The sequence below is a fragment of the Brienomyrus brachyistius genome, chromosome 10 (assembly GCF_023856365.1).
Source record: "Brienomyrus brachyistius isolate T26 chromosome 10, BBRACH_0.4, whole genome shotgun sequence".
In the NCBI taxonomy this organism is placed as follows: Eukaryota; Metazoa; Chordata; class Actinopteri; order Osteoglossiformes; family Mormyridae; genus Brienomyrus; species Brienomyrus brachyistius.
The window spans coordinates 11,596,173-11,656,716 of record NC_064542.1 but is presented as its reverse complement, the minus strand read 5'-3'; the positions used below and the strand labels follow the sequence as shown (position 1 = coordinate 11,656,716).

At 45.4% G+C, this 60,544-nt stretch overlaps 5 protein-coding genes across 11 annotated transcripts; 4 read left to right on the top strand and 1 right to left on the bottom strand.

Moving 5' to 3' along the window:
* Nucleotides 1–5,321: 5,321 nt before the first annotated feature.
* Nucleotides 5,322–16,021, top strand: smad5 (SMAD family member 5). The gene is given in 8 exon segments (XM_049028989.1): nucleotides 5,322–5,503; nucleotides 9,781–10,590; nucleotides 11,276–11,512; nucleotides 12,693–12,703; nucleotides 12,705–12,804; nucleotides 12,902–13,123; nucleotides 13,375–13,631; nucleotides 13,874–16,021. Coding segments are annotated over 7 exon segments (1,374 nt in total). The 5' UTR covers nucleotides 5,322–5,503; nucleotides 9,781–10,187; the 3' UTR covers nucleotides 14,018–16,021.
* Nucleotides 16,022–16,536: 515 nt separating this feature from the next.
* syvn1 (synovial apoptosis inhibitor 1, synoviolin) lies at nucleotides 16,537–25,070 on the top strand. 2 transcript variants are annotated; one of them, XM_049029856.1, is made up of 17 exons: nucleotides 16,537–16,829; nucleotides 17,087–17,246; nucleotides 18,197–18,340; nucleotides 19,005–19,097; nucleotides 19,335–19,487; nucleotides 19,600–19,648; nucleotides 19,970–20,073; nucleotides 20,767–20,893; nucleotides 20,980–21,079; nucleotides 21,197–21,262; nucleotides 21,589–21,705; nucleotides 22,079–22,230; nucleotides 22,652–22,807; nucleotides 23,040–23,177; nucleotides 23,293–23,476; nucleotides 23,906–24,018; nucleotides 24,131–25,070. In XM_049029856.1, exons 3-17 carry the CDS (start codon nucleotides 18,209–18,211, stop codon nucleotides 24,277–24,279), a joined length of 1,833 nt encoding a protein of 610 aa, XP_048885813.1. In that variant the 5' UTR covers nucleotides 16,537–16,829; nucleotides 17,087–17,246; nucleotides 18,197–18,208; the 3' UTR covers nucleotides 24,280–25,070. The 2 variants fall into 2 exon arrangements, with proteins under 2 accessions (XP_048885813.1, XP_048885812.1); XM_049029855.1 differs by lacking the exons at nucleotides 16,537–16,829; nucleotides 17,087–17,246 and adding an exon at nucleotides 17,257–17,380.
* gpr137 (G protein-coupled receptor 137) lies at nucleotides 24,995–31,957 on the bottom strand. 5 transcript variants are annotated; one of them, XM_049029859.1, is made up of 8 exons: nucleotides 31,850–31,957; nucleotides 29,045–29,915; nucleotides 28,344–28,393; nucleotides 27,938–28,175; nucleotides 26,707–26,856; nucleotides 26,359–26,487; nucleotides 26,161–26,276; nucleotides 24,995–26,081 (listed from the first exon to the last, which is right to left on the bottom strand). In XM_049029859.1, the coding sequence occupies exons 2-8, from the start codon at nucleotides 29,396–29,398 to the stop codon at nucleotides 25,985–25,987; spliced, it is 1,134 nt and encodes a 377-aa protein (XP_048885816.1). In that variant the 5' UTR covers nucleotides 29,399–29,915; nucleotides 31,850–31,957; the 3' UTR covers nucleotides 24,995–25,984. The 5 variants fall into 5 exon arrangements, with proteins under 5 accessions (XP_048885816.1, XP_048885815.1, XP_048885818.1 ...); XM_049029858.1 differs by lacking the exon at nucleotides 31,850–31,957 and adding an exon at nucleotides 30,491–30,638; XM_049029861.1 differs by lacking the exon at nucleotides 31,850–31,957 and adding an exon at nucleotides 30,491–30,616 and having other exon boundaries at nucleotides 29,045–29,911.
* A 4,573-nt stretch (nucleotides 31,958–36,530) lies between these two features.
* pld7 (phospholipase D family, member 7) lies at nucleotides 36,531–45,385 on the top strand. Of its 2 annotated transcripts, XM_049029852.1 has the most exons (13): nucleotides 36,531–36,675; nucleotides 36,815–36,892; nucleotides 37,580–37,717; nucleotides 38,084–39,148; nucleotides 39,607–39,782; nucleotides 40,285–40,462; nucleotides 40,732–40,846; nucleotides 41,107–41,234; nucleotides 41,494–41,697; nucleotides 42,059–42,198; nucleotides 42,725–42,890; nucleotides 43,518–43,617; nucleotides 44,673–45,385. In XM_049029852.1, exons 2-13 carry the CDS (start codon nucleotides 36,815–36,817, stop codon nucleotides 44,870–44,872), a joined length of 2,688 nt encoding a protein of 895 aa, XP_048885809.1. In that variant the 5' UTR covers nucleotides 36,531–36,675; the 3' UTR covers nucleotides 44,873–45,385. The 2 variants fall into 2 exon arrangements, with proteins under 2 accessions (XP_048885809.1, XP_048885810.1); XM_049029853.1 differs by lacking the exons at nucleotides 36,531–36,675; nucleotides 36,815–36,892 and adding an exon at nucleotides 36,978–37,090.
* Nucleotides 45,386–47,757: 2,372 nt separating this feature from the next.
* On the top strand, nucleotides 47,758–53,661 carry LOC125751215 (uncharacterized). The gene is made up of 2 exons (XM_049029865.1): nucleotides 47,758–48,040; nucleotides 53,514–53,661. The coding sequence occupies exons 1-2, from the start codon at nucleotides 47,771–47,773 to the stop codon at nucleotides 53,634–53,636; spliced, it is 393 nt and encodes a 130-aa protein (XP_048885822.1). The 5' UTR covers nucleotides 47,758–47,770; the 3' UTR covers nucleotides 53,637–53,661.
* The last annotated feature ends 6,883 nt before the right edge of the window (nucleotides 53,662–60,544 follow it).

The following is a 60,544-nucleotide window of genomic DNA, read 5'->3' as shown; positions in this document are numbered from 1 at the left end:
TGAACACAGAACTGAGATTTCGAAAATATTACTATTCCACACCACACGCACACACACGTTGCTGTTTAATCTCTTTCAGACCTCCCGTCACCGACGCCCCTGACGATGACCCGATTAAAAAAACTACTTGTTATATCCAAGACACGTACTGCCACCTAGTGGTTAGAGACACGTGCGTTTTTTTAGATCGTAGTACGACGATTGCGAAATTATTGTTAGATACCATCAAAAAGGCTCGTTCTATTCAATCGCTGAATGGGATTCCAGTGCGGAGGACATACACTATAAGTAATTTAGAGATGTAAATCTGCCTAAATGCTTGCCTTTGTATTCCGGAAGGAAAACATGCACATACAAATAAAAGCGATGGGAGTAAAACCCCATCCTATCCAGTGAGTGCTATCCAGTGAGTGCTATCCAGTGAGTGCTAGTATCTGTAGCTGTACCGCCAATGCTGATTCGTATTCTAATTTTTTTGCATGTTTATAAATGTTTTATCCATGTGACAGTGACCAAGATATGTAGTTGGAAGAACTGAAGGATAAATGTTACTTTTTTTTGCACCAGTCTTACCTGGGACCGGATATCGTTTAATTATTTCTGTGTGTGCGGAATGGTGGCGCTGTTGATTTACAGCTCCGGGGTTGGATGGTTGAATCCCACCTCGGTCATACATTAAATGAGAAATCACACTGAATGATTTATTTGAACAGATGATGTCAGAAGAACACAAGTTACACTTAGAATAAGCAATTTCGGTGAAGTCACCTATCTTGAGATTGATGCTATTTTGATATTGCAGATATCCTGAGATTTCGTTTTAATAACTGGGTAAACAAACTAAACAAATATAACACATTTTCAGTTTAAAGACATAACTAAATATACTTTGAAAAACATTTTATATGCACATTGAGATGTTCTTGTTACCGTATATTTTCTATTACAATTCAAGTCACCGTATAGGATATCGCCTACATAATTGAATTAGCCTAATGATTAGAGATCAAGTATACAAAAAGCGTAAACTAATTAAACGTTCTGGCTAAAACTTAATTAAATCGCTTTATTTATTTGTGATTGTTCGTAGAAATGTTGTTTGCAAAATCATTCACATCTCAGCTGATCTCAGATTTTCTATCGTTGTAGTACCGTGAGCTCAATGAATGGATACACAGCATAGACGCTCATTTCCTGGACGTCCTAACGTCACACATAACATTAATAATTTAGAAAGAAATCTGAGCTGCTGGATCGTGTAAGTAATAATAATGTTCATGTCTATAAATAGTTATATAAATGGAAGGATAAGACGTTGAAGAAATTCGTGAGGTTTAGTTGGGTAATTGACAAAAAACGACATGTGAGGATCCGGGACTATGAGATCCATTCAACAAATCCTAGTCAGAAACAAGCGCTAATTTTTCTGAATAAGCTATTTGCTAATACAGCGCAGTTTCGATCATTTGCTGTCCAGTAAATGATCACGTTGTAGTACCACCAGTATTATTATGCAGGCCAGTCATTCACTTTACCCATTCAATAAATTATCACCAGAAAATAATCTGTCTTCGATAATGTACGATAGCATAAACACAATAGTAATAATAATAATAATAATAATAATAATAATAATAATAATAATATAGAAGAAGAAGAAGAAGAAGAAGAAGAAGAAGAAGAAGAAGAAGAAGAAATAAAAATGAAGCCAAGTCGTTGCGTAGTATTTGTCGCTGCTCCTTCTTGGCACTTGGAATCGATAACGCGTTTGGCCGCCTGACATTAGGAACAATTTCTGGGTGCTTATTGCAGGGGCGACTTTGTGCCACTAGGGGGAGCGATGGGACGCGAATAAACTCGACGGTCGGCCTTTCGCTCAACATGGCACTGCAGTGCTGTTTTCCACAGCTGTGTAAAAGCAGGGACAAGAGAGCACATCTATCATTTGCAGCGGTCCGCACGAATATCACAAATCCTAATCGGTTTTAGTGTTTTATAAGCTTAATTTTTAATAAGCCCACACTATCATTCCCAAATAATAACTTCCAAGCACGTATTTTGAAACTCGGTGGTGGCTATATTTGCATTTATCAAAATGTAGCATAGAATTCGGTCATGTTTTTCCAGTGAAATGTAACATGCACTTTTTATAACAAATACAGGATGCTAAATATGAGGTGAACCTAAACTGAATCGTTTAAAATTGGCATATCAATGTAACGAAAGTATCCCTAAATTTCGATTGGACCATCCTGCCATGGAGTTACGGGATTTTTAAATGCCAGACTGGACGGAGCCAAAGCACGTGACGTCACCGGCCATAGTACTCCAAGAGGAATACAGTGAAAGTAAATGGGTGTTGCCTGTGTCCTTCCGCAGTTTTTTTAGAGCCCTAAGTCTACACGTTACGAAGCTTATTCGTTAACTTCGGGATCATCTTTAACATAAGGCAGTTTCTATTTTTAAATTGAAAAAGAAAAATATAGATAATACTTTTTTTTTTCAAATGTGGAATCAATTTTGTTTGCCCTCAACAAGGTAATTTGGGAAGACGATGGTTCGAATTGATTTAGGCTGGTTTAATAATTGCCCCAGAGTCCAGTGATTGCATTATTAATCATTTCAGTACGGCAGAAACATTTTAAACTTTATGTAACAAAGCATAATTTTTAATTTTGGTAATAAATCATTAGCATATTCTTTAATACATCAACATTTGTTTCCTCTAGTGAAATTTTGCAGTACATAAAAATCTGAGAACCACAGTGCGAAACAGTACCATCGCGACAAAACAATGTGTGCGTGTGTGTGTGTGGGTGTGTGTGTGTGTGCGTGTGTGCGTGTGTGTGTGTGTGTGCGTGTGTGTGTGCATTACATAGAGCATAGAACAATATTACATATTCCAAAGGAACTTAATTCACACAATAAATACAGTAATAACATCATACTGAACTCACTTATACATTACTCATCCTGGGGGGGAACTGGAGCCTACCCCAGGCGGCACAGGGCTGGGTACCTCCGGAATGGGATGCCAGTCCGTGGCAGGGCACAGTGCTGGGTACCTCCTGGATGGGATGCCAGTCCGTGGCAGGGCACAGGGCTGGGTACCTCCTGGATGGGATGCCAGTCCGTGGCAGGGCACAGTGCTGGGTACCTCCGGAATGGGATGCCAGTCCATGGCAGGGCACAGTGCTGGGTACCTCCTGAATGGGATGCCAGTCCGTGGCAGGGCACAGTGCTGGGTACCTCCGGAATGGGATGCCAGTCCGTGGCAGGGCACAGTGCTGGGTACCTCCTGGATGGGATGCCAGTGACATGGCACCAGGTAGCCTCACTGTATATCTTTGGACCACATGAGGGAACAGTGCACAACATACACAAGTTGGAGTCCTCTGATTGCACCTCAGCAGCCTCGGTTAGGTTCTAAATTCACCAGGCAATATTTACTCGGTTAATATTTTGTTTTCCCTTTCATGCACTTTCTGGAGTGTATCTGCACTGAATCTAATTAACTCATTTTGTCTTTGTCTGTTTATTGCTTCTCTATATATTTTCCTAAAATATTCACCGTATCTTCAGCCTCTTTTCTGCTGCCTCTGGGTAAATGGCACCTGCTGAAGAAAGAAGTAGAAAATCTGTGTGACAATGCTTTAACTGCACATGTAAGAAAACAAAGGAATTCAATAGACAAAGGGATGTGTAAAGCGAAAAGGCTGACTTCAGCATTCATATTTAAGAGCTGGTGCTGACATCTAACAAATTGGACCCTAAGAGTTTTTAAAGTAGCCTTGAGGAGAAGGAAAGGTAAACAAGCTAAAGGAAATGATGCGTATTTGCCGAGCTTTGCAGACAGCCGCATGTGTGCCACTGGCCCTGCTGTCTTTGAGGGAGGGTGAGTGTTTTCCCTGTTTGTGGACATTAATCCTGAAAGGTTGTCTTTTATCTGTCTCCAACAATATTAATGAATATCTGAGAGATAAAGGTTGAAAATGTGCTTTTGTCTTCTTTGGGGCGGAGTGTGTCTGGTGTCTGGGGCCTTTTTGTTATTGTCATTCAGTCACAAACGTAGTGTTTTCATTTACTGGGATGACATTAAGGAAGAAGAACTGGAGATAATCCTACAGACCGAAGTGGTGTGGTCAATATTGCTGTTATCATGACAACCCAATTTAAGTTGTACTGTGTAAATAGAAAAAAAAATAGGAATTAACCATTGTGATGTTCTGTAGAAATGTACTACTGGAACAAGAAAACATCAATGTTATGGGTGGGTTTAGGCACTGAGCTTGATACTGGTGGTCAACTAACAGCCATGCAAGTCCATTATAACAAAAAAAAACAAGCTAAGCTTTATCTTTTTGATCGTGCTCCATATAAGAGAACCTGTACCCTCAGAGCAAGGAATTCTGTTCTTTTCATTTTGCAATGTCAACAATTATAAAACAGCACCTAAAAATATCATACACTAGGATTTAGAAAGGTGTTTCTTCTTTTTAGACTTATGTCTGGATGATTATTTGACATTCCATGGTTTATGTTGCTGAAAAATTGCAATGACAAATTCTCAGAAAGCCATATTCATATTTAATATCAGCAACAGTTGTTTTAATTAGTTAGAAACACAAAATAGTAGCCCATTTTTCAACCGCTGTAACACTATTATTCAGGATTATTCAAAATCACTAGTAAAGTCTGTTTGAGTTTTATTCAACTCCATTACTAGAGTTCGATGGCTGAATGACACTAAGCAGTGTTTATTTTCCAGGCATTCTGAGCTAAGATAATCTACGGGGTTGCTGTACTTTGAACCTTGATTTGTCTTGTATCCTTCATATTTAGATTCGTTTTCATTTATTTGTTTAGTAATGTTTAGTCTACGCCACGAACAATCTGACCAGAGAGCCCACACGGTTCCCTGCCAACTCATCAAGGCTGTTTAACGACAAACACCCCTGTCACGTACAGCAATGTGAAAATTAAAAATGCGCATTGGCATAACCAGCTCCGCGGCGGGGATCCCATTCCTACTAGAACGAATTAATTCAATCTGTCGAAACTGCGCATGATTTGCCAAGAAAATCCGGCCACGAATGCCAACCTTTACCAGTCCAATTCCGAGATCTCCCATTGGTTATGGAACCGAAGGGATCGGAACCGACTGCTTTCCCAAAGAATCGTGGCACAATGAGAGGAAACATATGGAGGCAGGGCGCACGCTTCCCGAGACATTTATTAATAAATAAAGAAGTTCTCTTATTACTTCGCGTCCGAAAAGCCGACGGCCCTGACACAGCAATGCGGAGTCCGAGCTTTAAGGCGGCGGAGGGATACGGAGCGCGGCGCTCCGCCTCCAGCCTTATTGACGCCAGGACATCTGAGAGGAGAGCGAGTGCGGAGAGTTACGGACACGGGGAAAAAAAGGAAAAAAAAACACTTTATGTCCGAGATTTTTTTTTTAAATAGGGAGAAAGATTACGGGAAGATTTCCAGTTTCTTAAAGGTATGCGATGTTTTCAATTAATGTTGTATTTATGCGGGGTAAATTACTTTTGTGGATTGTGGAATTACTTCCTTTTAGTGGGTAGGTATGTTTTTTCTTAGGGGGTGGGGAGTAAAAGTGATTGAAAAAAGTTTTTTTTCCCCCTTTTCTTTTTGTTCGAGGGTGCAGAGGAATGTCTTCTATTATGGCGTCTGTTGTCAAAGACGTCTTTTGGAAATATATGTGGTAAAACGAAGCGTTATTGCTGGGCGTTTGAACAAAGAAGACGTGCTTAATGTCGGAGCAGATGCAGACGTTGTAGGTAAATCGTGGTTACTATGTTTGCTGAGTGTTACATAGTTTGTGAGAGTGCAGAATGAATAGGCCAGCATTGTGCTCCGCCTGGGAGAGGGAAAGGGGGAAACGCCAAAGTGGCCTTTATTGTAGAGGCGAAACGGGGTGTTTCTAAAGCCGCCAGTTTCTGGAGTTTCGCTGTGGCGTCCGGCTTTTTTTTTTTTTTAAGTTGTTCCGAAGTTTGCCGAGCGGTCCGGCGTCCTTGTTGCGGCCGCGCGCCGGGATCGGGAGACTCGCGCTCGCCCGGCCGCTGGTTACTTTGTTACTTCAGTTTAACTGTCGCCGGAGAGAAGCTAAAACTGGCGGCCGGCGTTCGCCTCTAAATGCGGCTTGTCCGTTTACAGCAGCCGCGTATTTCGGGCTGCGTGGCTGATTTCCAGCGGTCAGACGTTATTAGAGTTATTGTTGTTGTTATTGGTTGGCGGCGAAGATGCGACCTCGGAGTTCATACCTCCTCGTTTTGCTTGGGACGGGGCTGCCGTTGCTCGGCTCCCATTGTGCTTTCGTCCGCACCGTAGGGTTTGCGCTTGGCTGCTCGCTTGTCTGGGCCCCGTGTTTTCGAGGAACCCTTCCGCAGGCTTTTGTGTGTCTTTGCTCGGTAGTACTGACTCCTTCGCGCCGGTGTATGGATGCCCGCCAATCCTGTGTCTGAGGGAAGAATAAGCGGATGTATATTCATACGGCCACAAGATATCGGAGTGGTCAAGTTTCCCTGGTTAGTGTAGTGCTAATTAAACTCCAGTGAAGTCCTTGCAGTTTATTGTAAAACTGTAGTTGTATAGGTTCCAGGGGAAACAAGTACTAAAAGAAGTAAAAGACTCATCAGTCCTTCCAGAACTTGCCAAGAAATTACGATTCATTTGAACTGATAATATATATTTCTGTGTGTATAAGGTAAGGCCAAATATGTGCTCCTGCCTATTTGTTGTTTGCTATTGACTCACCCAAACCAATTTATATTGCCTTTGAACTAGTTTTGATTTAGTGGTCAACTTGCTTTGTCACATGCGTCTTGTTTTTGTGCTTCAAATTCTCCACTTCTGAACGGACAGTTCACTTTTTTAGTACAAGTGAAGATTGACAACTTCGGCGTGTAGAAAATGTCCACCCAAGAATCATCCACCCGCTGCCTCTATGTACCTGTATTATCTTCACGTACATTGATTAAACGGTAAATTGCGAATTTCCAAGTGCTCTAATGGGAATATGAGCGTGCTAAGTGCATAAGAGGGGATGCAGGTTACCGGCTTGTACGGTGTTTGTTCTGGTGGTCATCAGGCCGATTAGGCTGATGGGTTGGATGGTGTGTTTAACATTACATCACGTGTGGGCAGAATGTAACCTCACGATGGTGCTCTTCATTTGGCCGGTGGGCGGTTAGGTCTGCTTTTGGCTATACGGGCCGTGCTTAGGGTGCAGGTGTGGCACGCCGGCATTTTTAATTGATTTTTTGTTATCGCTTCCCTTTCTTCTCGCCACAGATGCGCTTGTCTCCATATGGCAGCTGTGGGTTCTTTAGTTTGTCACATAAGCATTACGATAAGTGAGACGACCACAGGGGTCATGCAAACCTTGACTGTGGAGTCATCGGACAGCGGGTGACTGGGGTATGACACACAGACCTCGGTGGAATGCGCGGGCACCACATTCTGCCACCTGAGCATGCTCATCCAGCTGTCCTTTTTCCAGTAAGCGTTCTTACATTCACCCTGAGACCGCAAATTGGTGCACCCCAGATGGGTCACGGGGGGGGCTGCCCTTGTGTCCCATCACACATGAGCTCTCCTCCCTCCTCTTGGAGATGTCCACAGAGCAAATGGTCAGCCTGCTGAGACTGACCGAGTCATTTGGTAGGTGAACTGCAGTGACACCTGAGATGACGAGCTCCAGATGAAAGCAAGCCTTTTTTAAAATGAATAAAAAAAGGTCATTAATGTTCTGCATGTACGGTTTGCTGATGGACCATCCACTTATTCATCCATACTTTCTTACTGCTTATTGTAGTCAGGGTTGCAGGGGCTGGTACAAGAGTCAGATGTAATTATCTAAATTAGCATGACTAAGTCTGCTACATGAAATATACGGCTGTTTTGTATTCAGGATGAACCACTCGCAAGAGTCAAATCGCATTGGACACACTGCGCTAAATGGAATGAGCTCCCTGTAACCGATTGGACAGATTGTTCTAAATGGAGCGAGTGCCGTGTAACTGATTGGTCCATTAGATGACTCCGGTCTCCGGGGGTTATCCGCAATGAGAAGCTCTCTGTCCGTCAGAGCCCCGGGAAATCGATAGAGCGCAAGGTGGGCGCGTCCTTGTGTGACTGCAGCAGCCACAGTGATGGAAAGACTGCCCTGTAGTCCTGTCTTGGGTCTGCAGTGCTTCACAGTGGGAGGTGGAAGGAAGTCCTCAAAGATGTGGAAGGGGTGGGCATGTGGTTATCGGCGTAAGTGTGAATAGCTGTGCCATGCCCCCCCCCCTTTTCCTGAAGTTCAAGATACAAGTGCTGCTGTTGGCTGGGTAGAATTCATGGGGGTTTGCTGCAGGTGAGGAGGAGTGTTGGAGGGCCACATACTGATGTAGAGGGGGGGTTGTGCACCTGAACCAACTAGTTTGTTTTCTCTGTGTGGTGTTGACTCTTCCGCCCTCCCTTCCCACGACTGCTGTAGCTGGAACCCGGTTTCCAGCAGCCTGACCACTGCTCTTTGGGTGGTGGTGGGGGGTGGGTCAGCTGCTCAGAAAGCCTCTTGTTTTGAAACGGAAAATAAGACCAGGCCCCGCTACAGCCATTTCAGCAGCTTCGCTGGTTGATGCTTGAGCGTTTGAGTTGCTTTCGCTGGGGACAGTTATGCGGCCGTCTTGCGAACCTGAATCTGTGGGAAAACGGATTTGACATCCGGATTGAATGGCACCGGGTTTGAGGTCGGGGTGTGGCAGATGCAGGAGACCCGTATGTGACTCTGACTGATACCCTTGGGTTTGAGTCATAACCGGTGTCATTTGACATGATTCACATCTGAGTGCGTGAAGAAATGTAAAGTCATTCGGCGGCGGTGTGTGCCATGCAGGATGATCTCGGATGGTTTATGTCCCCTCTGGTGCCACATGGCATTTTATCTGAGCTTGGGCCTATTCTGTGGGTGGCATTACCTGCCTAGCTCGTGGGCAAGGTGAAGAGGCCTGGTTTATTCTCAAGAGCTGCCATTGAGCAGTGACTGTGGTCGCCGCACAGCCAGCACAAGACAGCAGTCAGCCACGGGTTATGAAGCCAGCTGTCCCTTTGTTTCCCTCCCGCTCTGTGTCTGTAAAAACACGCCGTTCCGTGTGCCACGAACAGGGTTTTTCCTGTGTTCAGTGCCCCCACCCCCAAGGTCAGTCTGCGATGGGCTTGCTCATTCCGCCCCCATGCTGCTCTGCCTGTTTCGCAGGAAAGGAGCCACCTGCTTCCTCCTCCTCGTCGTCCTCCTCCTGATGGAGGATATGAGCATTTTTTTGGGGGGTGGGAGGGCTGGAGGTGGGGGGGGGGGCCGCGGCTTTGCCTTTTTTTCCAGTTCCAAAAATGTGTCGGAGAGAGGCTGGGATGTTTGGCAGCTGCGAGCCGGTGGGGGGACGGGCGGGTGAGCGCATTGGGATAGGGCCAGAGGAAGCCCCTCTCAACAGCCTGCAACCCCCCCCCCCCCCCCCCCAAGTACACATGCAGGCGTTGCTCTCTCAGCATTTTCAACAGCTGCGCCTTGGGCTGGCTCAACGCCCCACCCCAGGCACTTCCCAGCCCTGGGTCAGCCGGCTGGTTCTGAGAGACACCCTCCAAAGAGAGCGATACCTCATATCTCCTGCAGCTGGAGGGTGGTTGTCCATGTGTGGAGCCTGCATCTTCTCCGACGTTGTCATGTTTCTGTTCTGACTTGGTCTCCTGTTTTTTGTGTTTTTTTTTTCTTTGTAGGCGTTCTGCTCTCCTGCTGTTGGGTGAGGAAGTCTCTTTTTTTGAATGCTCCAGAGCCATCACCCTCTCCGCACACAGGCAGCCTACACCGCCGCCCTGCCAGGCCTTGCTGTTCAGACCTGAAGCGGGCAGGACCCAAAAGGCCCTGGTGCTGCCCTTCCTGGCACAGCCATCCCACGGCAACATCCCATTCGCTCCCAGCCTTCCTGAGCACCAGCAGCTGTTTCCTGACTCGGTTTCCTGTCCTTGGTGCTGCTAGGCTACCACCAGCTCCCCTCCCCTTCCCCCCTCCTTCTCCCCCCTCCCTGATCCCCAATACTTTCTCGCCCCACCCCACACACCGCCGCTAAGGACAGAGTGGGTCTATTGAGATCCATCCCTTCCCCTCGTCGGTGCGACCCAGCGCTATGACCTCGATGTCCAGCCTCTTCTCCTTCACCAGCCCGGCCGTGAAGCGCCTCTTGGGCTGGAAGCAGGGTGACGAGGAGGAGAAATGGGCCGAGAAGGCAGTGGATGCCCTGGTGAAGAAGCTGAAGAAGAAGAAGGGGGCCATGGAGGACCTGGAGAAGGCCCTGAGCAGTCCGGGCCAGCCGAGCAAGTGCGTGACCATCCCACGCTCACTAGACGGCCGGCTCCAGGTGTCGCACCGCAAAGGCCTGCCGCACGTCATCTATTGTCGGGTGTGGCGCTGGCCCGACCTGCAATCACATCACGAACTCAAGCCACTGGAAGTGTGCGAGTACCCCTTCGGGTCCAAGCAGAAGGAGGTCTGCATCAACCCCTATCACTACAAGCGTGTGGAGAGCCCAGGTAGGTTGCCAACAGTAGCAGGGCTGCAACTTGCATCTGGAATACTGTACCGTACACCTGTACACAGTACAGAAAGCACTTCCTCAAAGAATATCGGTAGCTCAGTTAGAACTTAAGCATCATTAGTATACACTGCACGCGGTTGCACTAGATGCATTTACGTAATTGACAAGGGAACCAGTAAACGGCTTCTAGATAATGGTAACGTAAGAGGCACGATTAATATTTTTTCGCATAAATTTCTTAGCTGTCAGGGAAAAGCTTTTAAAATATCGGCACGAGGTAATGGCGACTGTCAAGCGGAGTTCGGGAGCCGCTTTTCTTATTAGATTATAGGAGACATCCGGCGGGATGCTTCAGATGGCAAATGGAACATTTTAAATTCGATTTCGCCCGTGATTTCTATCCATTTTCTCGATGCTTTTAGACCTTTCTCTCGAGGAGGCGGCCTGATTGTTGCAGTGGCCTTTCGCTTCCCTGCCCTCCCCCCCCGCCACCCACTTTTCGCCGGCTAGCACTGGGTGGCTTGGGATCGAACGCCCTCAGGGCCCATATCGCGTGTCGCTCGGGGAGGTGGACGTGATTCTGCCAGAGCCGGAACCCGATACGTGCTGTTGTGCTGCGTCCGTCTTCCGTTCTAAAGGTCTGTATGTAACCGGGCTGTTCTGTCTTGTTGCTTTCCCAGTGCTGCCCCCTGTGTTGGTGCCACGCCACAGTGAGTTCAACCCCCAGCACAGTCTGCTGGTGCAGTTCCGGAACCTGAGCCACAACGAACCCCACATGCCGCTCAATGCCACCTTCCCAGAGTCCTTCCAGCAACATGTCTCGCCCAACTCTCCTTACCCACCTTCCCCGGCCTCCAGCGGTACCTATCCCAGCTCCCCCGCCAGCTCTGGACCATCTAGTCCTTTCCAGCTGCCAGGTAAATGTCCATCAGTTTTGAAAGTTGTTGTACAATTGGAATTGTTTTGGATCTCTTGCTGAGCTCCACTATTTTGTAGAGCGCCTTACCGTTTAATGTTTTATTTAACTTTTTTCCCCTTTTACCCTGAATCTATTTGAATCTGTCACATGATGGTCTAGACAATACAACACTACTTCACTGTTAGTGTTTAGTACTTTTTCAGCACTGCTGCACTAGATTTGTCGGCCTGCGATTCGAAAATATTTGTTTGGGAAATGCATCAAGGGTAAAACTCAAGGCTGTTGTGTTTTGGAAAACTGCTGTTCCGTAAATACCTTTGTGTTAAAGATTTAATAATGCACGGAAAGTGTAATGTTCTGTTTCGTTGATGTTTGGCGAGAAGCTTCGCTCGCTTTTGTCGTTAGGCAGGCTATTGGGTGTCGCACATTGAGTTTAGTGAGGATTGGAGACGTTCACGCTCCTGGTTACCCTCCTGATGGGTCACTAGAAGCGGAAGATGAACCCGTCGACTCAGCAGGCCAGCGAAGGCTCTTGCTGGTGGGCGCTCTGACCAGGAACAGAGCCCACTTCCCAGTCAGCTGATGTAAGGGTTTAGATGGCTACGCGGTTACCTATGCCGTAGATTCTGTGCACAATTATGAAACGGCCTATGAGACCTAGGCTGATTTTTGTTGTCAGTTTTGTACAATATGCTCTGTTTTTTTTGTTTTTGTCCTGCAAAATGAAAATGCTGCAGGAGTCTGAGTCCGTGTAAAATGACCTGCGGGACATCGAGGCTCTATTTCCCATGTGCAAAATGACAGAACCCCGCTTCCCTTCTTAAGCTGCAGTGGACGTATTTTTGGACCCTTAAATCTGTTAATCTGTACGGAGGGGGAGAAACTGCATGATGTTTGTCCCCATTGCCAGCTTACATTGTATCAGTCCATGATTTTCATTCTTAACTGTTTGTACAAATGGAAGAGTCGAAGAAAACAGATGTGTGTCGTTGATCTACAAAACCGGACACGGGAATGGTGCATTAAAGGCTTAAAATATCTTGGGAGGGGTTCCTCATGTATAGATCTATGGCTCATCTTCCCTGGGGGGGGGGAGGTGAGAGATTGTGGTGGGAGCCATTTGTCTGCAGCTGCTGCCTTTGGTCTTAAGTGGTCTCCTTGTGGTCTCTCGCCTCCAGCTGACACCCCACCCCCCCGCCTACATGCCCCCTGAGGAGCAGATGGGCCAGGACAACTCCCAGTCCATGGAGACAGGGAGCAGCGTGGTGCCCCAGAACATGCCCAGAGGAGGTGAGACCAGACCAAGAGCTGAAACGCAGCAGTACAGCTACTTTGAGGCTGGTTGCTTAAGCATTGCCACCCCCTGTGTCTCCCCCCCGCTACACAGACGTGCAGCCTGTGGAATACCAAGAGCCTGTTCACTGGTGTTCCATCGTCTACTACGAGCTGAACAACCGTGTGGGTGAGGCGTACCACGCCTCCTCCACCAGTGTGCTGGTGGATGGTTTCACCGACCCGTCCAATAACAAGAACCGCTTTTGCCTGGGTCTGCTGTCCAACGTCAACCGCAACTCCACCATCGAGAACACCCGCCGTCACATTGGCAAAGGTACACAATCGACCTCTCGCTCTCCCTGCGCCTTCCCTTTTGTACACCTGTGTTTCTGGTTGTCGTGGTTGTTTACAGTGTTATGTTTTGATGGTAAAGCTAGGAGGTGAGGTTCAGTACACTTGTTCCAAGAGTCTTTGCATTTGGGGTTCTTAAATTGAAGCAGACACTGGAAACATTGATTATGTGGAAGACGGCATTCCCCCCATCCTGATTTTCATGGCGTTTCCCCCCTCCCCCATCACGCACAGGGGTACACCTGTACTACGTGGGCGGCGAGGTCTACGCCGAGTGCCTCAGCGACACCAGCATCTTCGTGCAGAGCCGCAACTGCAACTACCACCACGGCTTCCACCCCACCACCGTCTGCAAGATCCCCAGCGGCTGCAGCCTCAAGATCTTCAACAACCAGGAGTTCGCTCAGCTGCTCGCCCAGTCCGTCAACCACGGCTTCGAGGCCGTCTACGAGCTCACCAAGATGTGCACCATCCGCATGAGCTTTGTCAAGGTAAAACAGGCCGTTTGGCTCATTCCTCGCTGTAAAGAATTTCTGCTGCTAGAGCTTATTTAATGACTGGCAGACCTCAAACATGCTGAGTAAAACTAATATGCATGAAAAGGTTCACTCTTGTGTATTTATGCTATATGCTGCAAGTGCCTTTTATGTGTCTCATCTGATAAATGACCATAATAAAAGGGTGAGTATATAAATTTAGACTGGTAGGAACTGATTTTCATTTGGCTCCTCAGGGCTGGGGAGCAGAGTATCACCGTCAAGATGTCACCAGCACCCCCTGCTGGATAGAAGTGCATCTGCATGGGCCCCTCCAGTGGCTGGATAAAGTACTTACACAAATGGGCTCTCCCCTAAACCCCATCTCATCTGTTTCCTAATGATGGCTTCTTCATGGGTTGGGTGTTTTTTTTTATTTTTGTTTTAATTTTACAATGTTTTGAATACGAGTCTTTAAGGCTGAACTGTTTACACTACATGCAGAAGGGATCTGTCACCCTCTAGTGGCCAGAAAGGCATGTAGCAAGACTACAGGTAAATCGTGGCAGCAGAAAACTTAACACAGTGACACAGGATGGATGAACTACCGCATCAGTAAACAAACTTATCACCGTCTGCATCTTATCAGAGCAAAACGTTAACAGATTTATTTTTTTCGCATTTGTTTTTGTATGAACTCTATCAGTCTTTCAGTAGGTTGTTTAGTAGTTTAAAACAACTGAAATTGCATAGTTTGGGTTCATGTATCCCCCCCCCATCCTTCACCAGCCATTTTTTCCCCTTTTCTTTTATGAGAACTTTTACTTATTTTGTCTAATCCCCGCTGTCAGTAGCTAAGGCCTACGTGTAGTTACCGCTAGACTCAAAATCCACAACAAACTTGTATGTTTTTCCCTAGATCCAGTTGCTTTGAAGCACGACACTAAATACTAAGCAATTGCTTCATTTAAATAGTCTCTAAAAACCACACGTTTTCAGGTCCTCAACATATGGTCAGTGTTTTGAAATAACTTTCACCATTTGTTCTTACTTTTAAGGTTTCTGTTCAATTAAACTTGGTTAGCGCCCCCCCCCCCCCCTCCACCTTTTAAGGACTGTTACATTTTTGTAGTCAAGCTGTCTAGAACACATTAGTAACCCATGCGTTACCATAGCTCTGCAATACAAAATTTGTCCCGTGGTGATGGATGAGTTGGTGACAGGTAAATCACTTAATGCAGTATGGTAAGTCGAGAGAAGGAATATTGTGGCGTCTGAACAGATATGACAGTGTCATCGCAAATATGAAGTTGAGTCTTTTCCCATATGAAATGAGATTTTAAAATTTGATACCCATGATGTTTAAGAATTTAGTTTGAAATGCTGTATGTTAAAAGGATTACATTTTCAAATTTTGATAGTTAAAACAAATTACTACAAGTTCAGCTTTATTAAGTACCTATCATTCCATCTTAAACATGTATCGAATACTCAACACCAGCAAGGCTGGGCCTAATTTGCATTTTATTGACGATGTGTGTATTTAGCCTCTGCACAGTATGACAATGCCATGCACTCAGAACGGGCCTGTTTCTTTCCCCTCGTTTTAAACACAGCTAGTGATGTCACGTGATTACATTAGACCGATGTTTCTCAATCCGGTACTCGGGGACCCACAGAAACGGAAAACACTGCCTTAGACTATGCTGTTCCTGGTACCACGAATCACTTTTTAAAGCCTGGAAGTAGAGTAACGTTGAAATCCCTGGAAGGGGTCTATAATTCATTGTATTATCTGCTTTTGTTTACTTTGAAATAAAATCAGACTGGCGTCTAAAACAGTGGCCATGTACTTCGGTTATCCAAGTGCACTGCATAACTAAAACTGCTTTGACCTTTGTTATGTCGCATATAGTAAATATTGTAAAGGATGTAGTCTACCAGGCGCAAAAACAATACATACAAATCAGTGGGGATTGTCATTGTAATAATCAGACTGAAACTCCATGAATACAATTTAGATTCGTTGATCTGGTATCGCAGGTTCTTTTGCGTTGCTTTGAGCGGTCTCATTAAAACCGCCGAAGCGGTCTGTTTAGTTTAACTATGGAAACAAAGGGTTCACACTACGATTCTAGCGAATAAAATGAGTTTGTAACCTTAACTAGTCGTCCATATGTTGAGAATGTGCGTTCGGTACCAACACAGTGCATCCTAGAATACTTCAGTTACTTCCCAAAGGTTTCCAAAAAGCAAGATGAACTCGGCACTACTGGAGAGAAACATCAAGAAAGTCTGCGCCCGTAAATATGGACTAAATTGGTCAGACAATGGCACAGTGATGATCATGTGATGGAAAATGTGTTTTGTTATAAAACTATGAAATAAATTCCATTTCAAGTTCATTCGTTTTTCTTTATTTGGACTCGACTTACACGTTATTTTCTTGACTGACCACGTCAAAGCTATTGTCTTTAATCCAATTTCCCCATGACCTGACACTCAAAGCGCCTTTCTTCCACGCGACGCTGATTTCCGCTTTGTATTACTCGCAGGAAACTTGCCAGCGTCTAATTGGCTGAAATATTATCTGCGCAAAACGTACTGGCCTCTTACCGTAATTTCTAATTTAAAAGCGACGGTTATTTTCTGATGGCGGGCTCAGGGATGAAAGCAAAGAACATTTACAGTTTTGTCCGCTTTGCGTTTTTGGAGATTGTCAATTTCACAAACGAACATAATACAACTCCTCCAAGCGAGAAATGTAAAGATCACAAAAATCCTCAATAATAAAATCAGAGACTAATATCAAATGTGTTATTGGCGCGTTTACGTTTGCACGGTACTAGAAGTCTCATTCAGAGGGCAGGGGTAATATAGTGCGTTCTTATGTTTATATTTACGGTATTTGAGTATTTGCGTTCGCTCGACCCTATTACGTCTCGACACGGATTCGAAATTTTGTAGTGCCTTAGGGGTGGGGCTTGCACAAAAAATAAGAGTTCAGTTTTTCTCTATTCAAGTTATCCGATATGAAACTATTACAGCGGTCTTTTAGAACCCACTCGCGTTTATAGCGAGAGAATGGCATCACGTAGAAACGGCTGTTAACTTTCATTTTGTTTAAAATTTACAAGCAGCCACTTTGCAAACTTGGGCTGCACTGGGGTTGAGCCGAGCGGGGGTGACTTGGATCGTCTTCAAAACACGCAGGTGAAAATCATTGCATTTACCACGATAGTTTTTAGTTGATGTGAAGTAAATTTATTTTTTAAAATATTTCAATATCCTTTTAAATTCTTTAAATAAAGAAAAACGCATAATGACTACGTAAGGAGAAATGTAATCACCACTGAAAATGGTTGGTTTGCGCCGCACCGGAAGTGAGTTGTCCGTTCTTTACTGAGTACCTCTATCGAAAAATAAACACGTCCACGAAAGTACTGCTTTATAATAATTTCACACAACAGGCACAGAAAAACTGGATGAAGTGAAAATTGCTGTACGCAGAGAAGTCGCTTTTGAGGGAGGCGTCACATTTTCCGGTTGTGCCACGCCGCCTTTCACATCGTCTGGGTGACGTCGGGCCTAAGCCGGACAGCTAAAGCGTTCCGTCGGCGGCAGAGATTGGTAAGTCGCTCCCTGTCCCGGTTCTGGCGCAAGATCAGCGACACAGGTTCCCGACCCTGCAGAGACGTATAACACAATACTGGACCCTGTTTAACAGGGCATTTCCCCGTGATGCCATGCTACGGGAACAAAACGTTAGTTACACTCTGTTGAATAATTATATCATGTTTATTATGTCAGTAACTATGAGTCACTAGCCAACTAGTTTATGTGGTTAGCCAAGGGGTCGTATACGTGTAGTTACCCACAAACGCACGTTCTGCGCTGTTTTTGTCTTTCTAACCTGCAAGGTAAACCCGATGACAGATTAAGGTGTTGCACCATAGACAAGGACATTGCAGCATACGCGTTGAAGAATGATTTTTACCATTTTTTTATTACTATTTATTTATATTTATTAATTGTTAGGTAATAGGTGTATCTTTGTATATGATTACATCTGTGTTGTAGTTGAATTGCAAAGACGCGACCAACGAGTTGAAGGTGTTGCAGGATAAAAATGGAGACGCCGTTGGAGGAGTCTAACCTGGCAGTTATTTTGTGTTAAACGTGAATGCATGCTGATTTTAATTAATCGATAATTACGATGACTAATACGGCATATTGTTTGTGTCATCAGTATTGTATGATCAGTCTGGGGCGCAGTCGGGGCTTGGATTCTCTGACAGATTCTGGGGGCCCAGCACTTTACAGGGGCCTTTGAATATGTAAAATTTCAAAATTATGTAATGGAAGGGGTGCCCAAGGTGACATTTTGTCAAGGGCCCCCTAATGTCCAGTGACACCCCTGTGGTCCAGCTATCTTTTGAAGGCATGTCTTTAGAAAATGTTAGTGAGTTAATAAGTGTATAACCTTAGGTTGAACATCTGCTGTGTTTTAACAGTCATCACGGTTAGAGCAAAGCATTTCACAAACATGTTCTTAAACTTTCCTGTTTTCTTTTCGGCAGGAGGAGTACACCATGGTCCGAGTGGCCCTGGTAACGGCTACCAGCCTGGTCCTCACTGGGGCCGTGGTTGCACACGCCTACTACCTGAAACACCAGTTTTATCCCACTGTTGTCTACCTCACCAAGAGCAGCCCCAGTATGGCGGTGAGTGTGGTACAGACCTGCCGTGAACCTCATTAAATTTGTAGCAGAGATTCAGATACAGCCCTTAAAATACAGATCTCCAGCTATTACACAGAAGACCGGTGATCTGACCTGTGATTTGCAGCTTTCTTGCGCTTTCAGATTACACCACCTTGTATCTGAATCTGCTTGATACTTTTTTCCCCCTTGGCTCTGTGTGAGTTATGCTGACGGCTGCTTTGTCTGGCCATATTTCAACCTGGGATTGTTGTTTTTATGTTGAAGTTAGGTTGGACACAAAGGACGTGATGTAGCAACATTAGAACAGAGATTGTGACACCTAAACATGCAAATTATTTATGGAGATGTGTGCTACTTTCTGGGGCTTGAAGGTCAGATCTTCCATGGTTTGGTGGTTTCTGGTCCCTTGTACAAATAAGCAGACCAAGCTTGAGATGGTACCATGCTTCTCCACACGGCCCCCATTAATATGTGTTTGTCACATTGCCTTTACGTACCCTTTTGGAATGCTGACCAGTCACACACTGACTGATCCTACTTTCCTTTGGCCGTGGCTGTCCCATGCACCACAATGAAATGTTTTAGCATCAAATATGTGACTGAGCCGTGATTAATGCTTGTGGCCTATTCAGCCTGTTTGCTTTGCTCTGTTGTCCTCAATCAGGTACTGTACATCCAGGCATTTGTGCTTGTGTTTCTGCTGGGGAAATTCATGCGTAAAGTCTTCTTCGGACAGCTACGAGCCGCTGAGATGGAGGTGCGTCCCACTGCCGTGTGTCGTCATGGTATTTGTACGCTTATCTGGAAATGTAGCGTTTGTAACAGATGTTAATGTTACTACCTTATCAGAATCGCCTCTTTCTTATGAGAAATATTGCATCGCTTGCCTTTGTGTGTATCGTTGCATTTGTATAATTTTTTTGATTAGCTTTACTTCTCGGCGCTGACATCAGTCTTAACCGTTTCATGTCTGCCTTGTTCCCGCCACCATCAGCATCTGATCGAGCGCTCCTGGTACGCCGTCACGGAGACCTGCCTGGCCTTCACGGTGTTCCGCGACGACTTCTCGCCACGCTTCGTGGCGCTCTTCACCCTGCTGCTCTTCCTGAAGTGCTTCCATTGGCTGGCTGAGGACAGGGTGGACTTTGTGAGTGGCTGAGCTGGGGTGTGGGCGTGGCCATCCAGGGGAGGGGGGGGGGGGGGCTGAGGATTTGCGTAAGCTGAGGTCAGCAATTCTGAATGAGTGTGTCTTTCCTCAGATGGAGAGGAGTCCAAATATCTCCTGGATCTTTCATTTCAGAGTACTCTGTGAGTTATTTCTTATGAATTCATACGTACTCTGTGAGTTGTTCCTTACATGATTTCATAAACGTGTGAAAAGAAGCCTCTTCTCAAAGCTGGAGAAGAACTGTAAATGTTCTAGCTGATAACCTGTTGCTGTAAATATGGTGGCTTCCTGTTCCTCATATTGCCGGAAGACCCAGGTCTTTATTAAAAACAGGAATGCAAATCCTCAGGCTGCGGTAGCCTTGAGCGTCATGCACCAGTGCCCTAAGACAGCGTGTTAGCACAGTGCCATGCGACATGGTCCGCTGCGTCTCACTCTCAGCTCTCTGGTTCACTCCGCAGCCCTAATGGCGCTGCTTGGCATCTTGGACTTCATGTTTGTTAACCACGCCTGTCACAGCATCATCACGCGTGGCGCCTCAGTCCAGTTGGTCTTTGGCTTCGAGGTGAGCGCACCCCCTCACAGGATAAGCATCTTGTAAGGTACATTTATTTGGCAGATGCTTGCATACAAAGCAACGAACATTTTGAAAAGGCGTGCTCTGACAGTCCCCTGAAGGGTGTAAGGCTTTGCCCAAGGGCCTAAGGGTAAAAATCAGCCTGCCGATCCTTGGATTTGAACGGGCATTTACAGGCGCAGTGTCCTAACCTGTGGGCCCCCCCCTCATCCCCATCTTTGTATTTTGGGATTCATACCCCAGAACACAACTGGGTATACAGCCATTCCTGGTTCAACAACTGACCTTGGTTCAACTGACCTAACCTCGGTTAGCAACCATTTGCTAATACGACGGTAATAAAAAAAAAAAAAGAATTCTCTGACCAATACGCATTTGTGACCAAATTGAGTGTGACAATGGAGTGAGAGAGATCTTTGCAGGAGGATGTACAAAATGTCATTGTTAAAAATGTCCGCCTCACAAGGGATAAAAGATTGAGCATGGAAGGTTGAAGTAACGTTGTAAGCGCAGTCGTGGTCACGCTTAGGCGACTGATTTTCACAAAGTGACCAATTTGCTTAATGTAACGGAACTTGTTCACTATACGAGTAGTTGTATTAAGTCTATTAATGTGATCTTTGTGTCTTTGAATTGTGTTAATTTTTTTGGTTATTAACATAGTGTTTTTTTTTTATTCAGTATGCCATTCTGCTTACGATGGTCTTGACCACCTTCATCAAGTACACACTGCACACCATCGACCTTCAAAGCGAAAATCCCTGGGACAACAAGGCAGTCTATATGCTCTACACGGAGCTCTTCACCGGTACCTTGCTGCGTCCTCCCGCCATTCAGGGCAGATGCGTTTGTGAAGCTCAGTACATGTTCTAAATGAGGCCTCCATCTCTCCAGGTTTCATCAAGGTGCTGCTGTACATGGCCTTCATGACCATTATGATCAAGGTGCATACCTTCCCCCTCTTCGCCATCCGTCCCATGTACTTGGCCATGAGGTGAGTGACCTGGCAGGTCAGCCACACCCAAAGTGATGCCAACCTCTGGGTGGTCATGTGATCAGCCCACTTCTCATGTGGTCTTATAACTGTGTTTTTACTCATTTCTCTTTACAGGCAGTTTAAGAAGGCTGTAACTGACGCCATCATGTCTCGGCGAGCCATCCGTAACATGAACACACTGTGAGTATGAGATCGCTGTCATCTTCACACCTCGTTTGCCTTTGGGGGTCGCAGAGGAAGAACATCGACCCGACCTTGGTGTGTGTAGCTATTTCTGGGGGATCTCCTGACGTTCCCAAGCTAGCTGACTGATTCAGTCCCTCCAGCGTGTCGTGGATCTGAGGGAAAATGCGGTGCGGCATTACCAGAGTATTTATGTACTTTGTAGCCCTTTTACTTGAATTCAGAGGGTTATCACCGGCTTTTTTGCCATGTGTGTATCGCTGTCTTTTTATGCTAAGCAGATTGTGGCTTTTACACTCACAAAAACTGTCCCCCTAATTAAGGTACCCTGATGCCACGCCAGAGGATCTACAGACCACTGATAACGTGTGCATCATCTGCCGGGAAGAGATGGTAACGGGGGCCAAGAAGCTGCCCTGTAATCACATCTTCCACTCCAGGTGAGCCAGGCTTGCAGTGTCGCGCTCAGCCGTGTACCTGTGTCCTGTATGCTGGGTTCACCTTTACATAATGGCGAGTTGCATTTGAAACTTTTGGAGGATATTTCTTTCCTACTGTTTTTTTTCTGCAGAATACTTGTGTGTTGATGTAGTAATATCTAAAGCTGATTGGTTGTATAACCTTGCATGTTATGGGACACGTTTTAAACGCTTGTTGGCAACATTTATCGCTTTCAGACATTTGTTTTCCTCGTCTTATTAAACGATTAGCCCTGTTTTATGTGTGTTGGGTGTACTTAGGATTTTAACTGATCCGCCCGGCCATCATCCTGTCCTCTCAGTGGCATAATCCTGCGTTATCCTCTTGCCGTAGCTGCCTTCGCTCATGGTTCCAGAGACAGCAGACCTGCCCCACCTGTCGCATGGACGTGCTCCGTGCATCTCTGCCCAATCAGGCGCCGACCCAGCCTCCTGCCCCTCCTGCTGCCCCGCCCCCACCGGCTGACCAGCCAGTCCCACCACCAGGTACGAGCACCTCGGCGATATCTTCTGCACAGTGATCGGTGTATGGAGTTTGGTAGAAGAAAATAGTTTGTACGTTAAACTGCTTACTACGAAGTCTGTGGATTATCTTGAGTAACCGGGTCATGATTGCCAGTAAGAGACTGCTGTTGAGTTTTTCTGATGCATTTTTTAGTACTTTTAAACACTACAGGAAGAATGCCATTCAACCCCATTATATTCGAGAGAAGCCCAACATTTCTCCGGCCGATATCTCCACTAGGCAACTCCCAGGAGAACAACCTAAATGGATAGATAGCACTAAAACGTATCTTTTTCAGTTTTGGGGTGAACTGTCCCTCTTAAGGCCCAGTAAATGTACATTAATGTTGACTAAGCCTCACACCTGTTGCTGAACACAGACAACATGGTCTCTCCCCTTCAGTGCCTCCCGGAATGGTGCCCCCCTTCCCTCCTGGCCTCTTCCCCTTCTGGGGCCCCTTTCCCGGCGCAGTGCCCCCAGGGGTGGCTCCTGTGCCCCCGACGCAGACAGACTCCCCCCAGCCAGGGTCCGAGGTGTCCCAGGGAGCCCAGGCCGCTGGTGAGTAAACCTCTGTGCGCTGTGAGATGCTGATCCGCTCCTAAAATGCCCTGGAGGCAGAGGAACGACGATGCGATCTGAGATGCGAAGTCTGAGTCACAGGGCGATGATTGATTCGCGTGCTTAGATCTGCCTTAGGCCGTTTATTTGTTTGTTTTATTTAGCGATGTGTGCCATCACCTTTCGCATGCCATCAGTGCTCATGTGACATCATGTCCTTCTGTGCGTTTAGGCAGCAGTCAGTCCAGCCAACCTGGCCCTGATGGGGTCCCTCCCGCCCCCGGAGCTGCTATCCCAGGATTCCCGTTTTCCTTCCCACCACCGCTGCCCTCTGCCCCCTGGCTGGCCATGCCCCCACCCCCACCTTTCGGTAGGTCTGCCAAGTGGGGACCCCCTCCCACCTCGCTGTGCTACTCCGATACACTTGGAGCATTTCCTAAACATGATCAATAATCACAATTCATCCGTTTCTTGTCCGTCTGCAGTGTCGTCCATGCCACCCCCTCCAGCCTCGCTGTCCAGCCTGTCTGAAGCGGAGCTGCAGGAGCTGGAGCAGGAGGGCCGGCGCGGTCTGGAGGCCCGTCTCCAGTGCCTGCAGAACATCCACACGCTGCTGGATGCCGCCATGCTTAACATCCACCACTACCTCAGCACAGTGGCTACACTAAGGTAGCGCGTTTTCAGCAGGCTGGCCCCCGCAAAATGCCCTCCAGCACAGCCGTCTTGTGTTGACCATCATCCATATGGACTGCAGTTTTCTGTCTCCTAGGACACCGTTAGGGCTGGACGTGGAGGTTGACTGGTTTGTTGTACACAAATTTCACTCATCGGTAAAACTGATCAGTGATTTCATTCGTTGTTACTTTTTTCTTTTATGTTAGCGTTATGGTTTAAATTTTTTACGACACCTATGGGTTATGTTTGGAAATCTAACCCCAATGTTCCGTGTCTCGGGGAATACTGACATAGACTGGTACCAATCCGGTGACCCAGAGTTAGGGACCCCAAGTTTGGTGTATTGTTAGTGTGAAATGTCAGTTTGTATCAGGGCCTGTCCTTTATAATGCGGCTCACGGCGGCTGCCTTGTGCTCCATCAGTCCTCCCCGGGCGGAATCGGCCAGTGCACAGGCGGCAACGGCGGATGGAGCTGCAGCTTCTTCCCCGGCGGACAGCATGGAGGACGGGACCCCAGCGGCTAATAGCCAGACAGGTGAGTGACGCCTGCACAGAACGGCACACCGACCCGGTCTGCTGCTGTATTTTCCCTGGTTAACTCTACTTCTCTCTCTCTCTCACTCGCACTCACTCACTCCTCCCCCCAGGTGAGACCGTTAACGGCGCCACAGGCTTCTCCCCCCCTGACTCCACCACCCAGGAGGAGGCACTGGAGGAGGACGGCGAGCCTAATGCCGCCGAACTGAGGAGAAGGCGTCTCCGCAAGCTGGATACAACCGCGCCCTCCGAGCAATGATGGCCAGCTGTCAGCTGCCCAGACCCCCCACCCCCGCCAACCCTGCCGAATGGACCCCCTGACTCGTACACCTGTCAACTCAACAGGGACCGGATAGTACAAGATGAATGACATCCCTCCCCTGCTCAACAGCAAGCTGACTGTCCCTCCCTCCCACACGTACACAGAACATGGCAGACATTTGGTAGCCACTGTCCAGTTGGGACAGTGACTGATTCTCAATGACAGCTTTGTGTCACTTGAAATAAATCACTGCTCTGAACTGAGCCCCCCACCCCCCCCCCCCCCCCACAGTAAATACTTTCTCTCCTAACAGGCTGTGTGTACTTCTGCCCTCCTGCTCCCCCCAGTTGCACACTTTGATCGCGATGACCGGTCCAGGTTCAAAAAAAGAATTTTTATTTTTTTAAATTCCTACGTGTGCCTGGTTTGCATTTTGACAGGCAGTGAAGGACAGTGATGTTTTTCTATCCAGTTCTCCGGATCGCTTGATGTCTCTCAATCTATACATTTGGTTTTTTTTTTATAAACTTGGTCTGTTCCCTCTCCTTTTGCCAGTCGGTAGCCTGGAGACCAGCGGCAAAGAATGTTTGGCTTAGCAATGCAGGTCTCACCCCACATACTCTGTCGCTGGACGCCGGTTGGTTACTTACTACTTTTCATTTCTCTTCAGTGCTTGGAAGGATGATGCGCAATGAGAACAGCGGAGGGCTAATTTAAGTTGTACATAGTGTATAAAGAGTTTTAATAGGAGGTTCTGTACATATACAAAAATAAACCATTCTGAGGAAGTCTTCTGTGTCTAACATTTTCTTTAAATCAGTTAGCGACGGGGGTCTTAATTCTTTTGCAGACCTTGCTGCTCTGAGAAAAAAATGGTCAGTTACAGAAGGGCAATTTAATAAATCAGTAACGTCTTGTAAATTACACTTTGAATGTGGCTGTTATATGTTAGCGCACAGTCACATGACTCAGCACCTGAAGCATAATTAGGAAGGTGAGGCGTATTGATCAAGATAGAATCTCAAGGTTTCACTCTTGTTTAAATAATACATGTGGAAAATATAAAATTGTATAAAGTGTATGAATTAAATCTCAAATGTTTTATTATGGAAATTTTATATACAAAATGAATTTCATGGTCATTCTATAAGCCCCACAGGGGATAATAATATTCCCTTCAAAAAGATGTTTATTATATAGATATATATTCTTCCCTAGATGTCTATCACTTGCCTTACTAGCACCACCCTTGAGCACCACTCAGCATCAATGACAAATTGATGAATTTGATAAATTGATATTTAGGCTGCCACCATTTTTGGAATCATGCAACTGGAGTGAACCGCAAAGTCATATTGACAGTTTGGCCCCCAACTACAAACTAAGCTAAGCAGGAACTTCTGATAGTGTTAAAGTCTATTTTTAAAAGGCTAATCCCAGCATGACCTTGCGTGAAGAAAAGCTGATGTATCGGGTGGATTTTTTTTCTCCATTCTGGGGTCAGGATGTATCTTGCTACCCGGTGTCATGTCATGTGATTTTAGGGTTCCTGTACAGGCCAAAGGACTACAAGGTTATTCTGAAATGCAGAGCTGCAAATGTACTCTTCGTTCGGAGAAAAGGAGTGTGGAGGTGAGAAGACCAGGTCAGGATACAGATGAGGGCTAACTGGCCGGGTGCCAAACTGCATCTTCGCGAGTGGTCAGCTCTGCGGAGTGGAGTACAAGGTATGATGCTGATTGGTCTGGTTCAGGTTCTTGGCGAAGAGGAGGGGCGCCGTCTCGCTGCGGCCGAACCAGCTGCCAAGAAAAGCATGACGGATAAGCCTGCGGTATAAACAGGCGCTTCGGATGTTCAAATGTGAAACCAGCTGGTCACCTGTTGTGCGGATGTGCGCTGTGGAGCCAGGGAGTGTCTGCGTCACCCTCGATTCCCCGAGGGTCGTCAAAGAAGTAGGAGCGGGAGCCTCGATTGACTGGGGTGGTGACGTGGCCCTGTGAGAGGGGTGGCGGCTTAAGGTTAGACAGGCGTCACATACAGGTGACAGCTGACAGAGGCGTGGTCTGCAGCACTGACCGTCTCCTGAGGGACCTGGCGGACCCTAAAGATGAGAATGAGCAGACTGGTGGGCAATAGCTCCCACACGACGAGGATCACCCCAAACACCAGGTAGCCTGCGTCTCCCAGGTCGTTGCGCAGGTCGGCCTGATGAGACAGACATGTGGGAGGTTTGGCTGCAACCTCTATTCAGACGGTGACAGTAGGTTACAGCTGTAGCTCTGGGCAATACAGGGTATCTGCCCGTTTCCCTCTCCCAAGATCTTTAGTCATTTTAATACGGCACAATTTGACTTTCTGCATCAAGCTCAATTATATAATATTCCTCAATTATATAATTCATTGACTTTGCATGCTATTGCATACCTGGTCAGAGATGTTGTACCAATTGTAGTCAAAAGCTTCAACTCTATGGTCCCTGGACAATACGAGCACAGCCAGGTTGTAGCACGCCCTACTGGAGAACAGCAATATTACACCAGCGCCAAGCACTGCAGTTCGGCACACGGTAATACCCTGAGGAGAAAGGAGAACAATCGGCACATCAAACACAATTCATTGATCCTCTTCTGCAATGTCCAAAGATCTCTGTCATCCTGCTGGCAAAATGAATTACGTACATGTATAACAGTTTAAAGAATTTCTGAAAACTAGTTTCAGCTGAAAGACTTTTTTGCATGACAATTTTTAGCATGTTAAAGTACAGATTTCAATCATCTCCATGAAATGCGTGCCATCATTCCCTACTTCGCCACACGTTTCTGTAATACTCAGCCTCGGCACAATGTCAGCACATGTAACTTGAACGGCTCCAGCTAGGGCTGCATGATATCAAATCACGATTATATGGCACATGGACAGTAATCCCCAGGACATATGGTGACGGGCGGAAGCATTTATCCACGCGCCGCCTTTCGGTACTATACGGACCTTTACTTATGCCCTCAATTTGATAAGCAGATTAATAGTGTGCCTAAAATATTAATGAGGGGCATATTGTGACACCCAAAAATTTGAAATCTGTATAAATTCGGCGTATTATTATGTTTAATAAACATGTGGGAATACAAAAAAAAAACAAACCAAACCACAGAAGCCTTGCACTCGTTTATCCGCAATATCTCCCTTTTCAAACGAAGTTGTGGCTGCTGAGCTGTCCCTTTCTTCATTATTTATTGCTTACATTATATCTAAACAGTAGTGTGTGGCCTGGTCCGCTAACTGAATTCAATAAACAGAAGGATAAGCCAAATTTATACACATTACTACATTTTAGGCATCACAATACGTCTCTCATTGATACTTTAGATTCACTACTATTCTTACCAAATTGTGAGCATAAGCAAAGGTCCATATAGTACGAAAGGCGGCGTGCTGATAAATGTTCACGTCCGTCACCTAAAGCTTTAGTGATTACTGTTCATGTGCCATGTGATTTTGATTATATTGAGATGTGATATCACACAACCTTAGATCCAACAGTGTAAGTTGCGGTAATGTAATGGGGGCTTTTGGGAAGCATATCCTTAAACAGGACCCTCTTAGCCTACTGGTAATAAATAACCTTACAATAATGGCTTCCGCTTGAGGACCTCACCTTGCTGTGCAGGTACGGATTGGTAGAGGGCGCCATGCGTGTCAGCTGAAGCAGGAGCACCGCCATGGCAACGGCTTCCAGGATGAAGAGCAGGTCATTGACCAGCACGCGGAGCAACACCAGCTTCCAGGCTCCGCCCCCCGCTGTACCACCATTACGCTCACCCAGGCTGGCGCAAGCCACGTTGACACACAGGAAGAGTAGGCTCATGGCCCCATAGGCCCAGCGCGCCGCACGTCTGAGAGAAAGAGCAGGGTCACAGCGATTCGACGGAGGTCTATGGCCCCACCCAATGCAAAACGCATGCTTTCCTGTGCAGCATTTTAAAAAACAGACCAGAAGTAATGTCACCTTCAAACATTTTGTGTGCATGTGGTTTGGTGAGCACATCTAAACAAACACTTACAGTCCTCTGCTTGGCTCAGAGCTAAACTTCTCCTTCACTTTCAGCAAAACCTGCAGAGAGAAGAAGTTAAGAAACTCAAATGTTTCATACCCTTTTTAAACTCAGCTTCCATAATCTTAAATTCGTATAAATAAGGTCGTTGTTTTCACCACATTCTTTTCCCGGGAAGGAAAACTGGTGGTGAAAATGGTTTCTAGGTTCCACCTAATTATCTGAAATGTTCATTTACAGATGGAAATTCACTGATCCCCATATCAGGAGAAAACAGTATAGGTCCAGATAGTCAAACATATACTTTGCCAAAGTAATTTTGGCCTCATGTCGCCCAAAATCCTCCGAATACATTCACATTATTTGTTGCTCTCCTCCACTGAATACCACACAAGCCTGGGCAAATCGTTCTCATGAGACCTAACCACACTGAGGTCGATCTTCGTTTTCTGTTCCACATCATGTGCAATCAACTATTTCATGAAGGACATTGAACATGCATTTCAAATGGAAATGGAAAAAAAAACAGGGAGATTTATATTACTGTAACATAACGTACGAAACCGAATTCAGACACAAGCATCACCTGAAATAAGAACCGGTGGAACCAGCCACAAATCTAATGCGGAGTTCTGCAATATCCAGGAAGGACCTGGCCTCACAGCCGGGAAATCCCCCTGAGAAACGGCCTGGGACCCAGAGATCCTCACCTGGGTGAAGTACAGGTTGATGAGACTGAGGGTGAAGAACTGCAGGCAGACGGGACAGCAGTAGAGCAGCCAGTAGGCTGTCTTGGACAGGTGGTTGGCGGCCACAGCGTTGTGGAAGTAGAAGGAGAACAGGGTGGTGCGGAGGGCGGCCCAGAACAGACACAGGAAGAGGAAGACGCTCTGGTAACTCCAGCGCTTGTGCCGGTAGAGAAGCAAGAGCCACAGCTGGATGTAGACCACCAGAAACAGGCAGCCATACAGGCAGGTGTAGAGAACAGTGACCCCTAGCTGCACAGAGGGAGCCACTGCAGGGCGGAGGGGCGAAGGGGTCGGCATGGGACCGCTGGTGGTCATGGTACCGCCCGTCACCTGGACATCCACTGACGTGGTGGAGAAGAATAAGGTTCGCAAGTGACGGTGTGTGTGTCACAAGCGCTGTCAAATTCCTCTTCCCCTTACTTGGCAAATCTATTTTAAATGGCGGGTTCTTACTTCCCGGTTTGTTCTCAGACGTTCTGCAGAAGATCTAAAAAGGCAGCAAAGCCTGGCAGCTTTGTAATGCCATCAGTGAGCCTCTCTGCTCTGCCATATTCAACTTTCCAGGTCACTTAAAATGCTGGGATGTAAAAAGCTGGAATGGTGTCCTATATTCCTCTGCCCGTTATAACACTGTAGCAGTTCTGACGTGGCCTGTAGTTTTGTGTGAATCCGTACAAAAGGCATGCATTGTGGCATTAATACAGTCAGTTAGTTAATAAGATAGTCAGTTAATCCGCAGGGAGGAAAAACAGCCGTCAGCCTTTCCGCGGGGAATGTCGTCAAACTTGGTACTTCTTAGAAGTTCACTCTCGATCCTTACGGCGTTTTCTATCTAGATGAAAAAAGTAAACAGTATAATATATCATTTTAAAAACTGCAAAGAAAATGTACAGTGAATAGAGTAGCTACGACGTCACAGACAGTTTAGCATCGTAGCTAATAATCTAGCTCAAAAGTGAAACTTCTAAGCGAAAAGCGAAACAAAAAAACTAAGAAAAACACTTCAGCAAACCGTAGAGATTGTAATATATCTACTTCATGATGCAGAAAAACAGAATCAAGAAAAGGGACGCAATCATGGTCTAGGATGATACACTTTCGAAATGGAAGAAATCCTACCACCAATCTAACAAGACACAGCGAGATAACAGACTATAAAAAAGTTACTTACACCAAGAAACAGTCAAACCGAGTTAAAATAAATTAAAATAAAATAAAATCTGGACGCAGAAGCTGAGCTAACTAGCTGAGTGGCTAACACTAGCGAACAACCAAAACCAGGACGCAGGCGCCGAGATTCCAGCTTCAGGACAACAATGGTAGTTTATTACCAGTATCTCTCCGTCCTTATTCCTTCCCTGACTAAGAACCAAACCTATGGATATCGGCATCGCTCACGAAACTCACTGGCTACGTCCCCGCATATCAGTGAACGCTGGGTCCGGCGCGTCTGATCCGGGTCCGAGGCGACGGCAAACGGCTTTGTATCTCGGACGCCCCGCGGCCAGTGTTTTGACAGGTCGCGCGGTACTGCGCATGCGCATTGCGCAGTAGGTTTTCGGAGGATAAACATACTGTGGGACGGGAGGTGTGAGAGGCGGTATATAACTTTACAGAGGAGAGATAGTCTTTATCGCCCCAAGTGACTCTTTATTGTCTAACCAAAGCTAAAAAAAAGGACACTAGCTGATATGGGCCAACTGCAACTATCAGAAGGGTTACTTCCCACTGATTGTAAACTTTATGTATTATTAAGCGCGTGTGCGCGTTATTCTATATATTATAAAAACAAGGAAAATACAACAATTATATTTCTACAAATAAATTTCAGGCTCACTGTCTACATTTTTAAATGTGTTAGATATTTTGTTATTTTTTATCCTTTAAGCTGCTGTAATTCAAGCGTGTCATGCCCAACATAATTCATTCCAACGGCAAAACCAACACTTTTCATATTAAAAGGTTGAAATATTTTCTGAGACCCGTCATATTATAGCTTACTTAGAAACCATTCGCGATAGATTAAACAGACAATCGCTGGATTCACTGTCGGCGCATTCATAGTGGAACTACAAACACCACTGTCCAACCACTGTCAAATTACCAACTACCGCAAAAAGTTTCGAGCCTAACAATAATACAACCATACGACAATCCATATTTTTAAATCCATCCAATCGAAGCTGACACTAAATAACAACTCTAAGAAATGAATCAATGCTGAAGTGAAGCTAGATATGATCAGACCTTTCTTTCATTACAGTTTTAGTTTTAGGAACAAGAAAATCATAGTTATACGAGTCACAAAAAAATTATTACCTAAAGGTGAAATGTGCTCACTCTGGCAATCAGAATCTGAGTTGAAATTTGTTATAATTGTCAACATAGACCTTGAAGATGGCTCATGAATTATTTCAAAACATCACAATACAGGTGATGTTTGTGTTTCATATCCACCAACTTAAAACATAACAGGGAAATGAAATCAAGCAAAATGTAAAATAAACATTTTCAGCGCTATTTGATGTAAATAATATTCGGATAGAAAGTTCTACGGAAGGGGATTCCGGGGAACGCATAAGCAAGTAGTGTCTTTCTCTGTGGTTATTTCCTAACTCTCCTATTGCAGCAAAGCCCGGCTCTGACAGTGAAGCACCAAGTGTGGGAGGGGTTGGGGACCATTGAAAAGGACCAATCTTTGCACTTCACACACGAGTTCACGCACCAGACTGTTAAAGATAAGCAGACAAGTCCGACAAGACTTACGGTGTGATAACTGAGTGCAAAAACACAGGCATCAAAATGTCTGCAAATAGCGATGTGTCCAGGTAAGTTTGAAGTCTGCAGTCTTCCTGTTTATCCTTATTGTATTTGTTATTGTATTTTGGCTGTGTCTACCTCACTTCTGTGAATAGATCTCTGAGTCACAAGTGGCTTTTCCCATCAGTCCTCCTGCAGGCATTCTGGCCTTTTGGCTGTAAAATAAAATACAGTTTGTCATTCTGTCATGCAAATGACAGCATGGCACAAAAATAAGAACACAGTGTGCATAAGTGCCGCCCAGATTCTTTCAGCTCTGGAAAGGCGAATAAGTGGGGCAGTATTTGTTTACCTTCCATTGTAGTTCCACTGCACTCTTATCCCTTGGTTGTTGCCATTTTGGCAACTGATCTGAACAAGAATCTTGTACAGTAAGTAGAATTTCATTTAATTATAATATTTAGTTACCATATTTAGTCACTGAGCAGAAGGTCTGAGCAGAGTGGATACTCTTGTTGTGCCTATAAAAACAAAATAACTGAAAATAAATTTTCAGTTCTCAAAATACTATATAAATGTACAATGGCCTGATTCTCACTGTCCTAGTCAGTGTTACATGCATGATAAGGCCAAAATCAAGGAGAGGACAGTTGCAGTTTCAAAACCTAGAAGACAGAGGGCACTCTACTCAATTAAGAACATCCTTTTCTTAGAATGCAGTAAAGACATGCCAGAAGAACATAAAAGAAATAGATTCATTGCATATCTGTCAAACCAAAGTGTTCATTGGACACTGGGCACTTTCATTGATCTATTTTTCAGGACAAGTTCCAGTGTAGGTAGTTTTGATAAAACAAGATTCTACCTTGCATGTTTCTTTGAATCCCACGTTTAGGGTTAAGGGTCAGCTCTAGGCATCTATGATATGGATGTGTTTAAACGCATTGTTAAATATTAATTTGAATGTCTGCACGTCAGCCCCAGAATGTTTGGTACTTTCCCAGCTGTTATGTGAAAAACTCATTGAAGTTCATTGAATCTTCTCCTCTAGTCACACATCATATCGAGAGTGAGAAAGCCAGGTGAAGCAGATAACACCGAAATGCAATGTCGGAATTTTGTTAGCTGACTGCAGTTCCTTGTCTCCTGTTTCCCCTCACAGAGTCATAGCAAATGCCACTCTGTGAATTTTATGACCAAAAGACTCGGTACGACCACAAATGCTGGTTTCTAGTCTGCATCCCAATACCAAAACAAACAGCACACCCATGTAAATAAATGATATATGAATGCATGCAGAAATGAGGGTCAGGTGATCTGAACTGGAGGGCAAACCAAGATCGTCTGATTCATCCTTGCGTGAAAGACAGAAACTCATCAAATAAGAATATAATCCCAATATGCACTTCTGAGCAGGGGTTTCATGATATTTTATAACAACACCTTAAGAATTACACTGTTATGGTGCTACTAATGATCACTACTTAGATCCATACTTAGAACAGTAAAGCTGTTTTGATAATTTGATAGTGTAATGAGACAGCAAACCGAACCACAAGATGGGATGGTGAAATGGGCACTTTATTTGGGTTTAACAAGCAAATCTCACACCAGTTCCAGCTTCAGCACACATAAAGTTGTACTGGTAATAGGAGTCGACAAATAGGTGCAGGTTGGAGCATCAAGGTCTTGAGAAGCCAAGGCTCATCACCTGGAATCGTCCCCCCTAGAATATACACCTCCCCCTATGTCACAAAAAAATGTGACAGTGTTTACGGTCCACAAAATACTTACTGTGTAAAAGTTCACATGTAAGTTAAAAGGAATACAAAGATTGCTCTCTCCTTAAAGTTTGTACGGCTGAGAGTCTATCATCTCTTTGTTGCCGCGCTTCTTTTGTGCTGAATGAGATTGGTCTTCTAGCTTAGGAGGACGTAGATCATACTCCTGCCTTGTCGTTGAGGCCTTCAATGCATTGGTCAATCAGCTCATGCACATACAGCCACCTCTCGGTGGAAAAAGGCCAGTTTCAATCTTTTTTGAGGACAGGGTGGAAAATCAAATGTCATATGTCAAATGGCTCGCCCTTTCTCCCGCTAATCCTTCTCTGCTGAAAATCAGAACTTTTGCTTTACTTTCTCCTCTGAGAACCACTTCTCCACCTGTGGGAGTTCCTGTCATTTTCAGCTGATCAGACCATGACTGTTAGCTGGCTATTTCTTCTGCTTGGTTTGTCTTGAATGTGCGTTGCTGTATTATTTTGCCACACCCAGTATTAAAATATGGCTGATGATGTGAGGTGTTCCTAACCAAACCTCTCCCCCCTTCTCTGCCAGATCCTCAAAACTGTTTGGATATTATGCAATTATGCAGGTCACGTACAACTGTGCAATTGGTGTGCATGTTTTCCTGTTTAAATTGCAGCAGTGCTTGTAGATTTCACATTTTGCCTCTGCACACTGCCCTTCAGCTGTGGTCCGCCTGGATTTGAATTCATTTCCTTACAGAGCATTTGAAATTTAATGGCCCATGAGCTTGTTGGGTGAAGAGTAGGATTTGTTAAGAGGGTAAAAAAAAAATCACAAGTACACTCAAACATCCATTTTCCAAACCGCTTATCCTACTGGGTCGCGGAGGGTCAGGAGCCTATCCCGGAGGCAATGGGCACGAGGCAGGGAACAACCCAGGATCGGGGGCCAGCCCATCGCAGGGCACACTCACACACCATTCACTCACACATGCACACCTATGGGCAATTTAGCAACTCTAATTAGCCTCAGCATGTTTTTGGACTGTTTGGGGGAAACCGGAGTACCCGGAGGGAAACCCCATGACGACATGGGGAGAACATGCAAACTCCACACACATGTGACCCAGGCGGAGACTCGAACCCGGGTCCCAGAGGTGAGAGGCAACAGTGCTATCCACTGCACCCCCATGCCACCCCACTCTCAAACATACAGCATCCTTTTCTTTGTACGAGATGCATCCTGATTCTGGTTCATCAAGAATGCTTCCACGTTGACAGAATGTATATTTGTACTTTATGCAGATGTACTTCCTGTGTTTGATGCTGGTATTGCACCCAGAATTTTATCAGAACCAGAATCCTTCTATTTTCAAACAAAGAATTTGTTTTGGTGCATGAGGGACAGAATTAAACATAACAAAACCCTATGAGTACTGCTTTCATACTGTCCAAATCGTTGGTACATATCTCAGGTCTCTTGCACATTGTATTTATATTACAAATCACAATACCTTTTTGTCTTTCACTTATGTATAGATTATGTACAGCTGAACATTTCATATATTTTTTATTTAATATTATTATTTTCCTATATTTTGTTACTCTTTTATCATACACAGCTGCTCGGAGTGACCAAGGTTACGTTTCACTACATGTTGTATGTGTACAACTGTGTACGTGACGAATAAACCTCTTGAACCCTGAATCTTGAAAGACATTAATACAAAAGTCAGTTAATAGAATAAAAAATTGAAAACCAATGGAAATGTGTGAAAAATCAATAAACAAGTAGATATGTAAATAATGGTAAGACAGTCAAATGCAGGGTGCAGACATTACAAAACACAGCACACTGTCCAAATCATTAAATGTTACTGAGAAACCGTGAGACTCGTAATGCTGACAAGTTAAAAACCACAGTGGGTCATATTGACCTTAATAAGAAACCTAAATTGGAATCTAATTCTGGTCCCGGAAACTCTATGCTGGCCGTTCCTCTTCGCGATTGAGCTTCTCCACAACCGCTTATCCGCAGCGCAAAAGGCGAAGATTTATGAGAGACTAATTAGTGTAGCTGCGTGACTTCAGTCACACAGGGAACACACGTAACACAAGAAGAACACACGTGCACGCGCACGCACGCACGAACGAACACATACAAACACCAGATACGGGAACCTGGAGGTGTATGCCTGTACTTCACATACAACAGTGCTATCCACTGAGCCACAGTACTAATTTGAATTTTATTTGATTTTATTTTTTGATTTGATTTGTCAAACTATAAAGTAATTTATAATATATTCATTATATCCATCCATTTTCCAAACCTGGGTCGCGGGGGGTCCGGAGCCTATCCCGGAAGCAATGGACACGAGGCAGGGAACAACCCAGGATCGGGGGCCAGCCCATCGCAGGGCACACTCACATATCCACTCCTACGGGCAATTTAGCAACTCCAATTAGCCTCAGCATGTTTTTGGACTGTGGGGGGAAACCGGAGTACCCGGAGAAAACCCCACGACGACGACATGGGGAGAACATGCAAACTCCACACACATGTGACCCAGGAATTGAATTTGCTACACATTTATGATCAAATAAAAATTATACAGTTTAATTTGAGAGGAGTAAATATGAAATAGTTTTTTTATTAATTAGCACAAATGTAGGCTTACTCTGAAATTGTTTTATATGAAACTGTCTCTTTTAGGATTTTTATAGATGTGACATTTGTGTCAGTGTTCCCTAATGGCACCGTAAAGCCAAATTAATGAAGAAGCAGGTTGGAACAAAAGTCGGCGTGACCCATTTGGGTCCCCCGAATCAGAACTGGGGGATTGGTACCTGGTGAAACAATTGCTCCATTTTCATTCCTGTATTATACAGTAGACGTATGCCTGTACTTCACATACAAGCGGCTGAAAATGCGTGACGTAATGCATAGTCCCCTCCCCTCCCCCCGGCGAAACCGCCAATTGTCGCTCGGAAGACCGAAAGGCGCCAGGTTCAATTGTCCATATATTTTTTTTGCTTTATTTCTTTGGATAATTTGCATTTCAAACACCAACAACATAAAACGGTAAGGTACGGGGGGTCTGCCACGTGCAATGAATTCGCATATTGCGACCTTAAAACTTCTCGTTTCCTTAAAGTTGTTTCCCGCACGTTTTCGATTTATATATAGCGCCTTTTCAAAGAGCTATGGGTCTCTCCTGCAGATGGGTCGCAGACGGTCGGTGCAGCCGGAGACGCCGCGCAGGTCGGCCCGCCTGATGAGCGCCCCAGCCGCTGCAGAGGTGCGTACAGTGATCGCAGGGTCTCCGCGAAGCGTGAGCACTTTTTTCCGCCCTGCTTTTTTCCATTGGGTTTTCGCGGCCACGTAGCAGAGAGAGAGGCGGTAGGTTAGCGGCGGTAGGGCAGTGCTTACTCACTAGCAGGCTGCGCAGGCTTCCGTTCATTGTTGCGTTTATTCTTGCTCTCCGCCTAAATCAATGGTGAGTTTTTTTACTACTTTCAAATAAACCATAATGCACTTGAGGTGAAATGCAAAAAACGCGGATGCATCAAAGCTTGCTGTATTATTTTAAGTTTCAAGTATGTCCTCGTGAGAATAAGGTACGGTCATTTTGTACATAAGGAGTCGGATAATAGGCTTTTAAGGAGCTTACTACCCCTCTTTAGCTTAGCTACCTAAGTTACCTAAGCAGGGAAAACGGTGATGACATAGAAATAGCTGAGACAGTGTCTTTTATATAATATTTGAAAAACCTCTTGTTCAGGAAGTGGCACAGGAAGAGAGCGTTAGTAATCTGTTTTTGGCTGGCTGAAACTAAGTTTATTTAGCTAAAACACACCGGACACGTTTTTGATCATTGCAATAGCCAGCGAAGTATTTTGCGCAGCGTGCGATTCTCGCCATCGCGTCCCGAAGCGGGCATCCATCCTGCGGTACCCAGCCGAGCATGTCCGTGTCTTTATTTCAGGAGAAGTCAGAGAGGGTGGGAGGAGAGAAGCTCCGACCTGGGATTAGAGCTGCGGACCCCGGAGCCTATGAACCCATCCCAGAGACAGCCGACGAGACCGGTGCTGGGGTGCCAATGGACTCTCGCCTGGGCACAATAGTAAGGTCTTCCGGGTCTTTTCTTAGCTCATTATAGCATGATAACCGGGGCGTTTCCACTCAATGATTTGTATCTACATGCTGCATCTCCCTGCTGAAAAAGACCGCATACATCAGCATGATTTCCATGCCGGTCTATTCTGGTTAGTGCTGGTGGACCAGCATAGGTATGCTGGTCTACCAGTAATATTTCATTAATTATTCTGCTCCACCAGCACCAAAACACAACATGCCAGTATAACCAGTATGCATTATACTGGTCATGCCGTGTTGTGTTATTTTTTGGCAGGGCTACCTAGGTATGGCTGCTTCCCGGTCTGCATATTAATACAGTTTGTCTTTTTTTCTTATCTCTGTTTAATTTCAGAGTTCTGACTGTAGTGTAGTTCTGAACAGGCTGAAGTTGGAAGATGACCAGAGCGACGGGGAGAAGGAGAGAAAAGAGGACGGAGAAAAGGAGGAACTTCGGAGATCTTCCACCTCTGCGAAGTCTTCCACCTCAAGAATCCCCACCTTCCATAGCTCAACGTCACGGCGTCGTACCACTGGCCAGCCAGCTGACACCTCTATCCAGGTTATAGCCAGGGGAGATGTCTCCAGCCTGCCGGTCCATCCCCGGGGGAAAGGAAGCAGTGGGGGTGAGTCCACTAAAGGAAAAGGAGCAGGCAGCAAAGACGCAGCTCTTGCCTTCCCCTTGACGCGTCATCCCATTGGTGACCCAGTGATCTCCAGTCCTAGTAGCCTGAAACTAGGTGAATTACTGCTTCATTCTGGTCATGAAGAACCGTTTAGTGGTCCCCTTGAAGCACCCCTCCTTAGCCACAAAGCAAGCGTCTCCACTGGTCGCAAGTCTCCAACCCCCGCCAGCAGCAGCAGCCACTTCCAGCAGCCTGGGCTGCCTGTCCTCACCCCCCGGCCGGCCATAAGGGCAGAATCGACCTTCAGTGATCCAGAACTGCCAACTGTCCAGCATCAGGAGCGCTCAGGTCAGATGGAAGCCGAGGTCGGGAGTTTGCCCTCTGCCCAAAATGAAGTGGAAGAACTGGAAGAGTCCCAGGTTCAAGCAGAGATCGTGTCTGACTCTGGTGAAGAACTGCGAGAGGAGGAGCAATCCGTGGATGAAGATGGAGGTCAGAGTGAAATCAGGTGCAGGCCTAATTTTACGCCGAGTCTCTCAGAAAAAGAAGCCGAATCCTGTGAAGATTCTCAGGTCACGGGGAACCGTGCTGAGAACGTGCTGGCCAAAGGAAAGGGGCTCGGTGCCAGGCTGCAGGGCACTGGGGAAGCTGTGCCGCTTTCCAAATCCAAAGGAGATGTGGGCACTACGGAAGGCGCAAAGGAAAAAAAACAAGCATCGCTGAGGAGCACCGTGGAAGCGTCGACTGCCCGGCCTCCAGGCCCGGGGAGAGCCAAATCCCGGCCATCGTCCAGGGTGAGAAGCATGAACGGCTATTTTAGATGAGCACTCCTTACCTCTGCTTGGCTTTCACGGTTTATACCTACTCCCACCGGCTTGTCACTGTTCTCTCTCTGTTCTGTGATTCATTGTTTTCACCATTGATTGATTGCTTTACTACATTCTTTTTAGAATCTAGTCCTGTGTTTTGTCTTGTCTTGTGTTCTGCTCTTAAATACTGAGCACCTTCAGTTTGCACTTTAAGAACATTCTGGAAAAGGCCATTTCTTTTGCGTTTGTTAATGAGTCCTCAAGTTTTGCCTGTCTACCGGTTTTAAAGCCTGTTAACAAACAAAAGTTGTAGCTGCCAGGCAGACTTTGACCTTATTCGTAATCGGTGCATTTTTGTGAACTTGAAGTAAAATGTGATGTTGTGCATGTTTGTGTAATTGCTGATGTCGCTTTACTGACACCCCTACCTACCACCCCCCCAGAAATGTGGTGCCTGCCTCTGCCTGACCCTACCAGCACTGCTCCTACTGTGTGGATTTTCTCTTCACTTCTGGCACTACGGGACCCCAGCTTCTGTGGCCGAGCTGCTGGTACAGGTGCAACTGGAATGGCTGAATGTGCTGCGGGAGTGGAGACTGCCCTGCAGCACGGACTGCAGGTGAGCAAGACGTAACTGACTGGTGTGTTCACTCCGTTTCGTTGCGGTCAGAATTGTTGTTGGACAGGTGAGAGTCTCAAACATAGAGACGTGCTGCCGGTACAGTCAGTTTGTGTGTCAGAATGTTTGCAGACATGTTTACTGATCCAGAGTCAGATTCGAAGAAAGAGAGAAAAGGGTTAAGAGGGAATGAAAAACTTAGACAGAGAGACCTATCTATCTCTCTCTCCCTTCCCTTCTGGCCATCCTTCCATCCATCCCAGGGGGAAAATCCATTAAGTGATAAATTCTGTTATTAAATTCTGAAATTAAACGTACGACCCTTATACAGGCACTGGGATTAATCACAGTGGTTACAGAAATGAAATGGCGAAACGTTCCCTCGTCAGTCGCAGTGCCCAGCAGCGGAATGTGCCCTTTGCACAGCCTTGTTTCTCAGGCGTCTCACTGGTTCTGTCTCCTTGGTCCTGTCCCCACCCCCCCCCCCCCCCCCCCCTTGTAGCTTCTCCCTGGTGGAGAGTATCCCTGAGGGCATGGAGCTGGGTGCCCCTGTGCTGCCCCCTATCTCTCAGGCCTGGTTGGATCTGCTGAGCGGAGCCAACGAGACAGTCAGCATTGCTGCCTTCTACTTCACCCTCAGGGCCTCCGACATGGGGATGGAGGAGCCCAGTGCTCACCAGGTTAGCCTCCCATCTGCCTTCACGTGCTGGTCGCTCGTGTGTTTGTGTGCAGGGGCTGTTTAGGACAGTGTTTTCCAGCCCAGTCCTCGGGGGGGGGGGGGGGGGGGCGGCCCAGACCAGACGGTCCACGTTTTTCTACCTTCCATTCTCCCTGCCAGCCGGTCCACGTTTTTGCAAAAACATGGAGCAGTTTGAGAAATGCTGGAATAGAAGAAGCTTCTGGGGTTTATTGAGTGATCTTTAGTATACGTGTGCCCACGCACCTCTAGGGGGAGGAGGTCTTTGAGAAGCTCGCACAACTGCAGTCGAGGGGTGTGAAGCTGCAGATTGCTGTCAATAGCCCACAGACCAGTCCTCAGGACACAGAAGACTTTGCCAGAACAGGTACCTGCTGGGCCTCATGCCTGCTGCTCCATTACTGACCAGCATTGGCTTGGGGGCGGGGAGTCTTTGGTCATTTATTATGTCAGTTCATTCAGCTGTTAAAATTATTTTATATTAGTTTGCTTTAAAATGCAGCGTAATCATTGAGTTAATAGACATAAGCCATTACAAATGGACCCTTCATTCTCTGTTTGCCTCTCTCTCTCTCTCTCTCTCTCTCTCTGTATGTATGTATATCTATCTGTGTTTTTGCATTTCAGGTGCAGAAGTGCGTGCTGTGGACCTCCAGTCTGCCACCGGTGGCATCATCCACACCAAGCTGTGGGCTGTGGACGGAAAGCACTTGTACGTGGGCAGTGCCAACATGGACTGGCGTTCCCTCACACAGGTATGGAGGGTAGTGCCTTCAGTTAGCGCCTGTCCTGTTGTTGTCGTGTTTCTGTGTACTTTGAGCATGTTGTGAAAGGCATTGTCTAAATGCCCGAGGGGCTCTGAAAGAGCTGCCGTGTGTGCAGTGCTACCTTTGTGTGTCTTTTTGTTTTTATATATTTGTCTTTTGGACATTCACAGCAGCCCCTCCCCCTCCCGAGCTTGTATGAATTAACCATTTGTTTTGTTGGTCGCACGTCTTTTGCATCCCCCTGCAGGTCAAAGAGCTGGCAGCCATGGTGCAAAACTGCAGCTGTCTCGCGGAGGATGCATCCCGCTTGTTTGGGGTCTACTGGTACATCGGTGCACACGGAGGAGCTCCTTTGCCTCCTTACTGGCCCTCCCAGTACTCGGCCCTCACGAGCGCACAGCACCCCCTGCTGGTCAAGCTGAACGGCGTACCCGCCCATGTTTATCTCTCTGTGAGTGCTGTTCACTGGAATTTATCAGCCGGTTACTGGGTAAAACGTATATGCACAGAGCAGTGATTGCCATATCTGAAGGAATTAATTATGGAATTAATTATGACTATGACAGAGTAGATTCCATAAACACACCCAAGGATTATCAGCTTTTTAGAGAGCCCTTGGGGTCCTAATATTGCCCACTGGATTCCCAGATGTTAGTATTTTTGAGAGAATGAGTGAATGTTTGGACTGTTCCTCTGTTTAAGCTCATAATTTATCAGAGTTTGACAAATGTGCTTGTTTTTGGATTTGCTAGTGAGCGGTTTGTTCTCCATTTGCCCCGCTATAAAGTGTCAGCTTGTCTCTCCATCTCCAGAGTGCCCCCCCACCTCTTGCAGCTTACGGGCGCACAGACGACCTCTCTGCCATCCTGTCAGTCATCACCGACGCTCGGGAATTTGTCTACATTTCCGTCATGGACTACCTTCCCTTTACAGAATTCACGCAGCCTGCAAGGTCAGTCTGGCATTTTTTTTTGTATCTGCTCACTGGGCGAACGGCTGCAGCCTGAAGTGCAGTTGGCAGACGTTCCATCTTTTATTTCCACAAGGATGACGGCAGAGATTAATGGCTATTGTGGTATGTGGGAGTGGCAAGAAATTATATATAAACACCAGTAACTGATTTCAACACAACTGTTATTGACACCCTCATCGCCAGAAACGTCTTCATATTCGTGACTTCGTTCAGCCAAGACGAACATATTTTACTAGGAAAGGGACCCATAAACTAGGAATGAGGGATAATTATAGTATGTCAGACTGTTGGATAAATACTGGCATTAAACCTGTAGCGGTTGGTGCTGGGGTTCTGACATATTCTATGTTGCAGCAATATCTAAGTGGCATTTAAAGCCAGGGTTACCTTTTCAGGAAACATTTCCTTTCTGGTTTTGACACCCATTGATGCTGACGATTGTATCTGTGCTTGAGTTCCACACACAAACCCATTGTCACTGTCTCCATGCATGCTGTCCCTGCAGATTCTGGCCGGCCATAGACTTGGCCTTGCGGGACGTGGCCTGCAGCAGGAAGGTGCAGGTCAGGCTGCTGGTCAGCTGCTGGTCCCACTCCCACGGCGATATGTTCGTCTTCCTGGAGTCCCTGGCTGTCCTGCACCAGCATCCGCTGGGCTGCCCCATCCAAGTGGTACAGTGCTAGCTTAGCGGTTGCATGGGGGGAGCACCTTTCCAAAGATGCTTATGACAACTGGCGTATCTTGAGGGTTTTTAGGAAGGTGCAGGAACGTGACTGCAGGGAGAAGTTTTTAGGTACCTTGCTTTTCAAATGGGAGACAATTTAATGGGTGTAGTGTGGCTTCTTCGGTATAATTTTGTCCACTAGTGCCCAAATCTGACACGATACTAATGTATCACTAGAACACTGGAGAAACAATACATTGTGCTTCCCCATTTTCTGAAATGTTTGTAGGCTGCAAATTGCCAGAGTGATTTAACCAGTTGCTTCAGGAACTGCACATAAAGTTAAATTTGACAGTAGAATTGATCTCCCCTTGATGTCAGGACTTTCGGTTTATTTTCCTATATATACGAAGATCGTGTTTCAGATGGCTTTAAACGTCTGACAGCACCAGATTATGGTGCTGTTCCCATGCTCCCCTGAACCTGAAAAATATGTAGTTTACAGTCTTTGCCAAACGAGGCAATATTCTATTTGTAGAGAACGCAAACTGTAACCAGTGAGCTTAGATTTTTATGCACGTTTGTTCAAATGGATTCACCTGCAGCCTGTTGTACTGTTGTTGTTTTTGAGCAGAAAGTGATTGAGGTCCCTTCCACCCCTGAGCAGTCGCTCATCCCCTTCGCCAGAGTGAACCACGCCAAGTACATGGTGACAGACAGAGTCGCTTACATAGGTATGGGAGCTTTTCTTTTTACTGAGTCACTCGCTGCATCCAATACGTCAACAGTATATATAGATTTACTACCTGCCATAGGTTTTTCTGTGCTTGCTGCTGAAATGTGGACATCAGCATTTTTATGGATTTCGTAGTTCAGTTAAAAGGGTTTCCCTTTGAAACACGATGAGATGGTCTGTTTCGTAGTCAGAGTATGGAATAGTCTTCCTGATAACGTAGTGCAAGCTGAATCCTTGGGTTCCTTTAAATCAGAGCTAGATAAGATTTTAACGACTCTGAGCTATTAGTTTAGTTCTCCCCAAGCGAGTTTGATGGGCCGAATGGCCTCCTCTCGTTTGTATAGTTCTTATGTTCTTATGTTTCACTGCTTGATCAATACGCCAGATAGACTTTGTCTCCTTGGTGCGGATTGTTTTGGAGTTTCCCTAAATTCCCATAGAATGTTCCCGGTAGTTGCGTTTGAAGTCTGTCTTTTTGTGTTACTTTTGCAATAAGTAGGTAAACGTAGAAGATAATCCAGGATATTTTCATCAAATCTAATGAAAACCAGAGATTGTCACCTGGAGACTGTATCACAAAGTGAGATTTGTTGGTTAGCTAGATAATCCCACTTTAAATGGACTTTTATCCTCATTCACTTACTTTTAACCCCCTGGCTTCACCTAGAAAAAGGATTTAAAAGGATTTTTGTCCTACGGTCCAAAAACATGCAGTGAGGCTAATTGAGATCTCTGAATCGCCTATGGTGAAGTGTGTGCGTGCGTGTATGTGTGTGTGTGTGTGCCCTTTGATGGACTGGGATCCTGCCCACCCCTGTCTTGTGCCGCCTGGAACAAACTCCAAGCTCCTTCACAATCCTGACCAGGATAAGTGGTTGGAAAATGGATGGAAAGAGGTGCTCAGATGCTCTTCTTTTTAATGGAAAGAAGCAGCACGTTCTTCACAGTGCTTGTGATCATTTACTTTGGATGACGTGTCCTTGCACTGGAGGTTTTGCCGTAATGGCCTTGACTTATTTGTGTTTCGTTCAGCTTCTTCCTCTCTCTCCTCAGGAACGTCCAACTGGTCAGAGAATTACTTCTCGCGTACCGCTGGTGTGGGCTTGGTGGTGAATCAGACTGGTTTCCAGGCGGGTCCCAGTCAGCAGACTGTGCCAGGCCAGCTTAAGGAGGTTTTTATGAGAGATTGGACATACCGCTCTTCTCATCCTCTCTCACATGAGCATGCGAAACGCTGCGGGAAACGCACATAACTGTAGACGTCTTTGCTCTCTCACAGCTCATGCTGGCAGAACTGTGGCACCTAACTGTATATGTTGATAATTCAGAGAGTGTCTCTGATTTTTATATATAATGCCAAAAAAAATGTTTTATTTCTTTGCTGGTTTTTATAGAAGCAACTTTTGTCTTTATCCATTTATACTGCTGTATATATTTTTCTAGAGTGGATCTGGTTTAAATACCTTGCTCAGGTGTGTCCAACAGGGATTAAAATTGGACTTAAATGAATTGTGTCCATAAGCACCAGACTTCCTGTTGCCCAATGTATAGTTTGCATAGTTGCTGTCGAATAAAATTGCATTTTTCTTTTGCAGTGCTTGTATGGCACATTATATTTTATTTAATTTTTTTAAGCTTTTTATGTGCGTCAAACAATCACACGTGATGTGCAAGATTAAAGCTACAAGAGCCTTTCTAACATGCGGTCTCTTGTTTCCAGAGCTGTATATAAAATATGTATACATAATAAATGTATATAAAATGTGTATCGTTTATGGAGTGTGTATAGTAGGGATTAGCATTATACTACTGTAATCCTCTACACTCATTTTCTCAGCAGTGCGTTTAGTTATGCCTTACTCTGTGAAATATTACAGAAAGACTGGAAGTTCCATACATTCTACTTGGCTTTATTCGTCTGTTCCTGGCACGTCCAAACTGCAGTGACCTCTGCCTGCCATCCTAATGTAATGAATTTTAAAGGGATGCTAGTCTTTTCCCCAAAGCTGCAACGATTACAGACAACAGCATGTTTCATATCACCTCATCCATCACTCGCCGAAAACATGCACATTTGTAATTTCATCACTGCCCTGATGAAATTACCAAGAGACATTTTAGTTTTGCTACCTGTATGAATTACAGCTTCATTCTGTCTTCTGGGGGGTTCATTTAACAGAGCATCTCAAATGAATTCAGGGACCCTGGTAAAATTGTACAGAGTTACATTTGAGTTTAATAAAAAGACCGCTTGCCAGCAATATCACCATCTTTTTGCCACAGAAATCACATTCAGCAAGGCAGTGCTGCCTTTCTCCTTGGGTTACATCGTAGTGCTAGAAAAATCGCAACTTTTAGCTCTATATCGTCCTGCTGCTCATTTCTTACCCATTTCAGAATTATTAAAATATAAGAACACAAGTTTATGACCTTCTCCTTACTATAGGAGTTAGGCATGGCAGCCCCACAACACATGGAGAGGAACAAACGCACATCCTGCAATAAGCTCTGTGATCAGCTGGGGTTTAAATGGTATAGTGTCAGGTGGAGCCAACTGTTACTCCAACTGGGAAGGAAGGCAGCTTGGATCCAGGCTGTGCATTCTGCCAAATAGAAAAGGCGGAGATTGGAAAATCGACTGGGATCATTTCAGCCGGATTCGAGAGTCAGATACCTGTGAATAACAGGAGGTGGAGTAAAGCGAAGATGGGATTCAGAGGGACCTACCATTTGCAACTGAACAGTGCAGCATTTAAAACAGCTCAAAATAAGGGGCAAAAATACAGGCAATAAGATTAATCAAAAATGGATTTTTCTCCTACTTACTCAAATACTCAGTTCTGTAAAAGTTCACTTCCACTCATGAAAACACATGAAAAACACTGCATTCCATCCATCCATTTTCTGAATCAATTTGTCCAATAGAGGGGTGTGTGTGTCCAGAATCTATCCAGAAAGCTCTGCCTACAATGCAGGGATATTACAGATGCTGCTAAACCTTACCAAATGTTTTATCTCACCTCCATTTAATGTACCCAAACACTGATACCCAACCCCATACCCCTCCTTGCTGTGACCCATCATCTGGCGGTTGGTTCTTTGGTTAAACTGGCCTCCACTACCATTGCTAATTAGAATCATCTCACTTATATAAAAGTTTTGAAGAGCCAATAGGATTCAAAGCCTCTTACACCTCAGGATGAATCGGAAGTCATCGGTCACATGATATTGCATGAACTTAGCAAGCCCCGATTCCCAGCTTGAAGTCACTGGGCCTCACTTTGAGGAGGCGATCTCCCGAATCTGGGTATTAACTGTCTCATCACTAAGTTCAGCACCTTTCACAATATAGCACAGCATGGCCACGGTCAGAAAATGTGAGCCTGTCCTCCTCCTGAGTAAAGTAAAGCTCACTACGCTCTGTGAGCACAGGAACGGCCCGGCAATGTTTGGTAGGTTTCTGCATTGTTTGCAAGTACAGAATATTATCTGCGAGTAAACTAATTAAGGTAAATATGAAAATTCATACAATATATGCTGCAGAATATGAGCTGAATAAAGCATATAAAAAATGCAGAGAATTAAAAAAAATTGAACCACTGACCAAATATGGCACCTACAGTTGAATTCTAGAACACAATGTTACCGTGACAACTCTGATGTCATCATTCTGAAGGTATAAATTCTGCTGTAGGCACCAGTATCAGTTCAAAACAAATCTGATTTCGAACAAGACGCATCTCAAAATGAAGTGGATTTTTCTGAATTGCTTTAGGCCGCCAGCGGAACCAAACGACGCTGGGGAAGCCCTAGAAAGGAAGGACAAAGGAGGAAAGAAAAAGAAATCCTGGCTAAAGAAGCTTTTTGCAAAAAAAGGGAAAGGAAAAAAGGCAATGGTAGTAGAGAGCCAGGCAAAGGTGGTGGAGGAGAGCCAGACAGTGGCGGTGGAGGAGGAGTACAAGGCAGTGTTGGAGGAGTACATGGCAATGGAGGAGGAGGAGTACACGGCAATGGAGGAGGAGGAGTACACGGCAATGGAGGAGGAGGAGGAGGAGTACAAGGCAATGGAGGAGGAGGAGTACAAGGCAATTTTGGAGAAGAGCATGGCAATGGTGGAGAAGAGCAAGGCAATGGAGGAGGAGTGCAAGGCAATGGAGGAGGAGTGCAAGGCAATGGAGGAGGAGTGCAAGGCAATGGAGGAAAAGTGCAAGGCAATGGAGGAAAAGTACAAGGCAATGGAGGAGGAGGAGTACAAGGCAATGGAGGAGGAGGAGTACAAGGCAATACTGGAGGAGGAGTACAAGGCAATGGAGGAGGAGGAGTACAAGGCAATGGTGGAGGAGGAGTACAAGGCAATGGAGGAGGAGGAGTACAAGGCAATGGAGGAGGAGTACAAGGCAATACTGGAGGAGGAGTACAAGGTAATGGTGGAGGAGGAGTACAAGACAATGGTGGAGGAGGAGTACAAGGCAATGGTGGAGGAGACGTACAAGGCAATGGTGGAGGAGGAGTACAAGGCAATGGTGGAGAAGAGCAAGGCATGAGATGAGACTGGACATAGAACACTATCAGTACTACTTATGTAAATACTTGTAAATAAATCATTAAAAACGAAGAAGAGACAGGTGTTTTCAATTGAATGTGAGTAGGTGATGTTAAATGTCAGGAATATTCCAAATGTCCATTACACGTGTTGCCGATAGGGGGTTTGGGTGATAAGGGTTGCCTTTAAACCTTAATAGAATGAAAATGCATTACATGTATTTATGTTGTATTTTTAATTACGTTTTTAAGGAATAACACATATAACGGAATGAATGTAAGATACACGTCCAGCGGGGACCCGTCCGGCCGCAGCCATGTGTTGTTAGGAGTAAGCACAAGCGCCACGGCGTATTTTAAAAGCAAGCACCAAAATGTTTAAGAAAAACTTTAGCTTTATTTTAAAAGAAAAGCAGGCGGATTTTAAACAAGTACAAACATGCCCGAAAGCAGCAGAAGAGCAAATGCCGAGTTTAAACAAGCACAAGCGAAACCAATTAACATACAGCACGTCGTTTTAAAAGAAAGCACTTAAACTCATTACATTTAATCAACATGCTTAAATAATTAGAAGGGAAAACTTTAGCGGTATTTACCGGTGTTAGGTTGAAGAAAGCATTTAAACAGCGAAATGAGCGAGTCCCAGAGCTCGGCCATAATCGGCAGGTCTGTTTGAAAAAAGCGGTCGAAACGATAGACCGAAGTGGTCAGCCCGTTTCAAAATGGCGACACCAGAGGAGCGCCTGTTATTTCAAATAAACGTTATGGTTATAGGGGATTAAGTAACGAAGCACTTTTCTGCTAATGTGAATAATAAATTAAAACGCTCTAAGCATTTCAACAAGAATCAAGGAATAACGCGGCTAATTCTTGATTAAATTAGCGAATGCGCTCTCCTCTCTGGCTCGCTCTCATGTAGCGCATGCGCATAGAGCCACACAGTTCTTTAAAGAGCCGACTCTCTTCCGTTAATTTAAACAAGAATTAACAGGGTTATTCCTTGATTCTTTTTTTATTTTAAGTTAACGCTAAAGTTTCTTTAAAACATTTCGGTGCTCTCTTGTGGCCCAAAGCACAGAATACCCACACTGCTCTGACTACGCCACTGCCTGGTAAGGGCAGGAGGAACACCTAACGTTCCTTCTGTAACGTGGCTAAGTTCGAACCCTCCCCACAAAGGGACAACAAAGAGGCATGTAAAAATAAAAGCCAATCCACTTTATTACAAATATCTGAAATCAATTAGACAAACAAAGAAGGTTGCTGGGGGGGGGGGCGGCTGACTATCCTCCAGATAGTAAGGTCAGATCGGCACGCGCAGCTCTCAGCTCAGGAGGGCCCTGGTGACAAAGAGCAAAACCACACAGCATGCAACACGACAAACACTACACACAACAGTACAGTGTCCGCTCAGTGTGGCACCCCAACAGCAGAGAGCAAAAGCCTGTGCGGATCCGGCCTTGTACAGAAAGATCCCATGTACAAACATAAGAGGGTAGCGGCCGATGTCCACCGCCCAAAATACAATACTACAATTACACTTATAACTTACAAGCCTATCAAATAAACCTAAAACAGTGGCTAGTCTGGTCCTTTGCAGGAATGCTTAATGCCCTCGCAGCACAGCAACACCAAGAGGAAGCGTTCCAATGCTACAGGTACAAAGAAACAATCAACAAAGAAACATAGACCCTTTTAAATCCCACAGTATAACCCAGGTTACCAGACCCTCAGTGTCTGTAGCCCAGCAGCCTGTAGGGGATCACGTCAAATGATAAAATTCCAAACAGTCACCTCCGCGTCCTCCATGAAGAGTTACATGCTGCTAGCAGTCACCCTGGTAAAATTAAAATTAAACATTCAAGTTCTCAAACAAACCCTCTCCTCCTTTCCTTACCCACAGGGAAAAAGAACCCACCCCATGTCCAGTTGTAAAACACAGCAGCAATAAATGTATATTAAATGTGTATCGTATATGGAGTGTATATAGTAGGGATTAGCATTATACTACTGTAATCCTCTACACTCATTTTCTCAGCAGTGCGTTTAGTTATGCCTTACTCTGTGAAATATTACTGAAAGACTGGAAGTTCCATACATTCTACTTGGCTTTATTCGTCTGTTCCTGGCACGTCCAAACTGCAGTGACCTCTGCCTGCCATCCTAATGTAATGAATTTTAAAGGGATGCTAGTCTTTCCCCAAAGCTGCAGCGATTATAGACAACTGCATGTTTCATATCACCTCATCCATCACTCGCCAAAAACATGCACATTTGTAATTTCATCACTGCCCTGATGAAATTACCAAGAGACATTTTAGTTTTGCCACCTGTATGAATTACAGCTTCATTCTGTCTTCTGGGGGGTTCATTTAACGGACCCTGGTAAAATTGTACTTTGACAGAGTTACATTTGAGTTTAATAAAAAGACCGCTTGCCAGCAATATCACCATCTTTTTGCCACAGAAATCACATTCAGCAAGGCAGTGCTGCCTTTCTCCTTGGGTTACATCGTAGTGCTAGAAAAATCGCAACTTTTAGCTCTATATCGTCCTGCTGCTCATTTCTTACCCATTTCAGAATTATTAAAATATAAGAACACAAGTTTATGACCTTCTCCTTACTATAGGAGTTAGGCATGGCAGCCCCACAACACATGGAGAGGAACAAACGCACATCCTGCAATAAGCTCTGTGATCAGCTGGGGTTTAAATGGTATAGTGTCAGGTGGAGCCAACTGTTACTCCAACTGGGAAGGAAGGCAGCTTGGATCCAGGCTGTGCATTCTGCCAAATAGAAAAGGCGGAGATTGGAAAATCGACTGGGATCATTTCAGCCGGATTCGAGAGTCAGATACCTGTGAATAACAGGAGGTGGAGTAAAGCGAAGATGGGATTCAGAGGGACCTACCATTTGCAACTGAACAGTGCAGCATTTAAAACAGCTCAAAATAAGGGGCAAAAATACAGGCAATAAGATTAATCAAAAATGGATTTTTCTCCTACTTACTCAAATACTCAGTTCTGTAAAAGTTCACTTCCACTCATGAAAACACATGAAAAACACTGCATTCCATCCATCCATTTTCTGAATCAATTTGTCCAATAGAGGGGTGTGTGTGTCCAGAATCTATCCAGAAAGCTCTGCCTACAATGCAGGGATATTACAGATGCTGCTAAACCTTACCAAATGTTTTATCTCACCTCCATTTAATGTACCCAAACACTGATACCCAACCCCATACCCCTCCTTGCTGTGACCCATCATCTGGCGGTTGGTTCTTTGGTTAAACTGGCCTCCACTACCATTGCTAATTAGAATCATCTCACTTATATAAAAGTTTTGAAGAGCCAATAGGATTCAAAGCCTCTTACACCTCAGGATGAATCGGAAGTCATCGGTCACATGATATTGCATGAACTTAGCAAGCCCCGATTCCCAGCTTGAAGTCACTGGGCCTCACTTTGAGGAGGCGATCTCCCGAATCTGGGTATTAACTGTCTCATCACTAAGTTCAGCACCTTTCACAATATAGCACAGCATGGCCACGGTCAGAAAATGTGAGCCTGTCCTCCTCCTGAGTAAAGTAAAGCTCACTACGCTCTGTGAGCACAGGAACGGCCCGGCAATGTTTGGTAGGTTTCTGCATTGTTTGCAAGTACAGAATATTATCTGCGAGTAAACTAATTAAGGTAAATATGAAAATTCATACAATATATGCTGCAGAATATGAGCTGAATAAAGCATATAAAAAATGCAGAGAATTAAAAAAAATTGAACCACTGACCAAATATGGCACCTACAGTTGAATTCTAGAACACAATGTTACCGTGACAACTCTGATGTCATCATTCTGAAGGTATAAATTCTGCTGTAGGCACCAGTATCAGTTCAAAACAAATCTGATTTCGAACAAGACGCATCTCAAAATGAAGTGGATTTTTCTGAATTGCTTTAGGCCGCCAGCGGAACCAAACGACGCTGGGGAAGCCCTAGAAAGGAAGGACAAAGGAGGAAAGAAAAAGAAATCCTGGCTAAAGAAGCTTTTTGCAAAAAAAGGGAAAGGAAAAAAGGCAATGGTAGTAGAGAGCCAGGCAAAGGTGGTGGAGGAGAGCCAGACAGTGGCGGTGGAGGAGGAGTACAAGGCAGTGTTGGAGGAGTACAAGGCAGTGTTGGAGGAGTACATGGCAATGGAGGAGGAGGAGTACACGGCAATGGAGGAGGAGGAGTACACGGCAATGGAGGAGGAGGAGGAGGAGTACAAGGCAATGGAGGAGGAGGAGTACAAGGCAATTTTGGAGAAGAGCATGGCAATGGTGGAGAAGAGCAAGGCAATGGAGGAGGAGTGCAAGGCAATGGAGGAGGAGTGCAAGGCAATGGAGGAGGAGTGCAAGGCAATGGAGGAAAAGTACAAGGCAATGGAGGAGGAGGAGTACAAGGCAATGGAGGAGGAGTACAAGGCAATGGAGGAGGAGGAGTACAAGGCAATACTGGAGGAGGAGTACAAGGCAATGGAGGAGGAGGAGTACAAGGCAGTGTTGGAGGAGTACAAGGCAGTGTTGGAGGAGTACATGGCAATGGAGGAGGAGGAGTACACGGCAATGGAGGAGGAGGAGGAGGAGTACAAGGCAATGGAGGAGGAGGAGTACAAGGCAATTTTGGAGAAGAGCATGGCAATGGTGGAGAAGAGCAAGGCAATGGAGGAGGAGTGCAAGGCAATGGAGGAGGAGTGCAAGGCAATGGAGGAGGAGTGCAAGGCAATGGAGGAAAAGTACAAGGCAATGGAGGAGGAGGAGTACAAGGCAATGGAGGAGGAGTACAAGGCAATGGAGGAGGAGGAGTACAAGGCAATACTGGAGGAGGAGTACAAGGCAATGGAGGAGGAGGAGTACAAGGCAGTGTTGGAGGAGTACAAGGCAGTGTTGGAGGAGTACATGGCAATGGAGGAGGAGGAGTACACGGCAATGGAGGAGGAGGAGTACAAGGCAATGGAGGAGGAGGAGTACAAGGCAATTTTGGAGAAGAGCATGGCAATGGTGGAGAAGAGCAAGGCAATGGAGGAGGAGTGCAAGGCAATGGAGGAGGAGTGCAAGGCAATGGAGGAAAAGTGCAAGGCAATGGAGGAAAAGTACAAGGCAATGGAGGAGGAGGAGTACAAGGCAATGGAGGAGGAGGAGTACAAGGCAATGGAGGAGGAGGAGTACAAGGCAATACTGGAGGAGGAGTACAAGGCAATGGAGGAGGAGGAGTACAAGGCAATGGTGGAGGAGGAGTACAAGGCAATGGAGGAGGAGGAGTACAAGGCAATGGAGGAGGAGGAGTACAAGGCAATACTGGAGGAGGAGTACAAGGCAATGGTGGAGGAGGAGTACAAGACAATGGTGGAGGAGGAGTACAAGGCAATGGTGAAGGAGACGTACAAGGCAATGGTGGAGGAGGAGTACAAGGCAATGGTGGAGAAGAGCAAGGCATGAGATGAGACTGGACATAGAACACTATCAGTACTACTTATGTAAATACTTGTAAATAAATCATTAAAAACGAAGAAGAGACAGGTGTTTTCAATTGAATGTGAGTAGGTGATGTTAAATGTCAGGAATATTCCAAATGTCCATTACACGTGTTGCCGATAGGGGGTTTGGGTGATAAGGGTTGCCTTTAAACCTTAATAGAATGAAAATGCATTACATGTATTTATGTTGTATTTTTAATTACGTTTTTAAGGAATAACACATATAACGGAATGAATGTAAGATACACGTCCAGCGGGGACCCGTCCGGCCGCAGCCATGTGTTGTTAGGAGTAAGCACAAGCGCCACGGCGTATTTTAAAAGCAAGCACCAAAATGTTTAAGAAAAACTTTAGCTTTATTTTAAAAGAAAAGCAGGCGGATTTTAAACAAGTACAAACATGCCCGAAAGCAGCAGAAGAGCAAATGCCGAGTTTAAACAAGCACAAGCGAAACCAATTAACATACAGCACGTCGTTTTAAAAGAAAGCACTTAAACTCATTACATTTAATCAACATGCTTAAATAATTAGAAGGGAAAACTTTAGCGGTATTTACCGGTGTTAGGTTGAAGAAAGCATTTAAACAGCGAAATGAGCGAGTCCCAGAGCTCGGCCATAATCGGCAGGTCTGTTTGAAAAAAGCGGTCGAAACGATAGACCGAAGTGGTCAGCCCGTTTCAAAATGGCGACACCAGAGGAGCGCCTGTTATTTCAAATAAACGTTATGGTTATAGGGGATTAAGTAACGAAACACTTTTCTGCTAATGTGAATAATAAATTAAAACGCTCTAAGCATTTCAACAAGAATCAAAGAATAACGCGGTTAATTGTTGATTAAATTAGCGAATGCGCTCTCCACTCTGGCTCGCTCTCATGTAGCGCATGCGCATAGAGCCACACAGTTCTTTAAAGAGCCGACTCTCTTCCGTTAATTTAAACAAGAATTAACAGGGTTATTCCTTGATTCTTTTTTTATTTTAAGTTAACGCTAAAGTTTCTTTAAAACATTTCGGTGCTCTCTTGTGGCCCAAAGCACAGAATACCCACACTGCTCTGACTACGCCACTGCCTGGTAAGGGCAGGAGGAACACCTAACGTTCCTTCTGTAACGTGGCTAAGTTCGAACCCTCCCCACAAAGGGACAACAAAGAGGCATGTAAAAATAAAAGCCAATCCACTTTATTACAAATATCTGAAATCAATTAGACAAACAAAGAAGGTTGCTGGGGGGGGGGGGCGGCTGACTATCCTCCAGATAGTAAGGTCAGATCGGCACGCGCAGCTCTCAGCTCAGGAGGGCCCTGGTGACAAAGAGCAAAACCACACAGCATGCAACACGACAAACACTACACACAACAGTACAGTGTCCGCTCAGTGTGGCACCCCAACAGCAGAGAGCAAAAGCCTGTGCGGATCCGGCCTTGTACAGAAAGATCCCATGTACAAACATAAGAGGGTAGCGGCCGATGTCCACCGCCCAAAATACAATACTACAATTACACTTATAACTTACAAGCCTATCAAATAAACCTAAAACAGTGGCTAGTCTGGTCCTTTGCAGGAATGCTTAATGCCCTCGCAGCACAGCAACACCAAGAGGAAGCGTTCCAATGCTACAGGTACAAAGAAACAATCAACAAAGAAACATAGACCCTTTTAAATCCCACAGTATAACCCAGGTTACCAGACCCTCAGTGTCTGTAGCCCAGCAGCCTGTAGGGGATCACGTCAAATGATAAAATTCCAAACAGTCACCTCCGCGTCCTCCATGAAGAGTTACATGCTGCTAGCAGTCACCCTGGTAAAATTAAAATTAAACATTCAAGTTCTCAAACAAACCCTCTCCTCCTTTCCTTACCCACAGGGAAAAAGAACCCACCCCATGTCCAGTTGTAAAACACAGCAGCAATAAATGTATATTAAATGTGTATCGTATATGGAGTGTATATAGTAGGGATTAGCATTATACTACTGTAATCCTCTACACTCATTTTCTCAGCAGTGCGTTTAGTTATGCCTTACTCTGTGAAATATTACTGAAAGACTGGAAGTTCCATACATTCTACTTGGCTTTATTCGTCTGTTCCTGGCACGTCCAAACTGCAGTGACCTCTGCCTGCCATCCTAATGTAATGAATTTTAAAGGGATGCTAGTCTTTCCCCAAAGCTGCAGCGATTATAGACAACTGCATGTTTCATATCACCTCATCCATCACTCGCCAAAAACATGCACATTTGTAATTTCATCACTGCCCTGATGAAATTACCAAGAGACATTTTAGTTTTGCCACCTGTATGAATTACAGCTTCATTCTGTCTTCTGGGGGGTTCATTTAACGGACCCTGGTAAAATTGTACTTTGACAGAGTTACATTTGAGTTTAATAAAAAGACCGCTTGCCAGCAATATCACCATCTTTTTGCCACAGAAATCACATTCAGCAAGGCAGTGCTGCCTTTCTCCTTGGGTTACATCGTAGTGCTAGAAAAATCGCAACTTTTAGCTCTATATCGTCCTGCTGCTCATTTCTTACCCATTTCAGAATTATTAAAATATAAGAACACAAGTTTATGACCTTCTCCTTACTATAGGAGTTAGGCATGGCAGCCCCACAACACATGGAGAGGAACAAACGCACATCCTGCAATAAGCTCTGTGATCAGCTGGGGTTTAAATGGTATAGTGTCAGGTGGAGCCAACTGTTACTCCAACTGGGAAGGAAGGCAGCTTGGATCCAGGCTGTGCATTCTGCCAAATAGAAAAGGCGGAGATTGGAAAATCGACTGGGATCATTTCAGCCGGATTCGAGAGTCAGATACCTGTGAATAACAGGAGGTGGAGTAAAGCGAAGATGGGATTCAGAGGGACCTACCATTTGCAACTGAACAGTGCAGCATTTAAAACAGCTCAAAATAAGGGGCAAAAATACAGGCAATAAGATTAATCAAAAATGGATTTTTCTCCTACTTACTCAAATACTCAGTTCTGTAAAAGTTCACTTCCACTCATGAAAACACATGAAAAACACTGCATTCCATCCATCCATTTTCTGAATCAATTTGTCCAATAGAGGGGTGTGTGTGTCCAGAATCTATCCAGAAAGCTCTGCCTACAATGCAGGGATATTACAGATGCTGCTAAACCTTACCAAATGTTTTATCTCACCTCCATTTAATGTACCCAAACACTGATACCCAACCCCATACCCCTCCTTGCTGTGACCCATCATCTGGCGGTTGGTTCTTTGGTTAAACTGGCCTCCACTACCATTGCTAATTAGAATCATCTCACTTATATAAAAGTTTTGAAGAGCCAATAGGATTCAAAGCCTCTTACACCTCAGGATGAATCGGAAGTCATCGGTCACATGATATTGCATGAACTTAGCAAGCCCCGATTCCCAGCTTGAAGTCACTGGGCCTCACTTTGAGGAGGCGATCTCCCGAATCTGGGTATTAACTGTCTCATCACTAAGTTCAGCACCTTTCACAATATAGCACAGCATGGCCACGGTCAGAAAATGTGAGCCTGTCCTCCTCCTGAGTAAAGTAAAGCTCACTACGCTCTGTGAGCACAGGAACGGCCCGGCAATGTTTGGTAGGTTTCTGCATTGTTTGCAAGTACAGAATATTATCTGCGAGTAAACTAATTAAGGTAAATATGAAAATTCATACAATATATGCTGCAGAATATGAGCTGAATAAAGCATATAAAAAATGCAGAGAATTAAAAAAAATTGAACCACTGACCAAATATGGCACCTACAGTTGAATTCTAGAACACAATGTTACCGTGACAACTCTGATGTCATCATTCTGAAGGTATAAATTCTGCTGTAGGCACCAGTATCAGTTCAAAACAAATCTGATTTCGAACAAGACGCATCTCAAAATGAAGTGGATTTTTCTGAATTGCTTTAGGCCGCCAGCGGAACCAAACGACGCTGGGGAAGCCCTAGAAAGGAAGGACAAAGGAGGAAAGAAAAAGAAATCCTAGCTAAAGAAGCTTTTTGCAAAAAAAGGGAAAGGAAAAAAGGCAATGGTAGTAGAGAGCCAGGCAAAGGTGGTGGAGGAGAGCCAGACAGTGGCGGTGGAGGAGGAGTACAAGGCAGTGTTGGAGGAGTACAAGGCAGTGTTGGAGGAGTACATGGCAATGGAGGAGGAGGAGTACACGGCAATGGAGGAGGAGGAGTACACGGCAATGGAGGAGGAGGAGTACAAGGCAATGGAGGAGGAGGAGTACAAGGCAATTTTGGAGAAGAGCATGGCAATGGTGGAGAAGAGCAAGGCAATGGAGGAGGAGTGCAAGGCAATGGAGGAGGAGTGCAAGGCAATGGAGGAGGAGTGCAAGGCAATGGAGGAAAAGTGCAAGGCAATGGAGGAAAAGTACAAGGCAATGGAGGAGGAGGAGTACAAGGCAATGGAGGAGGAGGAGTACAAGGCAATGGAGGAGGAGGAGTACAAGGCAATTTTGGAGAAGAGCATGGCAATGGTGGAGAAGAGCAAGGCAATGGAGGAGGAGTGCAAGGCAATGGAGGAGGAGTGCAAGGCAATGGAGGAGGAGTGCAAGGCAATGGAGGAAAAGTACAAGGCAATGGAGGAGGAGGAGTACAAGGCAATGGAGGAGGAGTACAAGGCAATGGAGGAGGAGGAGTACAAGGCAATACTGGAGGAGGAGTACAAGGCAATGGAGGAGGAGGAGTACAAGGCAGTGTTGGAGGAGTACAAGGCAGTGTTGGAGGAGTACATGGCAATGGAGGAGGAGGAGTACACGGCAATGGAGGAGGAGGAGTACAAGGCAATGGAGGAGGAGGAGTACAAGGCAATTTTGGAGAAGAGCATGGCAATGGTGGAGAAGAGCAAGGCAATGGAGGAGGAGTGCAAGGCAATGGAGGAGGAGTGCAAGGCAATGGAGGAAAAGTGCAAGGCAATGGAGGAAAAGTACAAGGCAATGGAGGAGGAGGAGTACAAGGCAATGGAGGAGGAGGAGTACAAGGCAATGGAGGAGGAGGAGTACAAGGCAATACTGGAGGAGGAGTACAAGGCAATGGAGGAGGAGGAGTACAAGGCAATGGTGGAGGAGGAGTACAAGGCAATGGAGGAGGAGGAGTACAAGGCAATGGAGGAGGAGGAGTACAAGGCAATACTGGAGGAGGAGTACAAGGCAATGGTGGAGGAGGAGTACAAGACAATGGTGGAGGAGGAGTACAAGGCAATGGTGAAGGAGACGTACAAGGCAATGGTGGAGGAGGAGTACAAGGCAATGGTGGAGAAGAGCAAGGCATGAGATGAGACTGGACATAGAACACTATCAGTACTACTTATGTAAATACTTGTAAATAAATCATTAAAAACGAAGAAGAGACAGGTGTTTTCAATTGAATGTGAGTAGGTGATGTTAAATGTCAGGAATATTCCAAATGTCCATTACACGTGTTGCCGATAGGGGGTTTGGGTGATAAGGGTTGCCTTTAAACCTTAATAGAATGAAAATGCATTACATGTATTTATGTTGTATTTTTAATTACGTTTTTAAGGAATAACACATATAACGGAATGAATGTAAGATACACGTCCAGCGGGGACCCGTCCGGCCGCAGCCATGTGTTGTTAGGAGTAAGCACAAGCGCCACGGCGTATTTTAAAAGCAAGCACCAAAATGTTTAAGAAAAACTTTAGCTTTATTTTAAAAGAAAAGCAGGCGGATTTTAAACAAGTACAAACATGCCCGAAAGCAGCAGAAGAGCAAATGCCGAGTTTAAACAAGCACAAGCGAAACCAATTAACATACAGCACGTCGTTTTAAAAGAAAGCACTTAAACTCATTACATTTAATCAACATGCTTAAATAATTAGAAGGGAAAACTTTAGCGGTATTTACCGGTGTTAGGTTGAAGAAAGCATTTAAACAGCGAAATGAGCGAGTCCCAGAGCTCGGCCATAATCGGCAGGTCTGTTTGAAAAAAGCGGTCGAAACGATAGACCGAAGTGGTCAGCCCGTTTCAAAATGGCGACACCAGAGGAGCGCCTGTTATTTCAAATAAACGTTATGGTTATAGGGGATTAAGTAACGAAACACTTTTCTGCTAATGTGAATAATAAATTAAAACGCTCTAAGCATTTCAACAAGAATCAAAGAATAACGCGGTTAATTGTTGATTAAATTAGCGAATGCGCTCTCCACTCTGGCTCGCTCTCATGTAGCGCATGCGCATAGAGCCACACAGTTCTTTAAAGAGCCGACTCTCTTCCGTTAATTTAAACAAGAATTAACAGGGTTATTCCTTGATTCTTTTTTTATTTTAAGTTAACGCTAAAGTTTCTTTAAAACATTTCGGTGCTCTCTTGTGGCCCAAAGCACAGAATACCCACACTGCTCTGACTACGCCACTGCCTGGTAAGGGCAGGAGGAACACCTAACGTTCCTTCTGTAACGTGGCTAAGTTCGAACCCTCCCCACAAAGGGACAACAAAGAGGCATGTAAAAATAAAAGCCAATCCACTTTATTACAAATATCTGAAATCAATTAGACAAACAAAGAAGGTTGCTGGGGGGGGGGGGCGGCTGACTATCCTCCAGATAGTAAGGTCAGATCGGCACGCGCAGCTCTCAGCTCAGGAGGGCCCTGGTGACAAAGAGCAAAACCACACAGCATGCAACACGACAAACACTACACACAACAGTACAGTGTCCGCTCAGTGTGGCACCCCAACAGCAGAGAGCAAAAGCCTGTGCGGATCCGGCCTTGTACAGAAAGATCCCATGTACAAACATAAGAGGGTAGCGGCCGATGTCCACCGCCCAAAATACAATACTACAATTACACTTATAACTTACAAGCCTATCAAATAAACCTAAAACAGTGGCTAG

Excerpts from the sequence above, each read along its gene's own strand:
- syvn1 (XM_049029855.1), top strand. Across the intron at positions 19,649-19,969 it reads CTTTCATTTCAGAGTACTCT|CCCTAATGGCGCTGCTTGGC; the intron begins GTGAGTTATTTC and ends TTCACTCCGCAG. Across the intron at positions 23,178-23,292 it reads GCCCCCACCCCCACCTTTCG|TGTCGTCCATGCCACCCCCT; the intron begins GTAGGTCTGCCA and ends GTCCGTCTGCAG.
- gpr137 (XM_049029859.1), bottom strand. The coding sequence starts at position 29,398 with ATGACCACCAGCGGTCCCATGCCGACCCCTTCGCCCCTCCGCCCTGCA. Across the intron at positions 26,277-26,358 it reads GCCAGGTCCCTCAGGAGACG|GGCCACGTCACCACCCCAGT; the intron begins GTCAGTGCTGCA and ends CCCCTCTCACAG. Across the intron at positions 26,082-26,160 it reads AGCGCACATCCGCACAACAG|CTGGTTCGGCCGCAGCGAGA; the intron begins GTGACCAGCTGG and ends TTTTCTTGGCAG.
- pld7 (XM_049029852.1), top strand. The coding sequence starts at position 36,815 with ATGGGTCGCAGACGGTCGGTGCAGCCGGAGACGCCGCGCAGGTCGGCC. Across the intron at positions 41,235-41,493 it reads ACTGGCGTTCCCTCACACAG|GTCAAAGAGCTGGCAGCCAT; the intron begins GTATGGAGGGTA and ends ATCCCCCTGCAG. Across the intron at positions 42,199-42,724 it reads GAATTCACGCAGCCTGCAAG|ATTCTGGCCGGCCATAGACT; the intron begins GTCAGTCTGGCA and ends CTGTCCCTGCAG.
- LOC125751215 (XM_049029865.1), top strand. The coding sequence starts at position 47,771 with ATGGAGGAGGAGTGCAAGGCAATGGAGGAGGAGTGCAAGGCAATGGAG. Across the intron at positions 48,041-53,513 it reads TACTGGAGGAGGAGTACAAG|GCAATGGTGGAGGAGGAGTA; the intron begins GTAATGGTGGAG and ends GAGGAGTACAAG.